Here is a 72,089-nt window from a genome sequence, read left to right on the forward strand (position 1 = left end):
TGGCTACAAAAAAAAACCCTGCTCCCAGTGGTGATGACGATGGGCGAATATGTCCCTTCTCCAGGGATTCCTTCACATAACTGCGCATAGCGGCGTGTTCAGGCACGGATAAATTAAATAATCGACCTTTAGGGAATTTACTACCAGGAATCAAATTGATAGCACAATCACAATCCCTATGCGGAGGTAGGGCATCGGACTTGGGCTCTTCAAATACATCCTGATAATCAGACAAGAACTCTGGGACCTCAGAAGGAGTGGATGACGAAATAGACAAAAATGGAACATCACCATGTACCCCCTGACAACCCCAGCTGGATACCGACATAGAGTTCCAATCCAATACTGGATTATGGGTTTGCAGCCATGGCAACCCCAACACGACCACATCATGCAGATTATGTAGCACCAGAAAGCGAATAACTTCCTGATGTGCAGGAGCCATGCACATGGTCAGCTGGGTCCAGTACTGAGGTTTATTCTTGGCCAAAGGTGTAGCATCAATTCCTCTCAATGGAATAGGACACCGCAAAGGCTCCAAGAAAAACCCACAACGTTTAGCATAATCCAAATCCATCAGATTCAGGGCAGCGCCTGAATCCACAAACGCCATGACAGAATACGATGACAAAGAGCATATCATGGTAATGGACAGAAGGAATTTGGATTGTACAGTACCAATGACGGCAGACCTATCGAACCGCTTAGTGCGCTTAGGACAATCAGAAATAGCATGAGTGGAATCACCACAGTAGAAACACAGACCATTCAGACGTCTGTGTTCTTGCCGTTCAACTCTGGTCATAGTCCTATCGCACTGCATTGGCTCAGGTTTAATCTTAGACAATACCGCCAAATGGTGCACAGATTTACGCTCGCGCAAGCGTCGACCGATCTGAATGGCCAAAGACATAGACTCATTCAAACCAGCAGGCATAGGAAAACCCACCATGACATCCTTAAGAGCCTCAGAGAGACCTTTTCTGAACAAAGCTGCCAGCGCAGATTCATTCCACAGAGTGAGTACTGACCACTTCCTAAATTTCTGACAATATACTTCTATATCATCCTGACCCTGGCACAAAGCCAGCAAATATTTCTCAGCCTGATCCACTGAATTAGGCTCATCGTAAAGTAATCCGAGCGCCAGGAAAAACGCATTGACATTACTCAATGCAGGGTCTCCTGGCGCAAGAGAAAATGCCCAGTCCTGAGGGTCGCCGCGCAAAAAAGAAATGATAATCAAAACCTGTTGAATAGGATTACCAGAAGAATGAGGTTTCAAGGCCAGAAATAGCTTACAATTATTCTTGAAATTAAGAAACTTAGTTCTATCACCAAAAAACAAATCAGGAATAGGAATTCTTGGTTCTAACATAGATTTCTGATCAATAGTATCTTGAATCCTTTGTACATTTGTAACGAGATTATCCATTGAAGAGCACAGACCCTGAATATCCATGTCCACACCTGTGTCCTGAAACACCCAAATGTCTAGGGGAAAAAAAGACTGAACACAGAGCTGAGAAAAAAAAATGATGTCAGAACTTCTTTTTTCCCTCTATTGAGAATCATTAGGTGGGCTCCTTGTACTGTTATGTAGGCAATCCAGTGACACAGTGTGCCAGCAATCAGAGCACATACAGTGATCTGACAATAACCCAAAAACAATAGAACGAGCTCTGAGACGTGGAATCTCTGTAGACCGCAATACCTGAACCTATCCTAAACACAACTAAAGGCAGCTGTGGATTGCGCCTGACACTACCTATGCAACTCGGCACAGCCTGAGGAGCTGACTAGCCTGAAGATAGAAAAACAAGCCTGACTTGCCTCAGAGAAATACCCCAAAGGAAAAGGCAGCCCCCCACATATAATGACTGTTAGCAAGATGAAAAGACAAACGTAGGGATGAAATAGATTCAGCAAAGTGAGGCCCGATATTCTAGATAGAGCGAGGATAGCAAAGAGAACTTTGCAGTCTACAAAAAACCCTAAAGCAAAAAACCACGCAAAGGGGGCAAAAAGACCCACCGTGCCGAACTAACGGCACGGCGGTACACCCTTTGCGTCTCAGAGCTTCCAGCAAAACAAATTGACAAGCTGGACAGAAAAGGTAGCAACAAAAGCAAAGAAGCACTTATCTAAGCAGAGCAGCAGGCCACAGGAAAGATCCAGAAGCTCAAATCCAACACTGGAACATTGACAAGGAGCAAGGAAGACAGAATCAGGCGGAGTTAAATAACAAAGCAGCCAACGAGCTCACCAGAACACCTGAGGGAGGAAGCTCAGAAGCTGCAGTACCACTTGTGACCACAGGAGTGAATTCAGCCACAGAATTCACAACAGATACCAATCTAACCTTCACTGATTTCCCCTGCATATTTATACCTGTAAAACCTGAGTAACTCCTAAAAATACTTTTAACATGATGATACTTTTTGTAGAAGAAGCCCTCCTCCCACCAAAGTTTTTCTCTTTAATACATTACAATCATCTTATATAGCACTGTGTACTTACAATTGCTCATTTTACCTTTCCGCCCAGCTAATTCTTCTCTTTTCTCTGCTCTATGTAGAAAGAGTTAACCTATTTTCCCTGCATTTATCATCATCCCCCCCTTCTCCTCCTGACCCATCTGCTCCCTCTTCCCCCAGCCAGGGACTTTTGCAGTGACTCATGACTCATACAGGAAAAATTGACCTCCTGTTTCTACATAGAGCTTTGAGGGATTCAGGTCATCAGTTTTGACTCACATCATGTCATAAACATAATGGAAAGGAGAAAAATTAGTTTGGTGTAGAGGAAAAATGAGCAATTGTAAGTACACAGTGCTATATAATATGATGACTGCAATATATTAAGAGCATAAACAGTTTTATGGGAGGAGAGATTCTTTAAGTGCAGATTTAGCAGAGATGAATATGAGTCAGTTTGCCTTGATGTCATAATTTATTGACTATTTGTTCATGAAAAATTGCATCAACTTTACACTTAGTTTTATTTTCATAAAGCAGTAAAGGAACAAATTCATTTCTGCTATAACTTATTAGTTTATCAGGCGTCTTTTTGACAGTGTAGAAATATCCGCAACTCCCTTTCTTGTCAGCTGCTAAGACATGTATTGAATACTCAAGCGAATCTTCATAAATCGTCATAGCAGCTGTATAATGTCTTATGATCCAAGACATCAGGAGACCCAGGTGTAAAGTCACCTCCTCATGTCTTCTGAATCATTGCCAGTGACTAACATTGCTCGGAGGTTGCAGTCTACACTACACCAACAACAGTGTAACTCGCACTTTTAGAATATAATTACACTGAGCAGAAATAACAATCAAATCTATTGGTTCGAAACTCTTGAAAATTCCCTTCCTTTACCAATCATCATCTGTCCTTGAATGATTCCACATAGTCCTGCCGACAATTTCACTTCAAAAACAACTCAATGGAATCAACACAGATTGGGATTAAAGCATGGAACCATCTTGTGCCCCATGCCAAGAGGTGGCTTCAGTTGCGTAAAGCAAACCAACAATGTACTCAAAGTGATCCAAAATATGGACAATATTTTTTTAATGAGAAGATAAATATTTTTAAATATAATTATTTAGCATTTATAAAGTATTGAATCTTTGTAATAATCTCCATTATCATATTTTGCTTCCTTCCGTCTCTAACACCATGCTGGAGGTCCTGTTTTATCCGCCTAGTTCATTCTGTCCTAGTAGCTGATTTGAACTGCAGGTCTAGCAGAGATCTGTGCTCAGAGGGTAAGCTGACCCTATTCTTACTAATGGTAATAGAATCTGAGAATGAGGGACAAAAGAAGAAAAAAAATCATTTTCTTGACATGATTTTTTTTGCCTTTTTGTAATTCAAATCAGCTACTAAGACAGAATGAACTCGGCAGAGAAGTCAACGCTTTCAGAATGGTGTTAAAAACAGAGTGAGCCAAAAAAGGTAATAGAATTTATTACAAAAATTCTTAACTTTACAAAAGCAGATCAATAACAAACATTTTTATTTTTTTTAAGCTGTTTGAATTATTTGGAGTCAAATTGGCTTCGACCTCATAAGCAACTTTTAGTTGAACTTGAATGCCAAGTGAAAGCCATGACCTACTGGACCTACTGTACTATTTTACATTTGAGTCAGGCATGTATGTAAATTTCAACTCTGATGGAAAGCCTTGCAAAATTGTGTTGTAGGCAAACAGTTTGCCAAAGGAGGAGAAGGCGTGCAGTCTTGCGGAGAGTGTCTGCATCACAGCTAGCTAGTAAGTGTGGGTGAGTAACACTCACTATATATGATGCACTCCCTCAAGGGCTGAGGGAGGACAGCAGAGGAAGTATGTAGGAAGCTTCAGCCTGTAAGGCCATCACAGTAGTTGGAGGGAGACCAGCCCACCTTCCCATGAGCGCTACTGTTATTGTGTCTGATTGGAAAGGATTGCTATCACTGAGGTTTATTGGATCCATCAAGCACCTGAAGTTTAGATTCAAAACCAGCTAGACTCCAAAGTTCAAAAGGAACCAAAAAAACTACAATGGGATAAGCGGATTCCTATATATAGTTAAAATATAACTTTTATTTCTATCTTCTTAAAAAAGTGCAGACATATAGTTTAGATTCCCATATGGGATGAAAAGTCTACATGCTGATTTCTGTAAGGCAAGAGCATTGTCACCACAGAGCAAGCAAGATTGATGCCAGAGTCAGAAATTGGGTGTGAGAGTAGATCACGGGAATGTGCAAGATTGCCAGACACAGAGATTGTATGCTTTTCTGAATGACCATGTGTTGTGATGTTGAGGTTGAGTCTGTTGATGCCGTATCCAGCGCCATGCACAGAAGCATCAATCAAGCCCTGCTTTCCGTCAGGCTTCTGCAGTGCCTGGGAGATCTTCCGACTTGTTCTAGGAGTTTGACAGATAGGGTTTGGGTAACGGCGGCCAACAGAAGGCATTGCATAGGACATCATCCAACTAAAAAGGGATTCTGTGTGCAATAATAATAATAATACTAATATAATAAAACCAAGAAATAATGGCTGAATTGTGTTTTGTTTTAACACTTGCTCAGAGTTGGATTTTTTTGTTATAATTTTTTAGTACATTACACAGCAAAATCAATGGTATCATTCAAAACTGTATCTTGACCTGCAAAAAATAAAAGCTCATATAGACACATAGACACAAAAATAAAAAAGTTATGACTCGTGGAACAAAGAGAAAACAATGAAAGCAGAAAAATAAAAAATGTCTGGGTCATTAAGTGGTTAAGAATCAGTGCTAGTCACTTAGATCATGTTTCTTGCCTATTCCTTTATATATATATATCAGCCTCCCAACTCTTAGCCCAAAGATTTTGTACAGTGACAAAAGAAATTCAGGACATGGAGGATATTTAAAAGCTACACTTTAAAGCTGCACCCTCCCCCGATCTTCCTTTCATCATTGACAGCAATATTCTCCTATTATAAAGAACAATTTTAGGTTCAGATATAAGAAAACGGTACCCAGAGGCAACAAAAGAATTGTAAAACTCAAAGGCCAGAGGCTTAGAATTAGGAAACAATAACTCATGCCAAGTATGCTGTTTCTAAACTGTCTCATTTTGCAACACCAAGTCGTTTTCACTTAATGGTACCTTTGAAATAATAGGATGAGTAAAGCAGCTGCTGTACCACTTCACAATTATCATGACTGGGGTCTTTTAGCTTTTCTCAGTAATATTAACTAAGGGCTCCTTCTCACTTGCGAGAAATACGTCCGAGTCTCGCAGGTTAAAACCCTGCTCTCCAGAGCGGAGCGTGCAGCTCCATGTATTGCTGTGCGGCCGCACGCTCCGCTCTGGAGTGCCGGTGCCAGACCTGCGAGACTCGGACGTATTTCTCGCAAGTGAGAAGGACCCCTAAAAGGGGTTCTCCAAGAATGAGGTAAAATGGTGTCTCTGATATAATTCAAACTACAGCCAGTCCTAGTCATGAGTCAGTAGGTGCTAGAGACTGAAGACATACAGCTCCCGAGACCTGTGTCTCAACTGACAGGAGCTAATATCACACATACCTCAGTAGGTGGCCATAAGCAGCGATATGATATGAGATGAAATATATCTATTCCTCGCTGAGCATAAAGGGGGTTATTTCAAGCTTCACCCTCCTCAATGTTAATGTTTTCCAGTTGATCACAGTTAGTCTCTGTGCAGTGCTATAAAGCTGCCAAATTGACAGAGGAGGATGAAGCTGTAGATCTCCTTGATGAGCACAACATGGGTTTAAACATATTTCTTCACATATCGCAGCCTTTCTCCCTGTCACCAACGGGTTATGTGTGGTACAGTTCTTGTCAGTGGAAATAAAGGACTTGGAAGCTGTATGCTTTCAGTCTGCAGTCCATAATAACATGTGACGGCCTGCAGTTTGAATTATATCGGGGACTCCATTTTACATAATTCTTGGAGAACCCGTATAAGTACTGATTTTCTTCCACATATATATACAGCTCCAGCAAAAATTAAGAGACCACCTCATCAAAACCCTGTCATAGGCAGACCAATCTCCAGACCTGAACCCCATTGAAAACCTCTGGAATGTAATCAGGAGGATGATGGATAGTCACAAGCCATCACACAAAGAAGAACTGCTTACATTTTTGCGCCAGAAGCAGTGTGAAAGACTGGTGGAAAGCATGCCAAGACGCATGAAAGCTGTGATTACAAATCATGGTTATTCCACAAAATATTGATTTCTTGACTCTTCCTGAGTTAGAACATTAGTATGGTTGTTTCCAAATGATTATGAACTTGTTTTCTTTGCAATATTTGAAGTCTGAAAGCGCTGTCTGTTTTTTTTTTTTAAATTAACCATTTTTCTTTGTCAGAAAAAAAAACCAAAATTTATTGCGTGGATATTTGGAGACGTGTTGTCAGAAGTTTATAGACTAAAAGAACATTTTACATTTTACTCAAAAATATACCTATATAGAGAAAAATCAGACAAACTGATCATTTTGCAGTGGTCTCTTAATTTTTGCCAGAGCTGTATATATATATTTTTTTTGAGCAACTATAACTGTCCAAAAAAAGAAAGGTAACACTTCATCAAGCATAAATAGATAATGTCCATTAATTAAAATCTCAGATCAGATCAAATCTTGATTGGCTCCGTGTATGTTAATAGTAACAACTCCCCTGACCCAGACACGCCCCTGGAAGAAGCCTAGCGAAACGCACATCAGGGTAATGGGATGCAGGAGTAACGCAGGATACAGGACTAGGTGAAAACTAACTCCTTCAAACTTTTGCTTATGTTAACAGACTATACTTGGAATCCATAAGAGCATTAATGATTATGAACTGCCCTCAATTATTATACTGATTCATATGTATGCAGTACACTGGTACTATAGATAATAAAATTTTGTTTCTTTCATAACAATTTTTGCCTATTTAAATGTATTGTTCTGCATATCTCTTTGGCATAAGGCACCTCATTTTATATATATATATATATACAGTGGGGCAAAAAAGTATTTAGTCAGTCAGCAATAGTGCAAGTTCCACCACTTAAAAAGATGAGAGGCGTCTGTAATTTACATCATAGGTAGACCTCAACTATGGGAGACAAGCTGAGAAAAAAAAATCCAGAAAATCACATTGTCTGTTTTTTTAACATTTTATTTGCATATTATGGTGGAAAATAAGTATTTGGTCAGAAACAAAATTTCATCTCAATACTTTGTAATATATCCTTTGTTGGCAATGACAGAGGTCAAACGTTTTCTGTAAGTCTTCACAAGGTTGCCACACACTGTTGTTGGTATGTTGGCCCATTCCTCCATGCAGATCTCCTCTAGAGCAGTGATGTTTTTGGCTTTTCGCTTGGCAACACGGAATTTCAACTCCCTCCAAAGGTTTTCTATAGGGTTGAGATCTGGAGACTGGCTAGGCCACTCCAGGACCTTGAAATGCTTCTTACGAAGCCACTCCTTCGTTGCCCTGGCGGTGTGCTTTGGATCATTGTCATGTTGAAAGACCCAGCCACGTTTCATCTTCAATGCCCTTGCTGATGGAAGGAGGTTTGCACTCAAAATCTCACGATACATGGCCCCATTCATTCTTTCATGTACCCGGATCAGTCGTCCTAGCCCCTTTGCAGAGAAACAGCCCCAAAGCATGATGTTTTCACCACCATGCTTTACAGTAGGTATGGTGTTTGATGGATGCAACTCAGTATTCTTTTTCCTCCAAACACGACAAGTTGTGTTTCTACCAAACAGTTCCAGTTTGGTTTCATCAGACCATAGGACATTCTCCCAAAACTCCTCTGGATCATCCAAATGCTCTCTAGCAAACTTCAGACGGGCCTGGACATGTACTGGCTTAAGCAGTGGGACACGTCTGGCACTGCAGGATCTGAGTCCATGGTGGCGTAGTGTGTTACTTATGGTAGGCCTTGTTACATTGGTCCCAGCTCTCTGCAGTTCATTCACTAGGTCCCCCCACGTGGTTCTGGGATTTTTGCTCACCGTTCTTGTGATCATTCTGACCCCACGGGGTGGGATTTTGCGTGGAGCCCCAGATCGAGGGAGATTATCAGTGGTCTTGTATGTCTTCCATTTTCTAATTATTGCTCCCACTGTTGATTTCTTCACTCCAAGCTGGTTGGCTATTGCAGATTCAGGCTTCCCAGCCTGGTGCAGGGCTACAATTTTGTTTCTGGTGTCCTTTGACAGCTCTTTGGTCTTCACCATAATGGAGTTTGGAGTCAGACTGTTTGAGGGTGTGCACAGGTGTCTTTTTATACTGATAACAAGTTTAAACAGGTGCCATTACTACAGGTAATGAGTGGAGGAAAGAGGAGACTCTTAAAGAAGAAGTTACAGGTCTGTGAGAGCCAGAAATCTTGATTGTTTGTTTCTGACCAAATACTTATTTTCCACAATAATATGCAAAAAAAATGATAAAAAAACAGACAATGTGATTTTCTGGATTTTTTTTTCTCAGTTTGTCTCCCATAGTTGAGGTCTACCTATGATGTAAATTACAGACGCCTCTCATCTTTTTAAGTGGTGGAACTTGCACTATTGCTGACTGACTAAATACTTTTTTGCCCCACTGTATATATACTAGCTGAAGAGCCCGGCGTTGCCTGGGCATAGTAAATATCTGTAGTTAGTTATAGCACCTCACGTCTCTTATTTTCCCATCATGCCTCTCATTTTCTCCCTTACACCTCTCATTTTCTCCCTTACACCTCTCATTTTCCCACTCACTCCTCTTATTTTCCCCCTCACTCCTCTCATTCCCCCCTAACACTTGTCATTTCGACCTCACATCTGTCATTTTCTGATCACTCACTATTTTCCCTCACTCCTCTCATTTTGCACTCACACCTTTTCATTTTCACCTCACACCCCTCATTTTCACCTCAGTATATACATGTTTGTCATCTCCCTTATATATAGTATACACCTGTATGCCATCTCCCCTGTAAATAGTAGTATATACCTGCTGTATGTCATCTCCTCCTGTATATTGTATATACCCATGTGTCATCTCCTCCTGTGTATATTATATACCTGTATGTCATCTCTTCTGTATATACTATATATCTTTATGTCGTCTCCTCCTATATATAGTATATACCTGTATGTCATCTCCTGTATATAGTATATACCTGTATGTCATCTCTCCTGTATATAGTATATACCTGCTGTATGTCCTCTCCTCCTCTATATAGTATGTACCTGTAAGTCATCTCCTCCTGTATACAGTATATACCTGTGTATCATCTGCTCCTGTATAAAGTATATACCTGTGTGTCATCTCCTCCAGTATATAGTATATACCTTTATGTCATCTCCACCTGTATATAGTATATACCTGTGTGTCATCTCCACTGTATATAGTATATACCTGTATGTCATCTCCCCTGTATATAGTATATACCTGTATGTCATCTCCTCCTGTATATAGTATATACCTGTGTGTCATCTCCCCTGTATATAGTATACAGGTCCTTCTCAAAAAATTAGCATATAGTGTTAAATTTCATTATTAACCATAATGTAATGATTACAATTAAACTTTCATATATTATAGATTCATTATCCACCAACTGAAATTTGTCAGGTCTTTTATTGTTTTAATACTGATGATTTTGGCATACAACTCCTGATAACCCAAAAAACCTGTCTCAATAAATTAGCATATTTCACCCATCCAATCAAATAAAAGTGTTTTTTAATAACAAACAAAAAAACCAACAAATAATAATGTTCAGTTATGCACTCAATACTTGGTCGGGAATCCTTTGGCAGAAATGACTGCTTCAATGCGGCGTGGCATGGAGGCAATCAGCCTGTGACACTGCTGAGATGTTATGGAGGCCCAGGATGCTTCAATAGCGGCCTTAAGCTCATCCAGAGTGTTGGGTCTTGCGTCTCTCAACTTTCTCTTCACAATATCCCACAGATTCTCTATGGGGTTCAGGTTAGGAGAGTTGGCAGGCCAATTGAGCACAGTAATACCATGGTCAGTAAACCATTTACCAGTGGTTTTGGCACTGTGAGCAGGTGCCAGGTCGTGCTGAAAAATGAAATCTTCATCTCCATAAAGCATTTCAGCCGATGGAAGCATGAAGTGCTCCAAAATCTCCTGATAGCTAGCTGCATTGACCCTGCCCTTGATGAAACACAGTGGACCAACACCAGCAGCTGACATGGCACCCCACACCATCACTGACTGTGGGTACTTGACACTGGACTTCAGGCATTTTGGCATTTCCTTCTCCCCAGTCTTCCTCCAGACTCTGGCACCTTGATTTCCGAATGACATGCAAAATTTGCTTTCATCAGAAAAATGTACTTGGGACCACTTAGCAACAGTCCAGTGCTGCTTCTCTGTAGCCCAGGTCAGGCGCCTCTGCCGCTGTTTATGGTTCAAAAGTGGCTTTACCTGGGGAATGCGGCACCTGTAGCCCATTTCCTGCACACGCCTGTGCACGGTGGCTCTGGATGTTTCCACACCAGACTCAGTCCACTGCTTCCTCAGGTTCCCCAAGGTCTGGAATCGGTCCTTCTCCACAATCTTCCTCAGGGTCCGGTCTCCTCTTCTCGTTGTACAGCGTTTTCTGCCACATTGTTTCCTTCCAACAGACTTACCATTGAGGTGCCTTGATACAGCACTCTGGGAACAGCCTATTTGTTGAGAAATTTCTTTCTGGGTCTTACCCTCTTGCTTGAGGGTGTCAATGATGGCCTTCTTGACATCTGAGTAATGAACCAGGCAGGGAGTTTATAAAAGCCTCAGGTATCTTTTGCATGTGTTTAGAGTTAATTAGTTGATTCAGAAGATTAGGGTAATAGGTCGTTTAGAGAACCTTTTCTTGATATGCTAATTTATTGAGACAGGTTTTTTGGGTTATCAGGAGTTGTATGCCAAAATCATCAGTATTAAAACAATAAAAGACCTGACAAATTTCAGTTGGTGGATAATGAATCTATAATATATGAAAGTTTAATTGTAATCATTACATTATGGTAAATAATGAAATTTAACACTATATGCTAATTTTTTGAGAAGGACCTGTATATGTGTGTGTCATCTCCTCCTATATATAGTATATACCTGTGTGTCATCTCCTCCTGTATATAGTATATATGTGTGTCATCTGCTCCTGTATATAGTATATACCTGTAAGTCATCTCCTCCTGTATATAGTACATACCTGTGTGTCATCTGCTCCTGTATATAGTATATACCTGTGTGTCATCTGCTCCTGTATATAGTATATACCTGTGTGTCATCTCCTCCTGTATATAGTATATACCTGTGTGTCATCTCCTCCTGTATATAGTATATACCTGTGTGTTATCTCTCCTGTATATAGTACTAAATTGGCAGCCTGATAAATCACCAGCCAACAGGAAGCCCTCCCCATGGCAGTATATATTAGCTCACACATACACATAATAGACAGGTCATGTGACTGACAGCTGCCGTATTTCCTATAAGATACATTTGTTGCTCTTGTAGTTTGTCTGCTTATTAATCAGATTTTTATTTTTGAAGTTGCATGTGACAGGTTAGTGTAGCAAGTTGTGTGCAGCAAGTTTTGCGCATGATGAGTTTTGCGCATGGCGAGTTTTATGTGTGGTGCCTTTTTAGTATGTGCAAGTTTTGTATGAGGCAACTTTTGCATGTGTTGCAACTTTTGTGCATGTGGCAATTTTTCCGCGAGTGCAAGTTTTGCATGTGGCGAGTTTTCCATGAGGTGAGTTTTGCACTTGTGGCGAGTTTTGCGTGAGCCTAGTTTTTGCATGTGGCGAGTTTTGCGCGTGGCGAGTTTTGAGCGGCGACTTTTGTGTTTCGACTTTTATGTGGCAAGGTTGGTGTATGTGTGGTGAAATGTGTGCTGAGGGTGGTATATGTGTTCAAGCACGTGGTAGTTTGTGGCGCATTTTGTGTGTGTGTTCATATCCCCGTGTGTGGTGAGTATCCCATGTCGGGGGCCCACCTTAGCAACTGTACGGTATATACTCTTTGGCGCCATCGCTCTCATTCTTTAAGTCCCCCTTGTTCACATCTGGCAGCTGTCAATTTGCCTCCAACACTTTTCCTTTCACTTTTCCCCATTATGTAGATAGGGGCAAAATTGTTTGGTGAATTGGAACGCACGGGGTTAAAATTTTGCCTCACAACATAGCCTATGACGCTCTCGGGGTGCAGACGTGTGACTGTGCAAAATTTTGTGGCTGTAGCTGCGACGGTGCAGATGCCAATCCCTGACATACATACATACACACACACACACATACACACACACATTCAGCTTTATATATTAGATAGATATATATATATATATATATATATATATATATATATATATATATATATTTTTTTTTTTTTTTTTTTTTTTGGTCTTTATTTTTTTTTACATATTGCAATATTTATTAAACCTAAAAATTATAAATCTTGCAATTTTCTCACTGACGACTGGGCTTTTTTAACTCTAACTTATATAGCTGTTTCAGGAGATAACACATTTACATAGTCACAAATGTCTGACCCTATATTTTGTGTTAACTAGTGGTGCGTGAGTATACTCTTTACTCGGGTTTTCCTGAGCACGCTCGGGTGACCTCCGATTATTTGTTAGTGTTCGGAGATTAAGTTTTCATCGCCTCAGCTGAATGATTTACAGCTATTAGCCAGGCTGAGTACATGTGGGGGTTGCCTGGTTGCTAGGGAATCCTCACATGTAATCAAGCTGTCTAGTAGCTGTAAATCATTCCGCTGCGGCGATGAAAGCTTAATCTCTGAACACTAACAAATAATCGGAGGTCACCCGAGAATGCTCGGGAAAACCCGAGCAAAGAGTATACTCACTCATCACTAGTGTTAGCATTTGTAAAGGTCTTTGTGAAGGGAGAGGAAGGGAGCAGGGTCAGCTGTGACATTGCCTATTGCCACTCTTTTGCTAGTTTAGCTCTGTGCTTAGGGTCATTGTCTTGTTGGAAGGTGAACTTTCAGCCAAGTCTGATGTCCAGAGCTCTCTGGAAGAGGTTTTCATCCAGGAAATCTCTGTACTTGGCCATATTCATATTTCCTTCAATGACAACCAGACGTCCTGTCCCTGCAGCAGAAAAATACCTCCATAGCATGATGCTGCCACCACCATGTTTCACTGTTGGGATTGTATTGGGCAGGTGATGAGCAGTGCCTGTTTTTTCCACACTTACCACTTAGAATCATCACAAAAAAGGTCTATCTTCATCTCATCAGACCAGAGAATCTTATTGCTCATAGTTTGGGCCACTCTGCCATAAAGGTCTGACTGGTTGAGGGCTGCAGTGATAGTTGACTTTGTGCAATTTTCTCTCATTTCCCTACTGCATCTCTGGAACTCAGTCACAGTGATCTTTGGGTTCTTCTTTACCTCTCTCACCAAGGTTCTTCTCCCATGATTGATCAGTTTGGCTGGACAGACAGGTCTAGGAAGACTTCTGGTGGTCCCAAACTTCTTCCATTTAAGGATTATGGAGGCCACTGTGCTCTTAGAAACCTTGAGCACTGCAAAAATTCTGTTGTAACCTTGGCCAGATCTGTGCCTTGCCACAATTCTGTCTCTGAGCTCCTTCACCGGTTCCTTCCTCCTCATGATTCTCATTTGGTCTGACATGCACTGTGAGCTGTGAGGTCTTATATAGACAGGTGTGCGCCTTTACAAATCAAGTCCTATCAGTTTAATTAAACACAGCTGAACTCCAGTGAAGGAGTAGAACCATCTCAAAAGGATCACAAGGAAATGGACAGCATGCGTCTTAAATATGAGTGTCTGAGCAAAGGGTCTTAATAATTATGACCATGTGATATTTCAGTTTTTCTTTTTAATTAAATTTGCAAAAATTTCTACATTTCTGTTTTTTTTCAGTCAAGAAAAGATGAGAGAGGCTCTTATACTGATAACAAGATCAAACAGGTGCCATTACCACAGGTAATGAGTGGAGGACAGAGGAGCCTCTTAAAGAAGAAGTTATAGGTCTGTGAGAGCCAGAAATCTTGCATGTTATTAGGTGACCAAATACTTATTTTCCATCATAATTTGCAAAATAGATCTTGCCAAATCAGACAAGGTGATTTTCTTTATTTGTTTTCTCATTTTGACTCTCATAGTTGTGGTCTACCTGTGATGTCAATTACAGGCCTCTCTCATCTTTTTAAGTGGGAGAACTTCCACAATTGGTGGCTGACTAAATACTTTCCCCCCACTATATATATATATAGAGCAAGCGACACTACTCTGTCCTCCTCCCCCTCGACCTGTCGGCTGCCTTTGACACAGTGGACCATTCCCTATTATTACAGACCCTCTCATCCCTTGGCATCGCAGACTTGGCCCTATCCTGGATCTCATCATACCTAACAGACCGGACATTCAGCGTCTCCCACTCACACACCACCTCCTCACCTCGCCCCCTATCTGTCGGAGTCCCACAAGGTTCAGTCCTTGGGCCCTTGCTCTTCTCCATTTACACCTTTGGCCTGGGACAGCTCATAGAATCTCATGGCTTTCAGTATCTCCTCTATGCTGACGACACACAGATCTACATCTCTGGACCAGATATCACCTCCCTACTAACCAGAATCCCTCAATGTCTGTCCACTATTTCATCCTTCTTCTCCGCTAGATTTCTGAAACTTAACATGGACAAAACAGAATTCATCATCTTTCCCCCATCTCACGCGACCCCCCCAACGAACCTATCCATTACAGTAAATGGCTGCCCACTCTCCCCAGTCCCACAAGCTCGCTGCCTCGGGGTAATCCTTGACGCTGATCTCTCCTTCAAACCACATATCCAAGCCCTTTCCACTTCCTGCTGACTTCAACTCAAAAATATTTCACGAATCCGTTCATTCCTCAACCATGAATCTGCAAAAACCCTAGTCCATGCCCTCATCATCTCTCGCCTTGACTACTGCAACCTCCTGCTCTGTGGCCTCTCGCACCCCTCCAATCTATTCTAAACTCTGCTGCCCGACTAATCCACCTGTCACCCCGCTATTCCCTGGCCTCTCCCCTCTGTCAATCCCTTCACTGACTCCCCATTACCCAGAGACTCCACTACAAAGCCCTAACCATGACGTACAAAGCCATCCACAACCTGTCTCCTTCATACATCTGTGACCTTGTCTCCCGGTACTTACCTACCCGGAACCTCCGATCCTCACAAGATCTCCTACTCTACTCCCCTCTTATCTCCTCTTCCCACAATCGTATACAAGATTTCTCTCGCATATCACCCCTATTCTGGAACCCTCTACCACAACACATCAGACTCTCGCCTACCATCGAAACCTTCAAAAAGAACCTGAAGACCCACCTCTTCAGACAAGCCTACAACCTGCAGTAACCACCGATCGACCAAACCGCTGCATGACCATCTCTACCCTCACCTACTGTATCCTCACCCATCCCTTGTAGATTGTGAGCCTTCGCGGGCAGGGTCCTCATTCCTCCTGTACCAGTTATGACTTGTATTGTTTAAGATTATTGTACTTGTTTTTATTATGTATACCCCTCCTCACATGTAAAGCGCCATGGAATAAATGGCGCTATAACAATAAATAATAATAATAATAATATATATATATATATATAATATGTGTGTGTTTTGATGAATATTTCCTTTGATAACGATGTGTAAATGACATAGAGAATTGCTATATGTTGAATCTCAAGTTAAAATCGCATTGCAATTGCATCGCACTTTATTCGAATGTAAATTGGATGCTAGTTGTGAAAAATCCGATTGTACCTGCATGACACTCGCATTACACTCCCGTGACTCTCGGCAGGAAGACTCGGAATGATTTTTCATACATTTAGTGTGACTCCGGCCTTACTCTGACTACCCAAATTCTACAGCATCTGCTGTGTGTTTCCCGAAAGTCGGTGTGAGTGTCATAGATACTGTAGACGGATTCATCTGAAGTTTGCGGATAGCGGTGTTATGCTGAAGCTGTGCCAGTTTATAGCAGATTTCATGCCTTCCACCAGGATCAACATTGAGATTACTCATATGCTGAACACAGTGATGTGTTATATGTATTTACATCATATAAATATGTACAAAATAGAGATGACTTGAGTGGACAATTAGATAATTAGTGCAATGAAAACTAAAAAAGTGCAATGCAGAGTGGCTGAAGAAAAAGCCATGTAACTAAGACTACACGATCCAAAATCTAATTGTAACAATACCACTAGAATGGAGAGCGGTTCTGTAATATATAGACTACAAACTATTGTAATAGTCAGTTACCCCTTTTAGAGACAGGGAATGCTAACACTATATGAACCGGGGTAACAGCAAGGTACCAAGTATTATACTATGTCAATAGAAAAGGACACAGATTCAAACCATAGTTTGCTTGAAGAAAGCTCACCATGTGCCCCAAATGCATTAGTGATCTCCATGGATTTTTGGGGATGATTACTCTATGTTCCTTTTAATGGTTTCCTAATACATACAGTATTTGAAGATTTTACCTCTGTTTAAGACGAACACACTTATTTGGAATTATACGATGCCCTCGCTTGCCTCAACACTATTATATCTCCTATCTGCTACTATCATTATGGAGAACTCACAGAATTCAGATACTTACAGCTCTAATTGTATTTAATGGAATATTTTCAAGTTTGGAAATGTTTTGTTCACCTTGTGAAGTGGGCCCACTAAGCTCATGGTTCGGGAGGGTACATGGGGCCCAGGCATTGGTGCAGCTGACACTTGGAGATTTAGATGAAGGACAAAAAAATTGTAGCGGTCTGTGGAGTGCTGAGATAAGGGATAAATTGTAGGGACAGCAAGCTGGTAAACAAACCTTTATTAACCCTTCAATCTTCACGAGGCGTTTCGATAGTATAACACTTTCTTCATCAGGTGGTACAAAAAAAAGATACTACCACCTGATGAAGATAGTGTTAAACTATCGAAACGCGTTGTGGAAATCGAAGAGTTAATAAAGGTTTGTTATTCCTTATCTAGGCGCTCCACAGACCGCTACAACTTTTTCTCCTTCATCATTCCATATCCCTCCTCCGGAGGGTGTGTGGCAGGAGCAGCTACGAGCACAGTCAATCCTATTGAGAAGCTTAAGGACCTCCGATGTCTGAGTAATGCTGGATCCACACTACCCAGCCTAAGGACCTGCAGTGACGCGTATCCTGTTCCCTGATCACGTGACCAGAACCCGGAAGTACTAGCCAGCATCGGCGGTGGACGGCAGTCTCTAACAGTCCACAGGGACCATCCCTGCAAGGGCAAACTGGGGTTGTGCAGGGGTGCTCAACCCCATTAGGTGAGTGGCCACTTGGCCCCTGTTTGTTAATCTACTTAATCAACAGGTTTCACACATTTCGTGCTTCTTGTTTATTGTTCTCATTACTTGGAGATTTAGGAAATGGTGCATGCAGGAAATGCATTGCAAGCAGTACAAATGTAGCAGAACAAAGCAAGAATAGTTGCAGAATAGGCGTGTAGGAGCACATATTGGTGAGAACATCAAACACTAGAGTCTTAGTTTTAAGACACATGTGTGTGTCTTAGTGGAGCTTACAAAGTTTTATGGAGGCAACATAAACGAGCCATGCTGGGCTACGTGCAAAACCCAGCGCAGAATACAGCAGAGGGCAGCAGACAGAGGTGAATGTAGCAGAGCCTGGGATACCGGGGATAAGTGTGAAACAGGAAGTAATTCCCTATCCAACTGCTAAGAAATAAAGTTCCAATCTGTATAGGCTCAACTGGTAGGACCTCCATTACTTGGAGCCCCATGTGAATGGAACGGAAGTCATTCCTAATGGGTCTTAATGGGACCTTTGGAGATAGCTGAGCACTGTGCTCGGCTGTTCTTCTGTACTCCCTTAAGAATGAATGCACATGAAAAACCACTGCTCCATTTCCATCACACTTTCAGAGCCCCAGTTCTGTTTTTAGGAATGGTAGGGTCACCGCACTCAAACCCCCAGAGTTTGGGAAGTTGTTCCCGATTCCATGAATTGAGGATCACTTACAAACTAGAAAATGCGCTCAACTTGTTTGAATACATATGCAGTTAGAGTAGATCCGCCACACTGGTGGTTAGAAAAAATATTAAGAAATCAATTATGACAGAGAAAAAAGCAGAGATGATTACCTGCTCAGGCCTCCAAAACAAATGCACTGGCAGGGTGCAGCAGACCCGATTAATGATGGCAGAAACACAGGTGCAACAATACCGATGAAACAACCACTTTCAATCCAGTGTTGGCTGTTTGGTATTTTAGTGCACAAAACGATAAATAATACTAGTCTGTATGTGGCATTATTCACACAGGCAATGCAGAGCATCTGGCTTACAGCCTATTAGTAGCGCACATACAGGCGTGCTGCCCAGTGCTACAAAATGCATGCCGAGTGAACAGAGGCCTACAGTTTACAGGGCCATCTTGGTCCAACTGCACCCTGCAAGATAAAGGGCAAAAAACATATCAATGTATGTAAGGTATTGGTTTATATTGGGGCCACAATACGTAAGCTGGCAACCCACATCAAGGGTCATTTTTCCAGTCCTAACGCTAAACATAAAACAAAGCTCACAGACTTGTTTTATGTTTAGCGTTAGGACTGGCAAAATGTAATGACCCCTGACGTGGGTTGCCAGCTTACGTATTGCGGCCCCAATATAAACCAATATCTTACATACATTGATACTGTATGTTTTTTTGCACTTTATCTTGCAGGGTGCAGTTGGAGCAAGATGGCCCTGTAAACTGTTGGCCTCTGTTCACACAGCATGCATTCTGTAGCACTGGGCAACCCGCCTGTATGTGCGCTACTAATAGGCTGTAAGCCAGATGCTCTGCATTGCCTGTGTAAATAATGCCACATACAGACAAGTGCACTAAAATATCAAACAGCCAACACTGGATTGAAAGTGGTTGTTTCATCGGTATTGTTGCACCTGTGTTTCTGCAATCATTAATCGGGTCCGCTGCACCTTGCAAGTGCATTTGTTTTGGAGGCCTGAACAGGTAGTCATCTCTGCTTTTTTCTCTGTGACTTTTTTCAAATTTTTGGAGTGTCTGTGAGCCTTGGAATCAATTAGCAGAAACGTTTTTGCATCTGAAAACGGAATGGTGCACATTGGTAAAGTACAATTATTGAGGATCTCAGTCGTGGCTGTTCCATATGTTTTCTTCTGAGTAACTAAGATGTTTGTGTACACCACTAGACATGAGTGAACTTGTTCGGCAAACATTCGACAATCCCAAAATTGGCATGAACGTAGCACATTCAGATTTGTGTTCAGTTTCCAGAGTATTTTTCCTCAAAGTCGGCAAAATTCGGTCACATTTCGGTAAATGATCACAATTCCACTAATGCTTTTATTAGGACTTTGACTATGATAGTGGTTCTGTATGATGAGGAATGTGTTTGATGATGGGTGGGGGAGGGGACTAGGGAGAGGTCCTAGTAGTGTAGGGCTGTATTTTTTTCAATTAACTTAAAGTGTGCACATTCTGGCAACCAATCGGCGTGCAGAAACCATCCACAATGTCCAGACACAAGGCCTTCTGTCGTTGGCTCCTGAAGTCACATGTCCCTCTCCATATAAAAAGCTGACATGTTGTTTTACTGGTGTCAATTTCTCAGTGTAACAACGCAGATAAGGCTGTTCCTGCTGCTGAAAGTTGTTACATAGTTAGTTGGATCCTGTTCTGTGTGAAATCGACCTTCCAGCATCTACCTGATTTGTGATAACAGTGTTTTGCAGGCATGACTCCACATTTCCTACTCAAAATCGTTTGAGTTAATACTGTGTTACAGTCAGGAATCAGGAGGTCACAGTTGATTGTCAAAATTGTTAGGGCTAATATTGGGGTACAGCCAGGAGGCCCCACTCCCTAATCCAAATATTTTAGGCTAATACTGTGTTGCAGTCAGGGTTCAGGAGGTCAAATTTACTACTTAAAGGGAACCTGTCACCCCGAAAATCCCGGGTGAGGTAAGCCCACCGGCATCAGGGGCTTATCTACAGCATTCTGTAATGTTGTAGATAAGCCCCCGATGTTACCTGAAAAAGGAGAAAAAGACGTTAGATTATACTCACTCAGGGGCGGTCCTGCTGCTGGTCAGGTCAGACGCAGGCGTACTTTGCTCTGCCCTGTTGAGGGCAGACAAAGTACTGCAGTGCGCAGGCGCTGGGCCTCTGACCTTTCCGGCGCCTGCGCACTGCAGTACTATCCTCTGCCCTCAAGAGGGCAGAGCAAAGTACGCCTGCGCCGGAGCCGTGGCTGAAGATCAGAAGAGGATGTCGCAGCGGACCAGAGACGGCCATCTGACCTGACCAGCAGCGGGACCGCCCCTGGGTGAGTATAATCTAACGTCTTTTTCTCCTTTTTCAGGTAACATCGGGGGCTTATCTACAGCATTACAGAATGCTGTAGATAAGCCCCTGATGCTGGTGGGCTTACCTCACCCACGATTTTCGGGGTGACAGGTTCCCTTTAAAATAATTAGGGCTATTACACTCCCCTCCTGACACGGCTTCAAGCAGACTTAAAAACTTATGACCTACCCTATTTATCTTGGATGGCAAGAATAAATGTCATTAAATCCTACATATTTCCCAAAATTTTCTATACCATGAACATGGTTCCCATACACCTTCCCAATTTATTTTTCCATTCAGCCAACCAACTGATCTCACAATTTATTTGGAAATATAAAAAAGCCAGACTTCCTTTTAAAATTCTCTCCCTTCCCAAAGGCAATGGAGGTCTCGGCCTCCCAGATGTCAAAACTTATTATAAAGCTATACACCTCGCTAGATGGTTAAACTTACTAAAACCTAATCCGGAAAACTTTAACACAAAATTAGAACTTACCCTGTTAGGCGAGGAAGTTGATCTTTACCTCTGGTCATCCTACAATTGCCCACGTAAAAAACTTGATGAGATCCTACATAACACCTTATCTATAAGACGCTCCCTTATACCAAATCAGCTCCCATTCTGTTACTTTCTTGATAGCATTCCGATTGGGATCATTCCATGGTTGGTAGACCCCACATATGAAGACATCTATGGACTCTGGGCATCACTCCCAGACACCACAATTTCTCATTTCCTGTCAAATCAAACACCCTGCAAAGATAAATGGCCGATTAATGCTACTAAACAACCCACTAATTTCCTCCAAAAATACCACATACATCGAATATTGACAAATTTCAGAACTAAGATTAGTCACTCTTCAGACTGGCTCTGTCTCGATTTGCTGGTGAGGCTAAAATCCCCAATCACCAAAATAGTCTCTAAACTTTATGCGAATCTCCTCAATAACTCAACTCAATTCAAACCTTTATATCTCTCTTCTTGGGAAACGGAGTTAGGAGTGACATTGTCCCCCCGGGAGGCCCAACAGATACTCGCCAATTCTCACGGGTTCTCCAGATGCATCCTATTACAAGAAAACTCATTTAAAATCCTTTCTAGGTGGTATCGAACCCCAGAAAGATTGTTTCATTGGGGATTAACGGATTCCCCGATGTGTTGGAGATGCTCTCGATCCGTGGGTTCCTTAGCTCATATATTCTGGTTTTGTCCGGACTTAAAACAATTCTGGACGGACATAAACAAATCTCTGCACAGCATGGAGCTAATGGATCGAGACCTAACGCCCCAAGATGTCTTACTCTCCCTTCCATCTTTCTCCTTTTCACCAAAGAAGCACGATTTACTACCTATTCTATTAGCAGCTGCAAAACATTTGATATCAATACACTGGAAGAAAACAACCCCTCCATCGTTTAATGAGTGGAGCCTGAAAGTCCAAGACTTATACCGCTTAGAGGAACTGTCCAGTTGGGAAACGCGATCCCATGAAAAATTTTGTGCCACTTGGCGCCCTTGGATTTCCTTTTCATCTCCCACTTCTAGGTCTTGTTGAATAGGATGCGATGACCGATCCGCCTCCGCGTCTGCACCAACTTTTTAGCACACTCCAACCACTTTTTTTGCCGTCCACTCCTCCTCTCTCTCACTTAATAACAACTTCATTTAAGATGTTAGAGTCACCTTTGTTGCACCCCCTAGCCTTACAATTTTCTTCTTCAGCTCATTGTGATATCTAAGGCTGATTTTCATGGACCTGAAATTTGTTCTTTGTTTTACATACTCAACTGTTATTATCTAGCGAGTGTATATCGATTATAAAATCTCTCTTGATTATCTTACGACTTGTTGTAATGCAACAAAACATATGTACTTATGACACGAGAGTTTGTTTATTTCAATTTGTTCTTTTCTTATGTTTACTGAAATTATAAATAAAGAATTTCAAAAAAAAAAATAATAATTAGGGCTAGTACTGTTTTGCAGTCAGGACTCAGGAGTTCACATTTTCTAATCAAAATCATTAGGGCTAATATAGTGGTTCAGCCAGGAGGCTCTATTTGCTAATCAAATCATTAAGGCTAATATTCGGGTGCAGCCAGGAGGCCCCATGTATTGATCCAAATTATTTAGGCTGATACTGTATTGCAGTCAGTAATCAGGCGGTCATATTTGCTGATCAAAATCATTAGGGCTAATATTGTGTTGCAGTCAGGACTCAGGAGGTCACATTTGCTTATCAAAATCATTAGGGCTGATATTGAGATGCAGTTAGGAGGCCCCATTTGCTAATCAAAATTGTTAGGGATAATGGGGTGCAGCCATGACGCCCCATTTCCTAATCCAAATCGTTTGTGCTAATACTATGTTGCAGTCAGGACTCAGGAGGTCATATTTACTAATCAAAATTATTTGGGCTAATATTGTAGTGCAGCCAGGAGTCCCTATTTCCTAATCAAAAACATTTGGGCTAATACTGTGTGAGAGTCAGGAGACTCAGGAGGCCACATTTACTAATCAAAATCATTTTGGCTAATTTTGAGGTGCCAGCACGAGACCTCATTTCATAATCCAAATTGTTTGGAATAATAGTCTGGTGAAGTCACAAGACCTCATTTCATAAACAAAATCTTTTGTGCTAATTCTGTTGTCTTGCCACCAGTCCACATTTCAGCATCTAAATCCTTTGTGCTAATTATTAATTTAGTGACAGGTGATTGACAGGTCTGGGCCTAGGGTTGTGAAACACCTGGTTAAGAGAGAGCAAGGGCACATCCAACATGAGAGGGAAAAAGCAAGGTTGTGGTGGAAAGGAGAATAGGTTTGGTGGTCGAGGTGTATGTAGGGGTAGGTGGTAATGTTACTAAAAGATCTACTGAACAAACACCTGCTCATCCTATCCAAAGACAAATGACAATTTGTGTTACTGGACGGGCTACTCGACTCCCATTCTTTTGCAGCTGCATGGCAGTACTCTTTCCAGATGAGGTCCAGAAAGAGCATGTGTACAATGGGTGGCAAGTGCTGCCCTCCTATTTCCTCCACCCTAACATCACACACAATACAGTCCTCAGAGATGACACCACAATTACCCTTGTTTCCCTCAACGTCACAACTCTCCAAACGCCTAACTGACCCAGAGTAAAATCGTATATTTGTGCAGCATGGATGCATGGAGCAGGGCCTGGGGCAGGGCTTGAACTAGCATTTCTAGCTTAAACACTGATAAGAAGCAGGTGGATGAGTGACTGTTGTAGGCCTGGTTCTCTTAATGCTCTGAAAAATTCAGGCAACAAACATGAAGGAAACCCAGCTTGAAGTCCAAACATTTCCAAAAATTAGAGGCAGACATCACTAAAGTGTCATCAATTTCCCCAGACTAGAAATAATTTAACGGGGCACTGACATCCCTTCCACTACAGGCAAGCCACCAGTTGGAGGCCCAACCTGGAGTGTCCACATTTCAAAAAATTATAACAATACTACTATATGCATGAACAGGCACTTGCGCAATCAACATGCGTTAGTATGCAAATCTTACTGTGTTAAAATACGTCATGCGCCCTAATGGGCCTCGTCAACCACCAGCCGCAACATCAACCTCATCTGCTGCTTCTTCCTCCTCCATCACCATGGGAAATGTTCTCACACATGCCTCTGGGCACAGATCCTACATTTGTTTACCTGCTACAGTTGGGAGAGTGACAGTTGTGTATGACAATAATTTTTTAAAATGTGGAGACTCCAGGTTAGGTCTCCATCTGATGGATTACCTGTAGTGAAAGGAGTGTCAGATTCCCATTATACCAGATCTACTCTGGGAAAATTGATGCTACTTTAGCGGTGTGTAGCAATAATTTTTTTAAATGTTTGCACTTCAAGTTCCTTCATGTGTGTTGCCTGCAGCAGTAGGGCTCCCAGACCGGCAGGCCTGCACTTAGTTTCAGTTAACTACCTGTGTTGCTATCTTTAATTTTCATAATATTTGTGGTCTAACAAGCTGAAATTTGTGCCATCTGAGTGTGGCTCAGCAAAAAAGCAGTTTGAGCTGCTGCATGAGGTATCAGGGCTCACAGAACAGAAGCCTTATTCCGCTCTCTCACCCACCTCGTCTCAATTTAAACTTAAATTCAAAGTGATAACTTCTGGCCCAGACCCTGATACCTCATGCATGGCCCTTAGCTGATTGATTCTGTGCCATTGTAAAATGTTCTACTGTGGGTCAATTGATCAGTAAACTACCCATGTTACTATCATTACTATGTGATAGAAATATATATATCATGTAGATCTCACTTGCATGTATACTCCTCTATAATCATATATACCCATATATCCACAGCTAATATATACTCAGCTAGTTTATAATCAATTGCTCGATTTGACCACATGAGCTAGGCCAGATGGTTCCTCGGTGTTTTCCAGGCACCCAAAAAGCGGAACAGCACCAGATATATTAAGTGCTGATGAGATGTCTCAACTTTGTCCTAGATGCAGAGAGTTACATTTTTGTTGCTTAATCAGCATTCATATGTGCATTAATCACAATATTCCATATATATTTAGATAACCAATAACAGAGGAGCTAGAGGAGGGGTGGTAATTAACTAACCACCCCTAACCACCTCCTTTCTATATGCGATTATAAAACTATGTATGTACAATAAATCATCAGTATTGATGGAATGCTTTTCTGTCACAATGGTGTACAGTCCATTCTTGATGAGCGCTCAAAATACTCAGTCTTATTGGGAACGGCCGCAGCACACACAGGGAAAGATTTATCCAAACCAAATTACCATAACACTTACATTTTTCTAACATTAATGCTCTACCAAAATGATATTTGTGCCACCTGAGTGTGACTGGGAAAAAATAGTAGATGGTGAGTAGATGGTTGGGACAACTACTCACCATATCTCCGCCTCAAAGGTGTGGTTCAGCAAAGTTAAATGTCCAGCCACTGTGAATTTTTTATTATATGTGTGCGTGTTTGGAGACAAAGAAGTCTCCAGTATGTTGCTCAAGTGTGAGCTGGAGTTTGTTGTTTCCCAGAAGGCCGGAGCTGCTGTGGAAAGGACTCTAGACATGGTGTTTGTTTTCACTTATGCCAGAAAGGGCCATTTTGTGTTACTATGTTGTTTACTGGTTTATGAAGCAATAAACCAGCCTTGGACTGTAACCACAAGTTTTCCTGTGTCTACCTCAGTAGCAGACAAATGATTGGCATTACCATAGTACTGATGCAAAATACTGACTAAATACTGAACGTTTGAATGTGGCCTTAAAGATTCCATAATAAAAACTGCATGTATTCCTAAATAGATCTCTCTTACCTAATAAGAATGGTGTATTTCCCTTGAAAATCATGACAGTGTTGCTGTACAATCCTTGATAGTTAATCTCAGCCTTCGTCAACTGAGCCTGATTGGCAGATCCACAGTGTCCCTTCTCACTGCTACTGATGAAATCTCACACTACTCAGTACAAGCTTCCAGTCAGGCTGGGTGGGTGGAGACTAGAGATGAGCAAATCTTTAGAAATTCGATTTTGACAAGTCTTTCCCAAAAAATACATTTGTGTCAAATGCATTTTGCTCAAATTTCAATAGTGGAAAGCTTGTAATTGCTTATATAATACAGGTGGAAGAGTAGAAAGAGAAAACCCCATTGACCATAGGAGCTTACACTTTACAGGAGAGGGGACCCAACTGACCATGAGAGCTTATACTCTATAAGAGAGAAATAGGACCCTGCTGACCGTAAGAACTTACACTCTATAAGAGAGAGAACACCGCTGACCATAAAAGCTTACACTCTACAGGAGAGAGAGAACTCTGCTGACCATAAGAGCTTACACTCTACAGTAGAGAGGGGACCCAACTGACCATAAGAACTTATACTCTACGAGAGAGAAATAGGATCCTGCTGACCATAAAAGCTTACACTCTACAGAAGAGCAAGGACCCCACTGACCATAAGAGCTTACACTCTACAGGAGAAAGAGGCTTACCCAGTGACTCCTGTGCTGTGCTGTTTGTCATTGTGCTGGATGGGGGAGGCAGAACTTTTTCATTCTAGTGTTAGAACAGACCTGACACTATCTACTCTCTTTGTGGAGTATCAAGCACGGATCCAGGATAGCTGACATACCACATCTTCATACCTTTTGGTGAAGCATTCCTATCTAGGACAGAATGTCACACCATATCTGCATAGAAGCACAGGTAGCCTACCAGTGACCACCAATTATTTATAGAGTGTATAATGTTTTTTTACATTTAACTGATAAAGTTGGTATTATTTTTTTGTAAGCTACAAATTCACTCTCAAAATTTTCGAATTCTCAAGAAACCGTGAACTTTTGGAAATTCAACCTAAAATCGATTCTCTGTGAATCGATCCGCTCATCTGTAATGGACATTGACTATATTCTTGGATCTATAAGCTATTTCATTCCTTAGCTGGGCTAATGCAATGCTCATATTAATATCAGGATTATACAGCTATTCACCAGTCTCATTAGGTCTTAAATCTATTTAACAATTTAACAATCTATATATTATGTATTGTGAAATATGGTAACAAATTTGCGTTAAGAGACACCGTAATGGATAAATATAATGGAAAATCACAGGTTTTACTTTCCTTTAAATGTAATTTTATTTATTAAGTTAAGATGTTAGATCAACCTTTAGAAACCAAATCCCATAGTGTAAGTTATGTTTCATGTCTATATTCCCTTGTGTTGTCTACATTGCATCTATGACCACTATTGAAGCTCGAATGGAGTGTGTAAAGCCAAACAAATGCGAAAAGAGGAAATGTCAATAAGAAACATGTAGAAACTAAATTGATTATGTGGTTCCCAGATGCTCCATTTAAGGATTTTCAAGGAGACATATCCTACATAATAATGTGTTATTGGATTAGGAGGGCTATTTTATATAGAGGCAGGTGTTTAATGGCAATTTTGTACCAATTAGGGTCCCAAGGTGAAAAATTTTAATCTTCTAGTAGAGGAGCTTGGAAATTAACTCTTCTTGTGACTCTTTTTTAGCTTTTATTAGACCAATGTACAATAATTCAGCGAGACAGTAGCCAAAAACCATCTTTCCCATCTCTCTGTGAGCTTTGATTTGACACTTTATAGACAACCTCAATTCCAAAAATGTCAGGATGCTTAAAATACAAGAACACATGAATGCAATAACTTGGAAATCTCTTATTGTCATATTTTATTCATAACAGAACACAGAATAGAAGGTGAAAGATAGACACATTTTCACTTCACTTTCATTTAAAGGAGTTTTCCACTACGAGGACAACCCCTTCTTGAACTAGATATTTGGCCCTTATAGAAGTAAAAAACCTATACTCACCTCCCATGCTGGCACTGTTCCAGCAGTGCCATTACTCGCAGTCTCCCGGAGCTCTCTTGCGGTGTCGTGACACGTGGTGCCCGATGCCCGTCAGTGCCAATGTCAGTGTCTCTGATTTCACATGAATTGAACGTGAAGAGGAACTTAGAGATCAGCTGCAGCCCTCACTTCCTCTTCAAGTTCATTCCTTCTGATCGTGGACACAGTGACGCCAGCGCTGATTGGGCGCCAGACATCCCGTGTTACAACATCGCAAGAGAGCTCCGGGCTCGTGAGTGCTGACACCTCTGAAATGGCGCCAACATAGGAGGTGAGTGATGACACATCTGAAATGGCGCCAGCAAAGGAGGTGAGTGATGACACATCTGAAATGGCGCCAGCCTGGGAGGTGAGTACTGACATCTCTGGAACGGCGCCAGCACGGGAAGTGAGTGTAAGTTTTTCTAATTGATTGGGACCAAACATTTAGTTCATGAAGGGGTTGTCCTAGTAGTGGACAACACCTTTAATTTAGAAATTGATGGAAACAACACACTTCAGAAAAGTCGGACAGGATAATATCTACCCCCTCTTCCATTTTCTACTGTCCAATGACGGACTGTGATTCCAAGGGCCCAACAGTCTTTGTCTGTGGTTAGATCCTAATGAAGAAGTCCAAAGATTTCAAGTCGGGCTGCAAATAAAACCACATCAAGTCAATTTTGCATCCTTGACCATTCCTTTTGATCCTCTTCAGCAGTGCAATCAAACCCTCCTGTTGTTTCCTTTCTGGCAAAGGCCAACCAGTAACATTGACACTAGGGACCCAGAGTTCACCTACTGCAAATATTACCTTACCCACATTTACAAATTGATATATTAATAAACTGGTAAGTTGTTTAAATGAATAATAAGAGGCTGTCGTCTGTTCCTTGTCAATCAAGTGTATTGTGCCAACTACTGTCCATATAAAGGGGCCCACCAGGGGATTCACCGTCCTCCTATGGGCCAGTCGAAGCGTACAACCAACTGTAAATATGTATTAAGTGAGGAGATCAATTTGTGGAGTTTTGGGAAAGCAATGTTGCCAGCTGCAGCCTTTACTTTTCGTCAGAGTGGATGATATTGATGAGCTACAGCCAAAGAGTGGAAGCACATGCAAGAGGGTCCTTGTGCAAGAACAATATATTGGCCCTGTTTAGTCCAATAGCTCATCATAATGCACAATTTCTCCTACTTTGGAGATGAAAGTGGGGCACTTTACCTCTCGACCAATGGCACCAACATCACTGGAACGGCACCCCTGCCGGACAAGAGTATAGTGTACCAGTAGTGGATGACCCCTTTAACTTTTATGAATGTCCACTAATATTCCTAAGCAATTAAATCAGTTTTACAGTTTTCTCACATACCTATATGATTTTTCCTAACCTTACAACTTTATAAAACAATATCACAGCATGCTAGCCAAAAGTTGCAGTCCACAATACAGTGAATGGTTCCATATATAGGAGCATGTAATACAAACAGCTCCATACACAGCATTGCAAAATTATTTAATTTTTTTTTCGAGAGTACTCCCGTGTCTTTTATTTCAGGATGCGTTGACCATAGAGAAATGTAAAGAAGCTGACTTCTGCAGTAGTATATCTAATAAAGACAATGCACGGGGTAGAAAACAGCTGACCGCACCACCGCTCCACCAGACCAAGAACACGCCAGACTGTCAAACTGCAGCCAGCCCGCAGACTTCGGGTGCTAAAGCCAGAAGAGCGACCATCATCGATATTGAAGTGTAGAAAAATTGGCAGCATTCACCAGTCTTCACAAACAGGTACTTTATTGTAGCATATCTTCACGGCACGGGGGTGTATATATAAAAGAAAGTGGCAGCCGAACGATGGCCGTTTCGCGCCCACCTGGACTTCCTACCCCAATTGCCCTAACTGTATCTTTATGCCCCTTTTTGCTCCAGCTTCCAATAAATCCAAATCTAATTGTAGCTAAATGTTATGATTTTATGTATTTTATTTATATTATTGCTTGTTAACAATATAGTGTTACAAAGAAGATGACATTTATAGACTGTACTGTGCTCTATAGCCTACAAAAATACAAAACCAATAACAAAAACTCAAACCTAAAATAAGGATCGAGTGAAGAAGAGATCCAAGATAACAAGTTATTTTTATTGAATCGCAGATTATTAAAAAACAGAAATAAAATAAGCAAAAAATGTCAAGTAGGGGACGGTAATAGGTGCGAAAAGGTAAAGTAAGGATATTCTAGACAAGATGGTATGGATAAAATAATTCAGCAGTCCTGTGACAATCAATGACTCTAAATATCCTTATAAAAAACCTGGCATTATTCATAGCTGGAGATTAATACCTCCCAAAGAGTAGCCACTCTTCCATAGTTTAATTAAGAGACCAAAACGTCTCCTTGTAGAAGAAATTGATCAACTTATGCAGGAGTAGTTGCATTAATTAATCCATTGATTTTTATTAGGCCAGCTGGTTGTATAATATATTATTATGTGAGGTGGCAGAATAAAGTGGGTTCTGGTTCTACCCTAAATTATTACAGGAAAAAACTCACGTAAGTAATGTAATGTTAAAAAACTTTGTATTTTTGAATTAACACTATGGGGGACACTCAAGATTGGCGTTTTATAGACATTGGGGCAGAGAAAAATGCTCTAAGTTTGTTATGTAGCACTTGCTTTTTAATCGATTCATAACATTTTTGCGGTGTTTTTGTGCCACAAACTGAAAATATTGCTGCAGTTTATGCTAATTTCTGTCGGCATTTATTTTAGATATTACTGATGTACAGAAAAGAAAAACATTTCTGCTTATGGGAAAATATCTAACAATCCCAATCCCAATTGTCCCTAGAATTCAAGAGAGACTATCAGATGGATTATTAGACTTTAAGGACCTGCCACTTGTCATGGACATGTTATCTTTTTACCAGTATCCAATGCCTTTGTTCTACTGAATCTGGCATTCTTTTTCATTTGTTCCTGCGCCTCCACATACGCAATCATTGTGACCCTAGAGTATCATGCCAACCAAAATGCCCCCATACACAGTATGATACCACTAAAGTGAGTTCCTCACAAAATTTGCCCCTACAGTCACATTCAATGTTCCCCCCACACACACACATGACCCCACAGTTCGACTATCAAGGTATGGAATTGTGAATATAGAATAATGTTGTCACAGTGCACCCAAATAGTATTCTGCCCACACAGCTCCCCAACACAGTATTATGCCATCACAATTCCTCCCCAAACATTAAAAGGCCCTAACAATGACCCTTCTATAATATGATGCTGCTATAGTGATCCACAGCACAGTATGATGCCACCACAGTGACCTTCAGCACAGGATGATGCTACCACAGTAACCCACCACACAGCATGCTGCCTCCACAATGACTACATCCATACAATATGATGCCTCCAGATAATATCATTCCCCACAGTATAATACTCTCCCAGTATTTAGCCCATTGTAACATGCCAAAGTATGATGCTCATAGCTAACCCCCCCACAGTATATTGACCCACAGCCTCTCACACCATATAATGCCCCAAAATATGATGTCCCCAGTCACACCCACCAAAAGTATAATTTCCCCATAACCACACACAGTATGCCACCCCCACAACCTTCCACGCAGAATAATGAGCCCCACAGCCCACCATACAGTATGATAGTCCCTATAGTCCCCACACAGTATGGTGGCACTCACAGCCTCCTCCCACAATATGGTGGATACCACACTGTATGATGATCCCCGATAGCCCCTCTACACATAATATTAGCCCCAACAGCTTCCTACACAATATATTAGTCACCACAACCCCCACACAGTATGATGCCCCTACCTCCCTCACAGATTCCTACATAATATTATAGTTTGCACGCAGTATGATGCCTCCACAGCACATACACAGTATTATGCTCCCTCAGCCCCACCAGTATGATGCCCTCTCACTGTATGATGGCCTCCAATGTCCTAACAAAAAATTATACCCCAACAGCTCCACAGAAGTATTAACTAATACTTGGGGCAGCACGGTGGCTCAGTGGTTAGCACAGCAGCCTTGCAGCGCTGGAGTCCTGGTTTCAAACCCCACTAAGGACAACATCTGAAAAGAGTTTGTATGTTTGCGTGGGTTTCCTCCGGGTATTCCGGTTTCCTCCCACATTCCAAAGATATACTGATAGGGAATTTAGATTGTGAGCCCTAACGGGGACAGCGATGATAATGTGCAAAAAACTGTAAAGCGCTGCAGAATATGTTAGCGCTATATAAAAATAAAGATTCTTATTATTTATTAACTAATAAAAAAAACTAAAAATTACTATTGAAGCCTCATTTTGCTGATTTACAGATTTAACCTGTATACGGCGTGAACTGAGGCTCCTTGCAGCCGACACACTAAACTGATATGCTAAAAATGGGTTTTTGTCCACAGGATACTCAGAGTCCATAGAGCAGGGGTCTACAACTAGGGTTGAGCGAAACTGATCGGCCAATTTCAAAAGTCGCCAATTTTTGGCAAAGTCGGGTTTCGTGAAAACCCGACCTGATCCCACTGTGGGATCGGGTCGGTGGTCGGCGATCTTCGCTCCAAAGTCAGGTTTCGTTTTTATATATATATATATATATATATATATATATATATATATATATATATATATATATATGTCATTGAGACACATATATATATACATTTATATTTACTTCAGCGCGATAATGCAGACCTGGTGCTAATGTACCAAACTGACAGGAAGCCTCGAGCCACAAATCATGGACCTGAGAGCCACATGTGGTCCCGAGCCACTGGTTGTAGATAGGGCTGAGCTACTTTTCCTTTTCTGAGGTCGAGTCGGGTATCGCGAAACTCGACTTTTCAAAAAGTCGAGGCGAGTGAAATCGGCTGATTATCTTGAAAAGTCGGGGTCTGGGGATTGGCCGAAACACGAAACCCAATCCAAGTCAATGGGAAATCTCTATATATTTATATTTACTTCAGCGCGATAATGCAGAAAAGCCGGTAATTCAATTGCCGGCTTTTCATTTCTCCTTCCTAAACCCAAAATGATATGAGACATGGTTTACATACAGTAAACCATGTTATACCCCCATTTTTTTGCATATTCCACACTACTAATGTTAGTAGTGTGTATGTGCAAAATTTGGGCGCTGTAGCTATTACATTTAAGGGTTAAATCGCGGGAAAAATTGGCGTGGGCTCCCGCGCAATTTTCTCTGCCAGAGTGTTAAAGCCAGTGACTGAGGGTAGATAGTTATTGGCCCCCCCTGGCTAAAAACATCTGCCCCCAGCCACCCCAGAAAAGGCACATCTGGAAGATGCGCCTATTCTGGCACTTGGCCACTCTCTTCCCACTCCTGTGTAGCGGTGGGATATGGGGTAATGAAGGGTTAATGTCACCTTGCTATTGTAAGGTGACATTAAGCCAGATTAATAATGGAGAGGCGTCAATTATGACACCTATCCATTATTAATCCAATTGTATGAAATGGTTAAAAAAACACACACAATATTGCAAAGTATTTTAATGAAATAAACACACAGGTTGTTGTAATATTTTATTCTATTCTCAATCCACCTGAAGACCCTCGACCTGTAACAAATTAAAAATAATAAACCAACAATATCTCATACCTTCCGTCGATATGTCCCACAATGTAAATCCATCTGAAGGGGTTAAAATATTTTACAGGCAGGAGCTCTGCTATAATGCAGCTGTGCTTGTGCCTGTAAAACCCCGGGGAATGAAGGTAATGTAGGTCAATGACCTGTAGTTACCTTCATTCGCGGTGATGCGCCCTCTGCTGGATGTCCTCATATGAACTCGAGCCTGGGAACTTTTCTGAATATTTTATTGTGTGCGACAATCTCTCAAAAATGAATGAGGCTCTCAATATTAGAAAGGTTGGGGAGCACTGCCATAGAGCAACAGATTCCAAATACGTCCAAGAAATCCACTTCATATTAATTCAAATCCAATTTCTGATGACAGCGCTCACCAGTAAGAGCTTGAAAAAGGCCATTGAGGTTCAAACATTGCTCTATATCTTACATTTATACAACAATGTTGGATTTGCCTACATTCTTCCTGTCTTCAATGCTCTACTGATGCCATTGCATCTCTTGCACTAGGACTCATATGCACATGGCTCTCTGTTCCACCATTGTATTCACTGAAATTGAGACGCTGGGCTGGGGAAAGATGGGGACCAGCACCCCTAAGTCAAAGGGACTGACACTATTAATGACGAAGTCTGAGGATTCTTTCCATAGGTTTGCTCCAGACATGGAAAAGTTGATGGAGCCAACCTAAACTTGGATCCTTCTCTTTCAGCTGTGACTACCTTCATGGTGTGTAAGTATTTACACTTGTCTAACCAATACTAAGTCAGCTTTAAAAAAATCTCTAAAGTCAAATATTAATCTCATTTTTCATTGCCGAGATAGAGATGTGCCGACTTTCATGCCCTATAATAAACGTTCAAGTGATGTTCAGAATTTACAGTTTTTTCCAAGTGCATGTCATAAATAAATGTAGCCCTTGCTCCATCAGGATGAGTATAAAATGCATCAGACAAGGCTTTCTGCACATCTCAGAGGTAAAAATCCTTCCAAATTAAATACAGAACAGTTTTTTTTTTCAGGAACTTTCCAAATCATGGGCATTTCTAATCAAATGGTGCAGCATCATTTCTAATGCAAATCCTCCATTATTCTGACAGCATTATTAAAATAACTTCTAAACCATTCCAAGATTAAACCTTTTCATGCCAAGCCAGAAAATTCCGCTCCCCAGCTAACAGAAGACTTTTATTACATTCGGCTTTTAAAAAAAAATCTTTGTCTCTTGTAAATACTGGCAGTTTCATTTCTGTACATGGGAGACTGAAATATTTAGCATTCAGAATTAGCATGATGTAACACAAGAGCATCTGTATTCTTGCTTTCTTTTCATAACTGAAAGAGATGTTCTAATCAATGATTAAAATGTCAATGTTGCATAGACAGAATATTGGCTGCAGAGCAAGCTCATTATCTGGAACCTTCCTCAGGCACCAGATTCTCTATAACGAATCTGGTTTGGATATGATTAAACTAAGAAATGTGTCTAGAGAAGCCTCTTGGTCTTCACTCATCATCTTCTTTACTAGGGATTTTCCCAAATAGACCCTTAAATTGTGTCCCGATGAAGAGGTACTGAAGACCTGGACAAAAGTTGTAGCAATGATCATAAAAATGAGTGGGGTCAATATATGGTAAAACTAGGATATCAGACACATTTGAGTACAAATCTTTTCTCTGCGCTGGTGCAATGTCTAGTCCAGTCTTCATGACAGTTGGACCATGGAGGCCGCCATGGATGAAAGTTTTACTTCTGCAGCCAGCATCGTGAGTGCCTCTAGCGCTTCCTAAGCCCCAAAATTACTTAAGGCACATACTTATTTCGAATGGGGTCCAGTGACTAGGCGTCACATGATCTCATGCAGGGCACTGTAACCACAGGAGGTGCTCACGATGCTTGGATGAGGATGCCGGCAGCAAAAGTTAAGATTGACCTTGTTCAACAACCATGGAGATCCTGAGTGGACATCAGCACAAGTCTTTTTACTCAATTGTACTACCATCTGGGCTCAAAGCGAACAAGACCAAAGTATAGACATAAAATAGCAAGATTATAGCACTCGCGCCTAAAATACGGTTATGTGCATGAGCCTTAAGGTAGCAACATGTTGAGAAATGTGACCATACGCACCAACAGACCTGATATACCTGGAAACAAATCCAGCAAAATGGAACACACATGAGGCAGAGTTAAACAGAACACACCCAAAACTGTCATTTTTTCTGAACTTCTTGGGAGTTCCTTGCACCATTGCCTAAATGTCCTAAAGTTTCTATAATAAATGTTTGGTAAGCATGCTTGTCCACAGTGTGAGAGTGACCTTAGATGCTCCAGGTTATTCTCACATTCACATTGACACATAACGTGTAATTTCCTTATTGTCGTAGCATTGGATTAAGAGACATAAGCGCTGATCACAATAGATATAGTAATATAATCTGTATATGAATTTTAAGTAATCTCTTGCCTATTATTATGCTTGCCTAAAATAAGCAGTGATCTTTAGCTGGGACACCGAGTGATCAAGGGTAACCTAACCTAACTTCAAGACTATATTTTCCCTCCTGCCCACCTCTGAGAAGATAAAGTATTGATTTTTTTGTTTTCATTTTCTTTTTATTTTCGAGTTTTAGAAAATATCTCTCTAAATTATTTAACAGAGATGCAGTAATATTACAATTATCAGCAAAGTCTATATACTCTCATGAGAAAATTCCAATCATAGAATAGCAATGATATTGCTTGAAGGAAATGACAATGGCTTTTACCTCAATTCAAAAATAATTTCTTTGCTTGAATGTAATGTGACAGATGCAAGAGCAATTTATAAGCTCTTAACCCCTGATTTAGTATGAAATCTGTGCTGCTTAGAACTTGAAGCACAGACCTGGTTCTTCTTTGCTGGATAAATGGTCATGAATCATTGGCCACTAGAGATGAGTGAGCACTAAAATGATCAGGTGCTCTTTGCTTGGACCGAGCAATTCCTAATATTCAAATGCTCATATCAAGTAACGAGTATAATGGGAGTCAATTGGAAACCTAATCATTTTTCCAGCTGACCCTACAAAGAGATCAGGTGGTGAATGACAGGAGAACTGCATGGGGAACACCCCTGGAAGCATCTCTCACTCCCAGATTGCTGCTGAGAACAATGGTGTCACACTTTCACTCCACTTTAAGGACTGACAATAAAACATTTCACACTGACAAGAAATTCCATTTTCCAAAAAAAAAATGTTAAGAAACATGTTTTCCTGGAAAATTAATTGTATATAAGACAACATTTTAAAAGTGTTTAAAAAAATAATAATTTACGTAAACCAAAATTGGACTAAGTGCAAATCCTGACAAACATTTCAAGCAGAGTCATCCATGCACCCTTGAAGGCACTAATTGTATTGCCTTATTCACATATTGTTAACAAAGTGTAGTTGTGTTACTCCTGCACTCATAAAAGCTTTGAGCAAAGTGCAAAGTCAGGAAAAAATTATAAGTAGGGTCATCCAAAGACCTTAGAAGGCAACAACTGGCGGGCCTCATTCAAATGTAGATTATTAAAAGCACTTTATGTGCTGATATAATCTAGTGGTATGGAAAATGTCTGTTATGACCCCACTGTGTCACTAAAAATCAGCTCAGACAAGACGGTAGCCGCAGGGCAGCCCAACATCTCCAAAGCATTGAGGGACAGCTCATGCCGAGTGTCCAGTTTTGAAACACAATAACTGAAATTTCAACACCAGTAGAAAGACATTCCTTGGTTTTATTAGAAAGAGTCGACATTTCTCAGAAACAAAGTTCCCCAGTATGTGTGACAATACTCAATTTGAACAAGCAAATTTCTACACCTCTACCACTCCAATTTTTGGGGAATTTTAAAGCCAAAGAAGATTCAAACCAACCAAATTTTAGAGTATTTAGAGTATATGTGGCAATAGTTAACTTTTGAACAACCAAATTTCTCCACCTATACTAAGCCAATTTTGGATTTTATTTCTAACCAAAGGAAATTCATACAAACCAAGTTGTAGAGTTTATGTGACAATAGTTAATTTTTTGAAAAAAAATATTTTAACTGTATCTGGGCAAGCGGTTTGTAAACTTTTTTAACCCACTATAAGTTTACACAAAGCACGTTAAAGTGTAATGATGACTAATTAAATCATGAAAACATTTTTGAACGATTTTTTTAGAATGTTATATGCCACCAAAATGTACTCAAGAACGCATAATACTGCATGCATGAGCATTATAATATTGATACATTTTTAAACAAGCATTTTGAGGGTTATATAGCAACGAAATGTACCCAAGAAGACGTAATATCGTATGGAGGAGCAGTATAATACCGACACATTTTTAACATGTTTTTTAGGCTTATATAGCATCAAAATGTACCCAAGAACATGTTATACTGTGTGGATGAGCAATGTAATAGTGATACAATTTTGAACAAGTTTTTTGAGGGTTATATGGCAACTAAATATACCTAAGAAGATGTAATACCCTGTGGATGAGCAATTATTATTTTTTTGCTGTGGATGAGCAATATAATACTGAAACATTTTTAGCAATTTTTTGGAGAGTTAGATACCACTGAAATGTACCAAAGAATATGTAATACCCTTTGGATGAGCAATATAATGCACATACATTTTTAAACAAGGTTTTTGAGGGTTATATACCAACGAAATGTACCCAAGAACACTTAATATTGTATGGATGGGCAATACAATACCAATAAATTTATCAATAGGTTTTTTTGGGTTAAATTCCAGCAACATGTATCCAAAAATATGTAATACTGTATGGGTAAGCAATATACAGTAACACTGATACATTTTTGAACAATTTTTTTAAGGGTTTGATTCTACCGAAATGCACACAAGAAGATGGATGTAATATTCTGTGGATGAGCAATATAATACCAATAAATTTATGAAGAAATTTTTTGAGGGTTATATACCATCGAAATCTACCCAAGAACATGTAATATTGTATGGGTGAGCAATATAATACTTAAACATTTTTTAGCAAGTTTTTTACGGGTTGTAAAACAATGAAATGTTCTAATAGAAGATGGAATAGTGTATGGGTGAGAGAATTAACACAGCAAAAAAAATTTAATGCTTTTTTGGAGTGTTTATGTCATAAAAAATGACTTAGAACATGGAATAATGTATTGGTGAGAAAATCTACCAAGCAAAATTTTCAACAGTTTTTGGGAATGTTATATACCATAGAAATGTACCTAAGACCACATAATATTCTATGGCTGTGACATTGGACCAAGCAAAATATGTTAATGCTTTTTTGAGTGTTATACTGTATATGACAAAAATGTACCCCAGACATCAGAATAGGGTATGAGTAAGAAATCTAACACCGCAAAATTTAAAAAATTTTTTGCTGTGTTATATATCTAAGAAATGTACCCCAGACCACAGAATAGCGTATGGGTAAGAAATATATCCAAGCAAAATTTTTAAACACTTTTATTTATTGTTAAATACTACCAAAATGTGACAGAAAGCAGGTAATACACTATGGATGAGTACCGTAATCCATAAAAAATTTTCAACACTTTTTGTGAGTTTTACATGCCACCATAATGCAACAATAACTTTCGCAGTAGACATTTATAATGGCAGATTTATGGCTGTATCTAAGTCACATTACGGGACTACTATTGAGCCAATGTTCCAAAATTCAATTTGATCAGATTAGGTCAATTTGGGTGAGGATATTTGATTTGCATAAAAAACGTGCAAAATAAATGAGTATGATAGTTTATGTTCACATCTACTTGGCACCATACGTGTCCCGCTGCCTCAGCATCCGTCAAATATTCCACTTTGTCTTTTTCATCGCCTGTGACAGTGTGGGGCATAAACCTTAAGATTAGCTGCAGTACTAAAGAGCCAAAACCTAGAAAAAAAGGTCGAGGAGATATTAGAAGAACGGGCAGGGAGACACAGCTGCAGCACAGATGTTGGAAGAACCAAGGAGCAATGAATATAATAATTTAATGTTTTTTAACCCTTTCCCAGACCTTAAAATTTGAAAAACTGGGAGCAACTGGGGGTCATTTTGCTAGACTCACACATGTTGATCCCTTAAAATTCTAACAAATGTGTCTAGGGAAATCGATTTTAATAGAATTCATTAACTCATCTCTACTGAGGATAGCTGAGACACCAATGGTGATAGCTGAGTCACAATTGGGTCAAATGCACTTAATCAGAAAATGACCTATTGTTTAAGTTAGGTTTTTGTATTGCATGTCATTTAAAAAAACGTTTTGACAATGTTTTTCTTTTCTTTTTTTTCATATTGTGATCCCGACTCCAAGACTTCTCCCACGTTGAGCCAATCCTCTAGAATGCTCTACCCCAAGAAATTTGGACCAGCCACAACTTGCACAATTTTAGGCGCTCCCTCAAAACACATTTGTTCCGAGCAGCCTATCACGATCCCTAATCAAAGTCATTTTATGTGTAAGTGTGTGTAGCCCATTCCCTATCTCTATCTATCCCCCACTCCCTCAAGATGGCTGGACCATCATTGTAAATACATCATTGTAAATACACACCTGTACTTTGTATCTCCCCCACCTCATTGCAGATTGTAAGCTCTCACGAGCAGGGTCACATTATTTTGCTTTAATTATTGTATTGTTAAAGTTGTTACTTATGACTGTTCTGTTTGAAACTGTTAAACTGTAAAGCGCTGCGGAATATGTTGGCACCATATCAATAAAGATTATTATTATTATTTATAAAAAATAAAAAAAACAGTAATCTTGCAATTTTCACACTGACCACAGGGGCTTTTTTAGACTCATTCTTCCTGTGCTTTCAGGAAAACTTTTCAGCAAACTCCTGATCATCAGAGGCAGGATTACAATGACAGGCAACACATCTATACCCAGCTGATCACACAGGATCCACCAATCACAATAGGCAATGTAACCGCCGACTTTGCTCCATCTCTCTTTGCACATGCTCACTAGATGCTTCAACACAAAAGATAAGATGGGGATCTGTTCATTGTGACAATGTACATGTATTGTTTCCTGAAACAATAGAAAGTTTAAAAATTAATTCATTTCATTTTGTTTTGTCTAGAGTGCTTCACAAAAATGTAATTTAGCCAGAAAAAGTTCCAAATTTTTCCCTCTTTCTATTTAGACTTGCATTTTATTTCCTGATTTAATCACCGCTCACAATATTGCTTTTATCACACTTCTGAGATGGCATTTGTGTTCCTTGCTTCACATTTTGAGAGTTTTTATTGGTTTCAGAATGGTGGAAACCAGAATGTGATGCACTTCTATTGTCAGTTGGGGAACTTTTCATGTAATTCTTCCATATAATTAGATATGTTTATGGCTTATGACTAATGCAAAGTTCGCCATCAAAAGGTCACGATAGCAAGTAATTTGTTTGATTTTTTTTCTCTTTGTGCTATAAAGTTGTTGAGATCTATAAAATGCAGGAATAAATTCATATTTATGAACACTGAAGGTGACTGACAGGCAAAAATATGATACTGCTGATTATCATAGAATGTAATTTAATTTGTCGGGTACTTAAGATGTGACTTAATATAATGGGACGTCACATTTGCCATAAATATTTTGATGTAAAATATTATAATCTTTGTCTATTTGTGATCCAGTTTGCCAGACAGTCCCTTGAAAATCAGGACTGCTGGCACGTATTGACACTGCGTCAGCACTGTAGGTCTAGGTAGAATTATTGATTGGACAAAGTTGTCCAAATGTTAAGGCCTTTGTTTATTACTTGCATGATTTTTGGGGGGCTAAAAATGTTTTTTTGCATTTGAGTTTGCACCGTTTCTTTGCACATTCCTCTGTGATGTGGCCATAAATGAGCTTAGAGGAGCTCAGAAAAAGAGTTACAAACTTTCCTCACTTTCTGTAGCAATCAGCTCACCGGTAGACTCTCAGTTAACTCATTCTGCAGCACGCAAAAGACTTTGAAAAACAGAAGCTATAGAAGGAAAATTATGCAAAATAAGTAATGGAAACCAAATGTAAAAATGATTTTAAGCAACAAATACATGCATTGAAGTAAAGAAATTTATTATAAACACTTTCATATAGGTATGGATTAACCTTTACTACCCGATGATTTTCCGGTTTTCAATTTTTGTTTTTTCCTCCCCTTCTTTCAAGAGCCATAACTTTTTGATTTTTTCCATCCATACAGCCATATTACAGCTTGTTTTTTGCAGGATGAGTTGTACTTTTGAACAACACCATTCCATTTACTATATTGGGTACTTGAAAACAGGAAAAAAAATCCAAGTGCTTTGAAAGAGCAAAAAAATTGAAATTCCACAATAGTATGTAGGTTTCTTTATTTATCATGTTCACTCAATGGAAAATCTGACATGATAATAAAATGACCATGTGAGTATAAGTACGCAGATACCAAACATGAACAGTATTTTTTTCATTTAGGTGATGAAGAAAAATTTGAAGAAAAAAAATTGGTTATTTTTGGCATTTTCCAAGACTCATAACATTTTCATTTTTCGGGATCTAAGGCTGGGTAACGGCTTTTGAGTCCGGAGAGAGGCTTTTGCGTCCATTTGGGGGTAGATACAATGTTTTGATCTCCTCTTGTTGCAATGCTTAAGAAGCCAAAAAAATGTAATTCTGGTGATTCGATTTTTTTTCTCGTTACACCATTTACCAATCAGATTAATTAATTTTATATTTTTATAGACTGGACATTTATGAATGCAGTGATACCAAATATGTGTATTTTTATTTTCTTTTAATTGTTTTATTTTTAATGGGGTAAAAAGGGGGTGATTTGAACTTGTGTTTTTTTAATTTTTTTCATATTTCTTTTCTTTTTTTTACTTTTAACTGTTTACAATAGTCTGCTTAGGAGACTTGAAGCTGCGATTGTCTAATCGCTTGTGCTATACATACCAGTGTTTCAGTCCTGCTATGTATAGCAAAAATCACGATCTCCTATGAACACCGACCATGAGCTGGAATTCACCGGAGGAACATAATGTCAGCCGAAGGAGTCTTCTGCACACCCCCTTTGGTGTCATGACAAGCAATTGGCCACCCTTCCAGCTGGCGCTCGTTAAATCCCGCTGTCAGTGATTGAGAGCGAGATTTAACAGGTTAACAGCCACGGGTGGATCACCATTCCACCCGAAGATGTTAGAGGCACATGACAACTGATTAAATCAGCCATAAAGTGTGGAGAAAGATATGGGCTTGGTGTGCGAAACCACATCAAAGGCAGGGACACTACCTTTGACGTACATGTATGTCAAATGTAGTGAAGGGGTTGAAGTGAGATGAAGACATGAAAGACATACTGTATTTGCTCATTTTGTTTTTTTGTGAGATTTGTCTGTGAAATGGCCTTACATGCATACAAACTTATGCTCTGACTTATTTGTTTGGTTTTGCTGTGGTTTCTTGTACTTTGTACAAAGAGGGAGTGGCTTCCCTTTTTTGAGCTAGGCATATAATTTCTATAGCTTCCCATGGACAGGTGTCTGAACAATCGGTCTCTGTCCTGCCCTGCCCTTATCTACATTGAAATCGAGTGACACAAGGTAAGGTTTAAATACAGGATAGGACCATCCTGATTGGGTATACCTTGTCTTGGTGGGATGGCTGTTATGACTTTTTGATCAAAATTGTGTTAGCTAAGTCCCCTATTTTATTTACATGTACTATTACTATTTACTTACCCCAGGATATATACTCACTTTATTTTTTTCTTCGTTTCTACATTATGAGATGGCTGGCGATTCTTAGATTAGAGAGGTTGTCCACTTTGGGTAATCCATTTTATTACAAGGTCACTTGACATTAAGATGATCACAAAATGTCTTGCTGTTGGGGTCGCTAACAGTCAGCTGTAACCTGCGTGCAAGTGTTTGACTCATTGGCAATGCTTCCACAATATCCATGAAGCATTACAGAATTCTTTTGAAATTAATGGATATACTGAGTCCTCCGAAAATGGCTAAAGGTAATCTTGCAAAAAATACATGAATAAATGAGTCTAATAGCCCCAATCAATGGATGACACAAAGGTTTCTGGACCCCAAAGCAAAACCTGCAGTAGTGTGCTCAGTTATCATGCCATTTTCCATACAGATGTCTTATTATTTGGCATTTGTGCTCTCACATCCCCCATCCAAGACACCAGGACTTGAGTACAATTACAAGTTTTACACCCCACCACCATAGATGTAAGGCACTATGAATTATTTTACCCCAAAAATAGTAGATTCACAATCAGTAAAAATAACACATGCTTCCGAAAGTTTTTTTTTCTCGCAACTATAAGACTCTTGAAGTGAATTTCAAGTGTCCATGGATCACTCTTTAAATAATTGGTTTTCTTTTACTTTGTGTCTAAAGATGAAGCGCTGAGAGGAGCGATAGATGAAATCTGATAGGGGATTGTGCAGGAGAGGTCGGGCTGCTGAATGGAAGTGTCTTATCAGTGAGACATTTAGATGTGGGGTGAATGATGTCTAACAGGACTTGAATCATTTCCATGTACACCTTGAAAAAGACGTGGCGTAAGAAGCCTATTTATTACAGACGACAATGCTGTTCCGGCAGTTTTTGGCCACAACAAAGCACTTCACCATTAGTTATCTCCTTAAGATTGGAATTGTGAAGTGTGCTCAGGAATATGTGCTGAATTATTGTGGATTTGGTCGAATACAAGGAGGACCATCAATGTTCTTTTGGATATAATATCCTTATATGAAAGGAACATTTGTTCTAGGTATTAACAGATCCCTTACTATATTATTGTGTTTGTAATTAGGTATCTACAGAAAAGAGATGACACCTCATACCATAGATTAAAATAGGCAACTTGTTATGGTGTTGAAGGGATATTCTCAAGATTGAAAGTAATCTACTTTCCATTAGATAGGGGATATCTTCCCAATCGCTGGGGGCTTTACTGCTTGGACCCCCACTGATTCAGAGAACTGGGACTCTGTGTGACAGGCATAGAAGTCAATCATGTAAAACAAGAGGGGATTATAGGGAGAGAAATGGGAAGCGCATGACATTATACCTGAGGAAGACTCTAAGAAGTCGAAACCGGTTGTATTTTAGTTTGAAATAAAAATCATCCTTGAATCAGAATATCGAGTTCCATCATCATCCTTCAGGAGCGCATATTGCTGGGAAAAACATCCACAAAGAAGTCAATCATGAGTAGAGATGAGGGAACATCGTCAGCTCTCTCCTTATTCGGCAAGCTATACCGCTATATAGGAAACACGGATACCTGGAGTACTCCCGATAATCAGCTGTTCGGTGCCGCAGCTGCATGTGTCGCGGCTGTGTGACAGTCACAACACACAGGCACTCCATACATGTGTTGTTACTGTCACACAGCTGCGACACATGCAACTGCGGTGCCGAACAGCTGACTATTGGGAGCGTTCAAGGTATCTGGGTTCCTGAGACAGCTTCTACGGTAAGCGCTATAGCTTGCCGAATAAGGAGGGAGCTGTCATGCTGCAGCTATGCAGGTAGCTGCAACTTCCACCAGATGGCAATAGAGTGTAGGGAAAGTAACAAGTCTGCAAGGACAGACCTACAGTGCTGCAGCAAAGCTGCCACCAGGTGGCAGCAGAATAGCCTAACAAGCCAAGTAAAAACCTAGACCATCATGCAGTACAAAGGGAAAAAACAATCACAGAGTTAGTGGAGAGCTAAAGAGTCAATACCAGGCCAAAGGCAGAAGTACCAGGGACCAGAGGCTAAGTCAAACCAGAGTCAAAGCTGAGTCAAACACCAGGAAATCCAAAAGCAATCAGGAAACACTAAGACAGGAAGGAGGAATAGACATGGGCAAGATCAAAAAGCACAGCAGGACCAATCAGGGTACTACCAGAGTCAGATACTTATTCCAAAAGCAGAAAATATAACTGAAATCGCCTGCAGGATGCAACAGAGCTAAATAACACACCTGAACCCAGAATGAGGCAGAGCAAAGTTAACCCTTGACATGATCAGCCCAGGAAAAGGGCAAACAAGACTCAAAACCCTGCCCGGATCATGACAGGAGCCGACGATGTTTGTTCATGTCTAATCATGAGCAGCAGCCAGGGTCGTCCATCTGGCTAATCGTTACTCAGACGGGTCCGCTCTTCACCAGTCGTAATACTGGCTGCTAGTGTTGAGTAGGGTTGAGCGACTTTTCTTTTTATAGGATTGGGTCGGGTTTCACGAAACCCGACTTTTTCAAAAGTCGGGTCGAGTGAAATCGGCCGATCCTATAGAAAAGTCGGGGTCGGGGTCGGCCGAAACACGAAACCCAATGCAGTGCATTGGGTTTCTAATGGTTCCCAGGGTCTGAAGGAGAGGAAACTCTCCTTCAGGCCCTGGGATCCATATTTAAGTGTAAAATAAAGAATCAAAATAAAAAATATTGATATACTTATCCTCAGACGTGCCCTGGTTCTCACCGGCAGACTTCCTTCCTAAGAATGAGCGTCTGAAGGACCTTCGATGATGTCTCGGCTTGTGATTGGTCGCATGAGCGGTCACATGGGCGTCACACGACCAATCACAAGCCACAACATCATCTAAGGTCCTTCAGGCGCTAATTCTTAGGAAGGAAGGCTGCGGGTTAGAACCAGGGCGCGTCCGAGGGTGAGTATATAACTATTAGGATTATACTCACCCTTGGACGCGCCCTCGGACGCTTCCTTCCTAAGAATTAGCGCCTGAAGGACCTTAGATGACGTCGCGGCTTGTGATTGGTCGCGTGACCACCCATGTGACCGCTCACGTGACCAATCACAAGCCGCAACGTCATCGAAGGCCCTTCATATATAGGGATAATGGTGTGCACTCAGGTCAGGGACAAGAAGGTGCTGGTAAAAGAGACCATGTGGTCCAGTCAATCAAATAGAGAAAAATTACCGCACACAATACTAGTATGATGCAGAAAAAGGTATATGCCAGGTTTATTCAAAAAAAGAAACAAAAAGGTTGCCACAGATTTTTGCAGACGGAAATATACATGTAGACAGAAACCCAACGTTTCGACCCTCCTGGGTCTTATTCATGGGGTTACTTGTAATAGGGCCAGTATTAGGCCTCTGTGTCCCGGGTGGAGGAAGGCTGGTTGCAGGGGCCGTCACATGTAAGGGTGGCCTGTGTGTCCTGTGTTATGATGTGGGGTCAGCGGCGCTCCCGCGCCCTGCTGCCGATGCTGATCGAAGGAATGAGCGCGTTAAGGACCTTCGATGACGTCGCGGCTTGTGATTGGTCGCGTCACATGACCGCTCAGCGACCAATCACAAGCCGCGACGTCATCGAAGGTCCTTAACGCGCTTATTCTTAGAAAGGGAAGCATGGCGGTTGCAGCGGTGACAACCAGGGCGCGTCCGAGGGTAAGTATATCAATATTTTTTATTTTTATTCTTTATTTTACACATGAATATGGATCCCAGGGCCTGAAGGAGAGTTTCCTCTCCTTCAGACCCTGGGAACCATAGAGGATACCTTCCGATATTTGTGTCCCATTGACTTGTATTGGTATCGGATATCGGTATCGGCGATATCCGATATTTTTCGGATATCGGCCGATACCATCCGATACCGATACTTTCAAATATCGGACGGTATCGCTCAACACTACTGGCTGCCCATTCATTACAGGATACAATTCAAAGTCCTTATTCTCACCCACAAAGCTCTCCACAGTGCGGCACCCCATACATCTCCTCCCTCATTTCTGTCTATCGGCCTAACCGACCGCTGCGCTCTGCAAACGACTTTCGACTAACCTCTGCACTAATCCATACCTCCCACTCCCGACTCCAAGACATCTCCTGTGCTGCGCCAATCCTCTGGAATGCTCTACCCCAAGATATTAGGACCATCCACAATTTGCATAGGTTTAGGCGCTCGCTCAAAACACATTTGCTCAGAGCAGCCTATCACGTTCACTAATCAAAGTCATTTTATGTTTGTGTGTAGCCCATTCACTATCTCCATCTATCCCCCATCCCCTGAAGATAGCAGGACCATCATTGTAAATACACCATTGTAACTACACACCTGTACTTTGTATCTCCCCCACCTCATTGTAGATTGTAAGCTCTCACGAGCAGGGGCATCTTATTTTGCTTTAATTATTGTATTGCTAACGTTGTTACTTATGACTGTTGTGTTTGATACTGTTAAACAGTAAAGCGCTGCGGAATATGTTAACGCTATATAAATAAAGATTATTATTATTATTATTATTATTAATAATCATGGGCACTGCCATCCCATTCATTCTTAGGGGAGTGCTGAGGACCAGCTGAGCACTGGTCTCTGCAAGCTCCAGGGATCCCATTAAGAATGAATGAAATGTCAGTGCGCATAACTGACCACCACTCCATTCACACAGGGATGTTCAGAATCCTGGTTCTTGGGCTCTTTAGAGACCCCCAGTGACCTTCAAGTTATCCATGATAGTATGGATAGAAGATAACTTTAAGATTTCAGAATACCCTGCTAAATCTTGCCTCCTGGGAAAGAAGGGACTGGCATTTATGCTGCACTTCATGTACTTAGCCAATTCTCCACCAGCTGACAAAATCTGTCTCAAAGGGACATTTATTTTGATGTGAGGTCTAAATGGAGGGTCGATAAAGTAGTTAAAAATTGCTCAAACTTTAAATACACCTGTCCTATGCTGGCACCTCACCTGCTCTGCTCCTCTTCCAGTCATTTGCTTGCTTCCAAATGGTTTTCTCTTGGTCTTCTCTTCTTTGGTCCTCATATAGCTTTCCGGTGTGGACTAGTCCTCACATGTCGTTCCTCATGTGACCTAATAAGGTACAGTCAGAGTCGGAAGACCACAGATAAGACAGAACCAAAATGAACAAAGAACTTGGTGATGAGCTGAGGTGTAGTGATGAGCCAGTGTACTCGTTGCTCGGGTTTTCCTGAGCACGCTTGGGTGACCTCCGATTATTTGTTAGTGTTTGGGGATTAAGCAGCGGCAGCTGAATGATTTACAGCTATTAGCCAGCTTGATTACATGTGGGGATTCCCTAGCAACCAGGCAACCCCCACATGTACTCACCCTGGCTAATAGCTGTAAATCCTTCAGCTGCCGCAATGAAAATGAAATCTCCGAACACTAACAAATACTCGGAGATCACCCGAGCATGCTTGGGAAAACCCGAGCAACGAGTATACTCGCTCCTCACTACTGAGGTGGCATGAATTAGGAGTAGTAGAGGCATTATTTTTTAACGCATTCCTGGACTTATATAGAATTCAACAAAGTAATGGCTGACTGCACAGCATTTAGCTGGATTCACAGGAATCGAATTCTGAAAAAATTAAATTCTGGCGCATCCATTTTTGGTGGGGAAATTTGTAACTAATTTGATTACATTACGAGCCAATTTATTAATCTTCAGTAATAGTTTAGGAAAGATTGAAAACCTCTTCAAGCTTAAACAAAAATAAGCAGAAGGCTGAACACTAAAGAGTCATCATCAGGAAAATGACGGCTGTACAAATATGTGGAATTCTCCGTATCTTGCTGAAACATTGAGCCTACAACTAGGAACAATTTACCATCTATATCCTAGCTATTAGTGAATAATACATGTGCAAAAACGCTGTGAAGACAATATGCAGCTCTAATAGCCTATGGAAATAAGATTAATTGTTCCCGTGTTATCGCTTTAAAACCACAAGTGTTACTTCCCCTGTTATTGTGTTATCCTTCATAAAAGTCTGCAGGAAATCCAGAAAATGATGGCAATTAAATATTTATATAAATTATATTCTATTTGACAGAGCATACATGTACAGAATATGATGCAAAGCAAACATCACTGGGTTTTGGGCACTTCACCCAGATGCGTAACTGGGGTCAAAAAATCTCTACCAGGCATTGCCAATTTTACCAGTGCCAAGTGACTTCTTATGTGGTAGAAGGACTTTGCGTCCTACTGTCATAGAGGTACAACCTCTACGCACTCTCTAACTACATCTTTCATTTGCTTATGTTTTAAGTAAATATCTAGAAGAAAAAGTCATAGAATTGTGGAAACCACAGGATTGATAGACATGCTAAAGATCTGCAAATAATGAAAAAATGGAAACAACATTTTCAAAACATCTCAATTTATTCCGCATTGAGTATGACCATGTGCAGAACTCCCTGCATTTACAGTCTTGACTGCTGTCAATGAGGCCATTAATGGTTGTCCGCGGAAGGTTCTGTTGTGCTGAATGCACTTGGGCAAATCATCAAGATCCGCTGCTGGCAGCTCCATTTGTAATTGCTGAGCACTGATGTCCCAGATGTGCCCGATAGGAGATAAGGCCGGAGATGCTGCACATTTAGACCATACAGGCTTCTCATGCAACATGCAGCCCGGCATTGTCGTGTTGAAAAATGGCCTCCAGATATCACTATACCTGATGTTTTATTTGCAATAGAGTTGTGGGTTCAGTTGGTTTATGCCAAATTGACATTATCAGATATTGTCTTATTTAATTTTAAGTTAAAGACCTGTAATTCTTCTCGTTAGAGTTAGGTGTATCAGGTAGTCTTTATAAAGTGACCAAATAGGAAAAGGGTCATTTGTATTAATACTATCCAATTGGAGAATAAAAACTTAGACTAGACTATCTTGAAATGTGTCAGATTTATCACACTGGTTTGTGCTATTATATGCATTTGGTCTAGCTTTTGACTGTTTATTCTAAGTTTACACCACCAGAAGATTTTGCCAAAAATCGCAATTGCATCACATCCATTTCAAGCTGAATCACATCCATTTTTCGAGAGGCCACATCTTCTTGTCGGACAAGGCACAGAACTAAAAAACTATTGAGCAATGATTTTTTTTACTTATTTCCCCCCCACTTGCATTTCCTCTCCTGCCACTGATCTTTGTCGACAAGGCTGAAGCAATGACTTCACCACTGCAGTACTTGACCACCTGTTACTGGGCTAAAAGGGAACCCGTCACCAGGTTTTTTCCAGCATAAAATAGTCACCACCTTTAACTGGTCTGTTACCACAGTCCATCAACTAGTATATAAGGCACCAACTCCTCTCGCGTTTTGCAAAAAAATACTTTTTATAAGTGTCCCATGACTAACGCTAATCAGAAAATTCTAGTAAGAATCACTGTCCTCCTGCCTTGATTGATGTAGATTATGCATCCTACATCATCCACTGATGCCTACGAATATTGCGCCTGCGCAGTTGGAAAGGAGATCGAAATCTTGTAATGTGCATGACCCAGCGTTGACTTCAATTCCGATTAATCTGCGCCATGCTGATTGAATAACGAAAAGTATTTTAGCCGATATGTTGGCAGAAGTTGGTGGCTTTGATACATGTTACTGGTCTGCAGTAATAGACCAATTAAAGGTGGTGCTTTTAGGTTCTGATGGGAAAATCTGGTGATAGGTTCCCTTTAACAATGATACCAATGTTAACAAAGAGTGGAAGCAGCGGCGAAACAACAACAATGTTGATTGGTGAAAATCTGAAATCAGATCTTATCCAACTAGAATATTTAGGAGTGAAACTTTTACTAATTCTGATGTAATATGATTTATTTCAATGGAAACACTTCTACGCCAATGTTATGTGTAATAGTTTTTGTTTCTTGTGTATAACATTATTGGCCTGGATATCTATTTTCTGGTACAAAGAACCAGTTTGCCACCTTAGCCCGGATCTAAGTAACCTAGTCAATGCCCAGTGCTTTGTAGACATCCTCCATCGATCGCCCAACAACCGCTTGCCCCTCTGTGGAATGCCGTATTTTATTTGCACAAGCCGTTTGCTATTGTTTTCTATTTTGTTTGTAGGAACTATAATAATTAGTAAATTAACCTTTAACATATCTACGATCATCCCCAGATTGCTTCTCAATCGGATGCATCGTAGATTGCACGTAAAGACTATAAATCTGCAATTATCAAAATCCATGCAGCACGAGCTCTAACCGAGCGCCATTGTTTTCTTTGTGATCTTCAAAACCTCATGCTAATTGCTTATAACATATCACTGGGAAATGGCTAATTGTATATTTGAAAATAACAGAGCCAGAATTAAAACGTTTGACCCAGAAACAAAGTAGGATCATCTCATCAAACCCAATTTAGCACTGAAGGATGTACACGTTTAAAGAAAAGCGAGATGCTGATCACATCGTTTCCAGATAAGGTAATAGATACGGAGTAACTTCAGCAAAGACCGCCGGCGCTGCCGTTTTATGCAAATGCACCACTTGACCTCTATGACATCGGCTTTAATCTTGTAGGAGCACAGATTTTGGTGAAATTAACCCCAATTGAAACAGGCGACTCCACAGAAAGAGCTGGAGATAATGAATTTAAAGCTTACATGTGGTTAACATGGAGGATGTTAATTAAGAGACAGGGTTGAAACAAATGCATTGGTTTCTCATTAGTAGTAACAAGGCGGAGACGTGAACTGGTGTCATGTGAAAGAAGAGTGCTTCTATTATAAGAACACAGCAGAAAAAGCCGATAAAGCATGGCTACTGTCTTCCAAGGGTTTAGTCTGGAATTGAGGTACAGCTTGGTTTATTTAATGGCTCTGATCTGTAAAACCACGCACAAGCTGTGGTCAGGTGTCGTACTGTTTCTAGTACAATGCATGCTATGAGGTTAGTTGATTCATTAGATTTGTTTTGTAGGGGCAGAACTCCTTTCAAAGAAGAGATGTAGGGTGGTATGTCAATTTAAATATCATTGGAAAGAGCAAACTTTGGTGACAGAATGATTCTCAATACAAAAGTGGTGTTAAGATATAAATGTTCACTATTTTCAGTTGGTGAACTTTCCTTTACTCCCAAGTAGGCAAGGAGCTGGCCGGTTACCTAATCTTATAAAGGCAACTAGCTTTATGGTTTCCAGGGGGAAACAAGTTGACTTGGATATAAGTATTCATTTGTCACTTGCAACAGTTTGTTTATTTACACTAATAACATTTTGCTTAAATTGCTGGCAATCTCCTCAGCAGCACCTCCATCACTCTACAGCAGCGTTTGTGTCACTTTGCATATCAGCAGTTCGATTCACAATATTTAAGTCCTGGTCCAACCCTTCACAATTACTGAGTCACAGTCCCTCACAAAAAGGTATCAATCCTCTGGCTGTCTCTAACATTAATATACGCAGATATGTGTTTTTCTTGCACCAGATTGCACTCTAAACAATAAGAAACGTTTTCACCTAAATGCCTAACAGAAGCCTGTCATCTAGCCAAATCAGACCTCCAGCTTTGCAAAGAGGGAAGGACAAACATCTCAAAACACTTGTCTGCAAACAGAGTGTCTGGTTTGGCTTTCCATCATAAGTCATGTGGAAGTCGTTGAGGGCCAACATTGACTTTTAGGATTGCTACCTCAAATAGGTGTTGCTTAAGTTATAGTCCTCTTCCTTTCTGAAGAAGATATTTGCATAGACAGAAAATATACCACTCACCTCTCCAGCCCACCTGTTCCTCTCTTCCACATATCCAATCCCCGCTATATCTGAATCCCCACCATTCCAGCTGGACCCCCTGGTTCAGAAAAATGGCAGATTTTTGTAAAATTCAAGTACAATTCAATTCCACTTAAAGTTATTCACTCCTATTGAATATTTTCTTTTTTCCAAGTGATTGAATTTGCTACATATTATATCACGAATATAAGCCATCAAAACGTCTGCAAAAATACAATTTAATGGTTTTGCTTCCAGATATAATTACGCATAAAAATAGTAGGCTCTAAATGTCCTTGTTTGGTAATTTTCTGTTTTGCCTTTCATTATTGCATCAATGTGAACGAACGTCTATAAAACAGTGCGCGTGTTTATGCAGATGATACATATAATTACTTACCGCGGAACGTGACAGAAGACAAAGGGTGAAACACAACGACTTGGCAGGTGTCTCATTCTGATGCACACCACACAGCCGCCATCCTTATCTGAGCTCCGAGTTGAGCAGATCACAAGAAGACAGGTTGCCTTCAGAATTACTATCTTTAGAAAGTAAAAAAAAAAAATATACAGCTGACAGCATCAAATACAATCTGGTGGCAAAAGAAAAACACCCTGATGACCCCTATCTGTCTTTCCCAAAGCTTTGTCACCAGCGATAATGGATAGAACATGCGTGTGACTTGCAGATAGGTGACTGTGTACATCGCTTGTCATATTCAAAGCTCAGATAACTATGCCATCCTGTTCTTTAATCCTTGCTTACAAAAACATGAAAGAATTGTGTACCAACCAAAGAAAAAATAAAAAGAAATAGGAATAAAATGTGTCTGTAAGTCAATATTATAATAGTGAGTCAAGATTCCAAAAAGCTAAACTGTAAAGATAATGTTGTGAAATTATTGCATATCATAATTAAATCTATTACTTAAGCAAATGCATGGTGCAAAAAGATTTGATTTTTCTAGAAACAGAGCCGCTCTTCTCCATAGGTGGAATCTGGTATTTCCCCTTACTCCCATTCACGTAAGTGACGCTCAGCTGCAATAACAAAAACAACTCTTGACCATATTTTTCTGATCTGAGATTATTCCTTTAACATATTTTAGCTATTTTTTGCCTAACCACATCATCTATTTGAATAAATTAATAAGGGTCCTAGATCCCAGGATTGTAGGGAGTAGCTCAGACAAAGAACCTTTTCACTTAAAGGGAAAACAGGATCAAGAATTCATCTATTGGTTAGATCAGGTTTTAGTGGTCATTTTTCCCATTTTTTGGGGGGGAAGATTTTATTTTTTTCATATTATAATAACATATTGTATTTAAAGATCATAATACTTGCAATTTTCCCACTGGCCACTGGGAGGCTTTTTTTTTAAATCTAACTTCCTGTTGTTTCAGGAAATGCACAAGTACATTAACCACAATGAACAGACTTAGACCTTATTTTTTATATGGAAGAATCTAAAGGTACCTTCACACTCAGCGACGCTGCAGCGATACCGACAACGATGTCGATCGCTGCAGCATCGCTGTGTGGTCGCTGGAGAGCTGTCACACAGACAGCTCTCCAGCGACCAACGATCCCGAAGTCCCCGGGTAACCAGGGTAAACATTGGGTTACTAAGCGCAGGGCCGCGCTTAGTAACCCAATGTTTACCATGGTTACCAGCGTAAACGTTAAAAAAACAAACACTACATACTTACCTTCAGCTGTCTGTCCTCCGGCGCTCCTTTAGGTAGCTGTAGCAGCTGCCTTCACTAATCGCCTTGCCTGGGTTTGTTATTTAAACCTGCTCTGGGCTTTAGTCCATGCCTGCTGTCAATGTTCTTGGTTGGATTTGGTTCTCTCCTTGGAATTCTGATATGGCCAGTCCTTGTCTGCAAAAGATTAGTTGTTGCTAGTTTTTGTTTGTCCATTTGTTTGGACTCTATTGCTTTGCAAATATGTCTCTTTTTGTCCAGCTTGTCACTATGTCTTATTCAGGCTAGCTGGAAGCTCTGGGAAAGCAGATTTGCCCCTCCACACCGTGAGTCGGTGTGGAGTTCATTTTTGTAAACTCTGTGTGGATTTTGTAGTTTTTTATACTGACCGCACAGTATCCTTTTCTCTCTGTCTATCTAGTTTAGTATTGGCCTCCTTTGCTGAATTCTGATTTCATTTCTGTGTACGTCATTTCCCCCTCCATTCACAGTCAATATTTGTGGGGGGCTATCTTTCCTTTGGGGGTTTTCTCTGAGGCAAGATAGCTTTCTATTTCCTTCTTTAGGGGTAGTTATTTCTTAGGCTGTGAAGAGGTGTCTAGGGAGAGTCAGGAACATCCCACGGCTATTTCTAGTGTTGTTGTTAGGATTAGGGACTGCGGTCAGTAGAGATACCACCTTCTCAGAGCTCGCTCCATGTTGCGTTTTAGCCACCAGGTCATATCAGTGTGGCCTCTTAACCACCAGGTCATAACAGTTTACCCTGGTTACCAGTGAAGACATCGCTGGATCGGTGTCACACACGCCGATCCATCGATGTCAGCGGGAGATCCAGCGACGAAATAAAGTTCTGGACTTTCCTCAGCGACCAACGATCTCCCAGCAGGGGCCTGATCGTTGGTCGCTGTCACACATAACGATTTCCTTAACGATATCGTTGCTACGTCACAAAAAGCAACGATATTGTTACCGATATCGTTATGTGTGACGGTACCTTAATCAGTGTGTGCAAAGGTCACTGTGAAGAATGGAGGTGTGCCATGGCTTCTTGTTATTTGTGGATCCTGTGTTATCAGCTGTGTATAGAGGTGTTAACTGTCATTGTGATGCCATCCATGCTGATAATGAGCCTGCTGAAAGAATAGAAAGTATGGGTGAAAAAAGCCCCAGGGTCAGATTACTAATTTTTTCAAGCTGGTGTTATAATTTAGTATTCTAACTTACTGAGATAATGACTTTTGGGTTTTTATTTGCTGTAAGCCATAATCATCAACGGAAATAAACACTTGAAATAGATCACTCTGGTTGTAATGACTCTATCTAACATACGAGTTTCACTTTTTGTATTGAAGAACTGGAATAAATTCACTTTTTGATGATTTTCTAATTGTGTGAGAAGTACCTGTATCTTGGCCCTAACAGAGCACTGCTGTGTTATAGATGGAGTTATATAAGGATGTACAGTTCCTCCTCCTTTAACTCTACTAATAAAACCTTTTGAGAAAAGGATCTCTCCTAAACCTACAGGAGTTTTAATATTTCCTCTTTACTATTTTATTGTTTCAACAGTAAGTTATAAGAAACAAGGAGACAAGTCCATATGGCATTTAGGTGGTACTCTTACCTGGGCTCGTGTTGCTCCTTTGTGTCCTTTTTTTTTCTCATTTTCACTGCTGGTGACACATCCTCCAATCCTGCCCCCCCCCCCCCCGCCTCATTCATCCCACTAATCCTCACCCCTATCCTCCCCACACTAAGAGAAACAGCCGCAATCCCTCACACTTAAAATCTATGCAACTGACCCCCACCCCCCTGCTTCCACTCTCTGGGGCACTTTGGAATGCCCGATCCATCTGCAACAAGCTCCACGTGATCCATGATCTCTTTACTTCCCACAACCTTTCCTTCCTGGCCCCCACTGAGACCTGGCTGACGCCCCCTGACAGGGCCTCACTTGCAGCACTGAGTTTCGGTGGCCTCCACTTTACCCACACTCATCGCTCTGGCAACAGACATGACAGGGGAGTGGGTTTCCTTCTTTCTAAAAACTGTTACTTCAATCCTATCCAACCCCCACCCTTCCATATCCTCCCTTCTTTTGAGGTTCACTCTGTCCGTATCTACTCTCCCTATAATCTCCAAATGGCTGTGATATACCGACCACTGGGCTCAGCCACTGCCTTCATTGACCAATTATCCACCTGCCTTCTTCACTTTCTCTCTGCTGACATCCCCACCATAATAGTGGGTGACTTTAATATCCCAACAGACACCCGCCAGCCAGCAGCCTCCAAGCTCCTGAACCTTACCTCATCCTTTGGACTTACTCAGTGGTCATCCACATCCACCCACACAGACGGACATACACTAGACCTCGTCTTCACCCGCCTCTGTTCCTTATCTAATTTCATAACCTCTCCCTTCCCCTTATCTGACCACCATCTACTCACCTTCTCATCCTTGTCCTCCTCACATGCCCCCCATATCCAGCCACTACCACATCCTCGCAGAAACCTTGCACACCTAGACATTCACAGACTCTCAGACTCTCTTCTACCCCTGTCCTCCATATCTTCACTCCACGACATGGATAGCGCCACCGCTTTCTATAACTCCACCTCATATCAGCCATAGACTCACTCGCCCCTCTCATGCATGGAAAGTGTGACACATCAATAGGCAACCCTGGCATAAAAACCTCACCAAAAAACTACGACAAGCATCCAGGGTCGCGGAGCGGCGTTGGAAAAAACACTCCTGCCAGACGACTTCACCGCTTTCAAACAAGCTATACTTGCCTTCAAACTAGCCCTCACTTCTGCTAAACAGACATATTTCACTAACCTTGTATGTTCACTATCCTACAATCCACCTGCCACTGCCACCTCCAACTCCCCTCATCTCTTCTGAGGACTTTGCCACCTACTTCAAAAACAAGATCGGCCAAGCAAGGAAAACATTTACTGTTCCACCACACCAACCACTCCATATACCAGACCTCTGCCCTTCCCCAATAACTTCCCTCTCCAACATCACTGAAGGAGAACTTACTCGCCTCCTTTCCAAATCACACCTCACCACCTGTACACTTGACCCCATCCCTTCCCACCTGCTCCCCAACCTCACTAACACGCTCATTCCAGCCCTAACCCATTTCTTCAACCTATCGCTATCTTCTGGTACTTTCCCCTCTGCCTTGAAACATGCCACCATCACACCCATCCTCAAAAAAACTAACCTTGACCCAACTGCTATGCCCAGCTACCGCGCCATATCACTGCTCCCGTTTGCTTCCAAACTCCTTGAGCAGCATGTCCATGATCAACTTTCCTCCCACCTCTCATCTAACTCTCTCCTTGACAACCTCCAATCTGGCTTCCGCCCCACCACTCCTCCAAAACTGCTCTGACCAAAATTACTAATTATTTACAGCCAAAGCTAACAGACAGTTCTCCATCCTCCTCCTTCTCGACCTGTCCTCTGCTTTCGACACAGTCAACCACTGCCTACTGCTACAGATTCTTTCTTCCCTCGCCATCAAAGGCCTTGCCCTGTCCTGGATTGCCTCAAATCTTTCCAACCGCACATTTAGCATCTCCCACTCCCACACTAACCTCTCACCCCGCCCTCTCTCTGTTGGAGTCCCTCAAGGCTCTGTCCTAGGCCCCCTACTTTTTTCCATCTATACCCTTGGCCTAGGACAACTCATAAAGTCCCATGGCTTCCAGTGCCACCTATATGCGGACAACATTCAGATCTACCTCTCTGGCCCAGATGTAACCTCTCTGCTGTCCAGAATCCTGGAGTGTTTATTAGCCATATCATCCTTCTTCAACTCTCGCTTCCTAAAACTCAATGTAGACAAAACTGAACTCATCATCTTTCCTCCATCTCATGTATCCCCCTACCTGATCTATCTATTATGGTAAACGGCATCAAGCTCTCTCCCGCATCTGAAATCCGCTGCCTCGGGGTAACTCTCGACTCTGTCCTGTCCTTCAAACTGCACGTCAAAACTCTTGCCACCTCCTGTTGCCTCCAACTCAAGAATATTGCCAGAATCTGACTCTTTCTCAGCCCTCAATCTACTAAAACTCTTGTGCATGCCCTCATCATCTCTCGCCTCGATTACTGCAACACCCTCCTCTGTGGCTTCCCCACTAACTCCCTTGCACCACTCCAGTCTGTTCTCAACTTTGCTGCTCAGCTAATCCACCTCTCTCCTCGCTACTCCCCTGCTTCTCCCCTCTGCAAATCCCTCCACTGGCTCCCAATTCCCCAATGAATCCAGTTCAAACTACTAACACTGATTTACAAAGCCATCCACAACCTGTCCCCTCCCTATATCTCTGAACTAATCTCCCACTATCTTCCCTCACATAATCTTCGATCCTCCCAAGACCTCCTACTTTCCTCCACACTTATTCGTTCCTCACACAACCGCCTTCAAGATTTCTCCCGAATATCCCCCGTCCTCTGGAATTCCACGCCTCAACACGTCCGATTATCCACCACCCTCGGATCCTTCAGACGGAACCTGAAAACCCATCTCTTCAGGAAAGCCTACAGCCTGCAATAAACATTCTGCCACCTCACCAACCACCCAAGCTGCCGCCTCACCAAGCACCCGAGCTGCCGCCCCACCAACAACCCCGAGCTGCTGCCATGTCACCAACAACCTGAGCTGCTGCATCACAACCACCCAAACTGCCGCCTCACCACCACCAGAGCTGCCGTCTCACCACCCCCAGTGCTGCAGCACACCGACCTCTTGTCTCTTCCACATTATCCTGAAAAATGTAGGTCCGCAAGGACAGGGTCCTCTCCCCTCTGTACCAGTCTGTCATTATAAATTTGTTTACTGTTAATGATATCTATAACTCTGTATGTAACCCCTTTTCACATGTACAGCACCATGGAATTAATGGTGCTATATAAATAAATAATAATAATAATAACAATGGCAAGTGGTTGATGGCAGCTCTGATACAAGTGTGCATTAAGGACCTGGAATTTCTAGTTACACGCTTGGTTAGAGGATATGGATTTTTGTTTAGTTGTAGTAATTAGTCTTTAATTATCATAGATCAGGTCATTAAAAGGAAATTATTTATAATTTTTAAGCTCACGGTGAATAATCTGCCCATATCGCTGGTTCATAATGTCCTGTGTACTGTGACTTTACTGTTACATTCAAATATTATTGTCCATTTTCACATCTGTGTAGGATGAGCTGTTTTCCTCATGTGTCATCCGTTTGGCCTCCGTGTTGCATGTGTTTTTAAAACTGAAATTGATATGTTGTCCAAACATTTTTTTTATCCATTGACTCTTAGTAATGGATCAGCTAAAAACAGTCAGTGGCGCACCTCTGTGACCGTCACTAGCCCCATGTGAGAGGGGGACCGCTGACGCCAGAGCTTATTACAGCTGGATGTGCATTCAGCTGTACCACAGAGACTGGATGACTCCATGAACTGCAATACATGCCGCCGGAAAATCAGAAGCTGGTGACTGATATCGGCGTGACCATTACACGTGGAAGTTGGAAGTGACTTCTTGCGCTGCCGGTGTCTGGCATGGCGGCTATAGAAGATAATGCCACATGTTGTTGGAGCTGAGGAAGGCAAGAAGAATCTGATTTTTTTGTTTTTTTAATGTGTTGGAGAAGATCAACAGAAGAGGGGACATTATTACTTGAAGGGGCCCAAAATGGGAGACATTATTACTGGAATATACATGAAGGAAGATTAAAGGGGAAAAAAATAGGAAGAAGTCAGCTCACCAGTCTCAGAAAGAATCCAATGTTTGTCCACGCATGAAGCCACCCTGATCAGAGACGTTGTCCATAGCCAATAGTGAAGAGAGAAGGATCTCCAGCGTGGATTTTCATGGAGTTAAAATATCAATTTTATTGAAGACTTGTTTTAAAACCAATGTCGGGCTACATGCATAGTGGCAATGGGGTCCCTGGTGGTCCAAACCGATGCATTTCGACCATTCAGGTCTTATTCAATGTATGGTTTTAAAATACGTCTTCAATTAAATTGATATTTTAACTCCATGAAAATCCACGCTGGAGATCCTTCTCTCTTCATTATTACTGGAAGAGGCCTAGGATGGAAGACATTATAATAGGAAAGAGCCCAAGATAGGGAGTATTACTACAGGAAGGGGCCAGGATGGGGGACATTATAGCTGGAAGGGGCCTGGATGTGATGTGGGACATTATTATAGGAAGAAGCCCAGGATGGAAGACATTATTCCAGGAAGTACAAAAAAAAAAGATTGACTGGCATATCCAGCAATTGTGAACAGGTTTGGCTAGGACAACCAAGTCAATAAAACTAAGAATAAATAGCTAAATAGCTTCACTCAGAAATGCTATAAAATGCAAGCAATGAATATATGAAAACTGGAACTGTGTTACTGCTATAGAAAATATGTAAATGATACAATATACAAATGCTAAATATTATCTATTGTATATGTATAGTTTAGCATTTACATATTTTCTATATCAGTAATGTAATTCCAATTTTCTATATTCATTGCTTGCATATTATATTATTCCAGGAAGGGCCCAGGATGAGGGACATTATTATAGAATGACAGTAGGATAGGGAACACTATTACATGGTGACCAAACACATACATAACAGACCAAAAGTCATCAAAGCAAAAGGTGGCTACTTTGAAGAACCTAGAATATAAGACATATCTTCAGTTGTTTCACACTTTTTTGTTAAGTATATAATTCAACATGTTTTAATTCGTAGTTTTGATGCCTTCAGTGCGAATTTACAATTTTCATAGTCAAGAAAATACAGAAAAATCTTTAAATGAGAAGGTGTGTCCAAACTTTTGGTCTGTTCTGTATGTCTTTATATTGTCTAGAAAGATACAAGGGTCCATACATCTATCCAGCATGCAAGTAAGGGCCCAAGTCTAAATGTTGCACAGGGGCCCATCAGACTCTAGTTATGCCATTGAAAATAGTTACAATATGGATCGATCAATGAAGTAAAAAGCATGTCCTCCGTTTTTTGAATCCCCATAGACTTTTATGGTTGAGTCTGATCTGCAAAAAGGTTGCGAATAGGACATGATGTGAGTTTCACATATCGGAGACACAGATCTATTTATAAAATGAATGTGTATATGGATTATTACAATTCTACGAGTCTGTATTCTGTTTAAAACTTAAAGCATTTGGATATGTGTATTGGATGTGTGAGTTTAGCCTTACCTACAGAATTGACTCTCCTAGGGTTGTAGAAGCTAAAAAGAGTAGAATCGTTGGAACATGCATCTCTCTTGAGAAGGTGACCCCAGTAAGGACTGTAAGGAATGGAGAGGTGATGATTTTTTTGTGCTTCTATACAAACAAATGGAGAGAGCCATGCAATTATGTTTTTGAAAGGGTGTTCTAGTTCCCCATTCTCAAGACATTCATGACATATTCTACCCATGTGCCATAGGTTACTCACCTACCAATTCCTCGGCGGTGGCTTCTCCTCCCCATTTCTGCCTTGGCTGGCTTTGTTTGATGGTTTACCATAGCAATCCGGCACACATCTCAATGGTAACACTCTTGGACCTCTTACAAGGCACACAACCTGAGTATTCAAGTAGCTACTTTCATGCCACCGCTCAGTACTTATACCATGCTACTCATTGTTTGTCATGACATACCCAGATCTGCTACATCTCTGGGCTCTGCATACCACTCCACTCTGTTATACTGTGGTATCTTCTAACCAATTCAGTTCTACCACATCACTAGGCTCTGCTATATTGCTACAATCAGTCTCCTGATCCATAAAACTCAGTTATATCATTGGGCTCTGCTACATAGCTATCTAACCTACTTGCTTCTGCTGCATTGCTGGACTCTGCTACATCACTACAATGCGTCTACTGATTTGTAGTTTTGCCATATTAGAGTATTCTCTAGTCTCTACTGTGCTGTGGATTGCCCAGATTGAACAGCACACATATATTGGATGGGGTGAGCTATAACCCCAATCTTCCTGATACTAGTGGAGAGTGGTTGGAGAAAGAGACTACGTCTCTCTGCTCTACCCCGAGATTCAACTATATCGGCAACCTTTTGACACCAATATATTTGACACCAAGTGGACCTCATTCAGAAATCCAGGCGAATTGTCAAGAAGTCCTGGTCGTGTGTGCAAGCAACGTCACTGATTTGCAGCTCCAATAATATTTTACTTTTTCCATTTCCTGTTCTATTAAAAAAATCTATATTCCTCTCCTACTTTAAGATAGAATAAAAATATAGGCTACTCTCTGAGAAAAAGCACTGACATAACACCTCTAATTTAACAATCAGGTTTTTATATGACTGACATTATCTCTGTCTGGATGATAGGACCGAGAAGGTCACTTGTTAACCTGTAAGAGAGGAAATATCAGGTCATTGGGCCTTTGATATATATCATTGCTCATTGTCATAACAGAAAAAGTAAGTGCTGCCAGCGTGGGCAAGCAATTTGTTCCACATCGGTATAAATTAGAGAAATAGTGCGGTTATCTTTTATTGCTACAGTAACAAGAACTTTCTCTGTTTTTTAAAAAAAAGTTAACATTTCCATCACACAATCCTATTATAGTTCTTTCATGGGGTTGTTTGGTTTGGATTAGAGATGGGCGAACTTGTTCGGAAAATTGTTCGCCAATCTAAAATTGTAGCACATTCGGATTCATGTTTGGTTTCCCGAGCATTTTTTCTCATAGTCGGCAAAACTTGGTGACAAATTGGAAAATGATCGCATTTGCATTAATGCTTTTGTTTTCACTTTGTCTAGAATAGTGATGCTGTATGATGAGCGGGGTGGGGGGGCATGTGTCATGAGGAGAGGGAGTGTGTCTAGGTCAGAGGAGCGGCAGAGTGTAATTTTTTTTTCCGTTCTGTAATAACTTAATGTGTGTACATTCAAGCAGTCAATCAGGACGCAGAAACCATCCAAAATGTCATAACATAAGGTCTTCTGTGATTGGCTTCCAAAGTCACATGTCCCTGTCCTTATGAAAAGCAGACATCTTGTTTTTGTGTTGCCGATTTCTCAGTGTAACAGTGCAGAGAGGTCGCTCCTGCTACTGCTGCAAGTGAACTTTGAAATTAGCAAGATAATGGATCCTGTCTTGTGTTAAATTGGTCTTTCAGCATCTAACTAGATTGTGCTAAAACTGTATTACAGTCTCAGGAGGCTCCATTTGCTAATTAAAATCGTTTGGGCAAAAACTGTGTTGCAGTGAGGAATCATGAGGTCACACTTCCTTTTAAAAATCTTTAGGCCTAATATTGGGGTTCAACCAGGAGGCCCCATTTGCTAATCAAAATCATTTGGGCAAAAACTATGTTGCAGTGAGGAATCAGCAGGCCACATTTCCTCTAAAAAATTGTTAGGCCTAATATTGAGGTTCAGCCAGGAGGCTCTATTTGCTAATCCAAATCGCTTGTGATAAAACTGTGTTGCAATGAGGAATCAGGAGGCCCCATTTTCTCATCAAAATCTGTAGATATAAGAGTGTTGTTCAGGCATACTATCTAAGAAAATAATTAGTGATTGTTCACTTAATGAGAGACTACTTACAGGTGTGGGCCTATGGTTGTGAAACAGCAGGTTACAAGAGGAGAAGGGTACATACAACATGAGTGGGAAAAAGCGATGTTGTGATGGAAGAAGGAATAGAATTGGTATTCAAAGACCTCTGACAACATCTGTTACTGGACGGGCTGCTCCACTCTCTTTCATTGGCAGCCACACAGCGGTACACAAGGTTGATGAGGGCCAGAAAGAGCATGTGCTCCAGTGGATGGCAAGCGCTGCATAAAAAGATCTGTCTTCCTTTTCCTCCACCTTATCATCACACACAGCACAATCCTCAGACTTGGCACCCCAATCACCCTTGTTTCACCCCGCATCACAAATTTCCAAACGCCCAACTGACTGTGAGGAACCACAAATGGGCCATTCTGTAGAGCTGTTCAAACATTCTATTCCTTGGGCATTAGAGGTCTGCGCCAAAGATTCTCAGAATCCTGAGGAGGAAAGCATATGCACCAATGCCTAAAATATTTTCATGTTGGATCTGTGCCGGACAAAGTAAGGTCCGAGCAGAATCCAGACCCTCATCAACAGACGTTAACCACAGGGGGTGAAGTACAATCTGATAAGATTCAGATATCAGAGGCGCATGTGGCGTTTACTGTGGTGTCAGGGCATGAAGAGGAGGAGGGTGACTCTCAGGGTGAGGAGTAGCAGAACAGAGAATGACGATGAGGTAGTAGATCCCACTTGGTGTGAACCAAGAGGTATGCAGCTGAGTAGCTAAGCAGAGGAGGTGGATGAGGAGGAAGATGAGGAGGTTACGTTGTGGCTTATTGCACAGTCACGGAGTGAGGCAACCACAACAAGCATTGCATCCTCAGCCACAACTCTGGCTGTGGCCATCATTGGTCTCGAGTCTGGAGTTCGCAAGGGTGGCAAGGTTTGCCTTGCCTGGCATTTTTTGAGATGGCAAAGGATGACCCAACTCACGTTATCTGACAAATTTGCAAAACAAAAACTCAGTAGAGGCAAAAATTGCAATAATTTGACAACACCGTGCATGAACCGGCTCATGCGCCATCCACATGCCTTGGTCTGAGAATCTCACTGCGCTAAAATGCGTACCGAAGAGCCTCGCCAACCACTGGCCATTCCATCAACCACATCTGCTGCTTCATCCTCCTCCATCACCATGACAAGTGTCCTCACACATGTCTCCGGCCACAGAGCCTCCACTTGTTTACGCCCCATAGTTGGGGTGAGGGACAGCCCGTCAGCTGTTATGGAAGTGGACAGGCCTTCTGTTTTTGTGTCACCAAGCACAACACATCTTTATCAATCCACCATAATATCTCCACCTGCACCTCACTCACAGTCCAGCAGTTTGTCCTGTTCACCCAACTCCACCCTCTCCAGCACAACAGCCAGCCCTTGGTCCCATAGTTGTGGTCATGTAAAAGAATGTTTCTTCCTACACATGCCAAAGCTAAAAGCTTGAACTCCACCATCTCCAATCTGTAGCCCATGGAAATGCAACCTTTCCACATGGTGAATACAGACAGTTTCCGAAAGTTGATGGCTGTTGCATTCCCCCAGTACGAGTTGCCCAGTCATAATTACTTGTCTAAGAAAGCTGTGCCTGCACTACACTAGCATGTTACAGACAACATCACCGTTCCCTGAAAAAATCTGTGTTTTCAAGGGTGCATTTAAAGACTGGGCATGGGCATCACATCTCACTGGGCACTGGGTGACTCTGGAGGATGTGGGGGCAGGTGGTCAAGGGGCTGCTCCACAAGTCTTGAAATCACCAAGGCTTGCTAGACAAACCTCTGTATCTAATACTTCCTTTAATGCTTCTGGTTCCTCTACCTCCTCTAGGGCCTCCACCTGTGCCCTCAACATCTCCTTTAATGAAACATGCATTCCAAAAGTGCAGATGAAATTCCCGATCTCCGTGCTGCACAGACATGGCTCACTGCAATCAGGCAGTGTTTAAATTAATGAGGCTTGAAGATCACAGTCACACAGCTCAAGAGTTGTGGACAACTATCCAGGCTGAGTTAGAGCAATGGCTGTCTCCACTGCACCTTGAGCCAGGGATGGTAATGTGCGATAACATTGCAAACCTGGTGGCAGCCCTGCGCCGAGGCAACATCACACATTATCCTGCATAGCTCACATCCTCAACTTGGTGGTACAGCAATTTCTCCACCAATATCCTGGCTTGGATGCCTTGCTGTGTCCTCACTTCTGAAGACCGCACCCAACAGGTCATCGATTTGCATTGCTACAGAAACCTTTTGGCCTACCAGTTAAGCATTTGATTCCCGATGTTTTATCACAGAGGAATTCCACTCTGCACATGTTGTAGCAACTGTGGCAGCATCAGCGAACCCTGGTGCAGTATGTCCTTTTGCATAGCCTGGGCCAATGCAGTATGGGCGTGGTGCAAATGACGCTTGTGAAGTGAGCACAGATGAAGGACCTCTACATTTTTCTGCACAGTTTCAAAATGGATACTAAGATAGTTAGCACTGACGATGCCATCATAAGCATGCTGGAGCACACTTTGAATAGTTTGCGTGAGGAAGTGGTGGTCCTAAAGGAAGAGGTATAAGCAGAGAAGGATGTGGAAGGGATAACAATATCTCTAAGTTCCGGACTGTCGTCGCACAGGCAGGTGCCATGGGAGGGTGAATTACAACAATCGAAGGGGGCTCATGGTACCAGACAAACTGTTAGTGAAGGTGCAGGAGCCAAAGATCAAATTGAGGAGGAAGAGGTGCTGTACATACAACAGTCAGGAGATGAGGAGGATAATTATCCTGTCTCAGTTTTCGGTGTTTGGCGGGAGGGGATGAAGGAAGCAACCTTGAGTGTTACTGCACCACCAACACACCATGGACTTGGACCTTATGGAGGTGCCCAACACATGAGCGCCTTCTTGCTGCACTATCTTCAACATACAGTAATTCCTGTATTTCTAGGGTTAGAAATAGTGCAGACTACTGGGTTGCCACTCTGTTAGATCTATGGTACAAGAGTAAACTTTGCCAGATGCTTAACCCCTGGAAAGGGTCACACTCATGATGGAGTATCAAAACTCGCTTGCAGACAATCTTAAGAGTTGTTTTTCCCATGACAGTAGTAAGGCACACAGTGTGCATTGCAGTTCTAGACGTCCAACCCTGGGAGCGTCAAGGTGTCATCGCCAAATCATTAATAGCAGCAGTGGCAGCAGCAGTGTAAGTGGCATAACAGTTTCCTGTGAGTCATTTCACACATTTTTTAGACCAGCCCACGCAACAGCAGAACAGAGTACAAGTCTGACACGTGAATGACTGGAGAGGATGGTGCAGGTGTATCTTGAGCTCAATATCAATGCCATCAAGGGGAATTTGGACTCTTTTGCATTTTGGTCTTCAAAAATGGAGGAGTGGTCTGAGTGCGCCTGTCACTCCTTGGAGGTTTTGTCATGCCCAGCAACCAGCGTTCTGAAGTGTCTTCATTGCTGCTGGTGGTGTGCTGGCGGATAAGCGCAACCAACTGTCCCCTGAAAGTGTAGAATGCCTAAATTACATAAAAATTAATGAGTTATGGATCTCCAATGACTTTTGCACCCCAGTCACAGACTGGGCAGACTAGGCGACAGTGTCGTTTTTAGTGTCATGCAGTGAAATCAAGTTATTGCAGTCTGTGCTACCTTTGTCGTGGCTTCTGTGCTTGCAGGTGATGTTACAAACAATTTTTAGAAATGTGGAGACTCAACGTCTCAATCTAGTGGGTTGCCTGTAGTGGAAGGTGTTTCAGAGACATATTATACTGTTCCTACTCTGTGGATATGTCATCAATGTCTGATAAGTGGCTGTGTGACACTTGGCACCCCCATGATCAGCTGTTCCCAGTATTGGCTGGAAATGCTCAGTTACGGAGCTGCACAGCACAGTTCTAACGAGAGAATAGTGGCTGCGGACGGGTACTGCACTTCTATCACTTTTGATTTGAATAGGTGGCAGATGTGCAGTACCCAGCCACAGCCACTATGCAGTCAATGGAGCTATGCTGTGAAGCATAGAAAATGAGCAGTTCTGACTAGGGTTGAGCGAAACGGGTCGGTCATTTTCATAAGTCGCCGACTTTTGACCCCTGTGTGGGATCGGCCATGCGGTACGCGACTTTCGCGCCAAAGTCGCATTTCAATGACGCGAAAAGCGCCATTTCTCAGCCAATGAAGGTGGACGCAGAGTGTGGGCAGCGTGATGACATAGGTCTCAGTCCCCACCATCTTAGAGAAGGGCATTGCAGTGATTGGCTTGCTTTCTGCGGCATCACAGGGGCTTTAAAGGGGCGTTCCTGCCAACCGCCATCTTACTGCTGCTGATTTGAGCATAGGGAGAGGTTGCTGCCGCTTGATCAGAAGCAGGGATAGCGTTAGGCAGGGTACATTAACCCCCAAACCGCTTGTGCTGTAGCGATTTCCACTGTCCAACACCACCTTTTGTTTGCAGGGACAGTGGAGGCTACATTTTTTTTCCTCATCGCTGTAGCTCATTGGGCTGCCCTAGAAGGCTCCCTGATAGCTGCATTGCTGTGTGTACGCCGCTGTGCAAACCAACTGCTTTTTTCAAAGCACAAATCCTGTTGCTCCTTCCTTTCTGCACAGCTATCTTGTTTGTTTGTCCACACTTTTGACTTTTTTGTGCAGCAGTCCACTCCTTGTTATTGCTGCCTGCCATACTTTGCTGAGATTACTGCAGGGAGATAGTAATTGTAGGACAGTCCCTTTTTTTTTGTTTCGTTATATCTCTTCAAGCCACTTTCTGACACAGAAAATATACTCCAATACAGTGGCCCAGATTTATTCACTAGTCTCCCTGAAGAAAAAAAAAAGGGTGCAGATTAAAATTGGCAAATCTGTATCAGTGGCAGTCCTGTGTGTGGCATCTGTGTCTCATTTTCTGGCACAGAAAACATACAGTCTAACAGTGGGCCTGATTTCTTGTCAATTCTCCCATAAATAAAAAAAAAATAGTGGGAGAATAAAATTGGCAATTTTGCCTCAGTGCCAGTGCTGTGTGTGGCATCTGTCTCTAATTTTGTGCCACATTAAAACCATTGTGTAATACTGGGCCAGATTTCTTTTAAATTCTCCCTGAAAAAAAAAATTGTGGGAGATTAAGATTGGCATTTCTGCTTCAGTGCCACTCCTGTGTGTGCCACCTGCCTCAAATTGTGTGTCACATTAAACCTAGTGTGTAATACTGGGCCAGATTTCTTTTCAATTCTCCCTGAAAAAAAAAATAGTGGGAGATTAAGACTGCCATTTCTGCTTCAGTGCCAGTCCTGTGTGTGCCACCTGTCTCAAATTGTGTGCCACATTAAACCTAGTGTGTAATACTGGGCCAGATTTCTTTTCAATTCTCCCTGAAAAAAAAATAGTGGGAGATTAAGATTGGCATTTCTGCTTCAGTGCCACTCCTGTGTGTGCTACCTGTCTCAAATTGTGTGCCACATTAAACCTAGTGTGTAATACTGGGCCAGATTTCTTTTAAATTCTCCCTGGAAAAAAAATAGTGGGAGATTAAGATTGGCATTTCTGCTTCAGTGCCATTCCTGTGTGTGCCACCTGTCTCAAATTTTGTGCCACATTAAACCTAGTGTGTAATACTGGGCCAGATTTCTTTTAAATTCTCCCTGGAAAAAAAATAGTGGGAGATTAAGATTGGCATTTCTGCTTCAGTGCCACTCCTGTGTGTGCCACCTGTCTCAAATTTTGTGCCACATTACACCTAGTGTGTAATACTGGGCCAGATTTCTTTTCAATTCTCCCTGAAATAAAAAATAGCGGGAGATTAAGATTGGCATTTCTGCTTCAGTGCCAGTCCTGTGTGTGCCACCCAGGGCCGGCTCCAGGTTTTCGAGGGCCCCGGGCGAAAGAGTCTCAGTGGGCCCCCCCTTTAACACATACCCCGATTTATGTTGCACAGATACGGCAGAGAAATGTATAGTACAATGCCAGATTTCACTTCTTACATGAGTGACAGCTATTGTAAATTCTGCAGTGTATATATACAGGACAGGAGGCGTGGTACTGTGCAGTGTATATATACAGGAGGAAAGGTGCTGTGCAGTGTATATATACAGGAGAGGTGCTGTGCAGTGTATACATACAGGAGGAAAGGTGCTGTGCAGTGTATATATACAGGAGGAGTGGTACTGTGCAGTGTATATATACAGGAGGAGTGGTACTGTGCAGTGTATATATACAGGGGGAGAGGTGCTGTGCAGTGTATATATACAGGAGGAAAGGTGCTGTGCAGTGTATATATACAGGAGGAAAGGTGCTGTGCAGTGTACATATACAGGAAGAAAGGTGCTGTGCAGTGTACATATACAGGAGGAGCGGTACTGTGCAGTGTATATATACAGGGGGAGAGGTGCTGTGCAGTGTATATATACAGGAGGAGCGGTACTGTGCAGTGTATATATACAGGGGGAGCGGTGCTGTGGAGTGTATATATACAGGAGAGGTGCTGTGCAGTGTCGTGAGCAGGGCGTTGTTGTATCAGAAAATCTTTTCTGCTTTGAGTTTTTCTATGAAACAAAGACTTTTCTACATAAACAACGTTGTTTGGTTTTGCGGCCCTAACAGATCTGTGCTACAAAGTAACAGGCTGCTCGGGCATAAATGAGGGACCTGATGCTGAATCCTTTCCACAAACCCTAATGACCCAATTAGTGCCCCATCATTAGAAGCTCATTAAACGCCTCCCTGTCCAGAGCAGTCATGTACAGTATCGGGGAATCCTGCAGCCCACCCCCTGACTGCTCCATACCATACACTGCCCTCTGTCGTGCTCACTATTAGCCTGTGCATTTCTCCTTCATCGTTACCCCATGTTACACTTGTCACCCCCCACTACAGAGTAGCAGGGCAGCCAATGTCACAGGTCACCCCCTCCCGGACCCTAATGGCAGCAGGAAATGTCTGCTCCTCTATTGGGTTGGAACCTGATTTAATCAAGGAATAATGTGGATTTGTTGCCGGTGGCTGCAGGTGAAGGGTTAAGTGATGCCATGTCCTTGGTGGGAGCAGTGGCAGCTGCTGGGAGCAGTGGCAGCTGCTGGGACCTGGACAGACACAACCAATGTTGCTGTGACTGCACAGTGTGACCTGGAGGAGGGAAGCTGAGACTCTGGAGCAGAAATCACCCACATGCCAGCACTGGGCAGAGTCCCTCCAGTC

The 72,089-nt window shown here is 41.6% G+C and overlaps 1 long non-coding RNA gene across 1 annotated transcript; it reads right to left on the minus strand.

The window, feature by feature from the left end:
• Positions 1–28,432: 28,432 nt before the first annotated feature.
• On the minus strand, positions 28,433–54,046 carry LOC138651431 (uncharacterized). Its single transcript, XR_011315485.1, has 3 exons — positions 53,959–54,046; positions 53,559–53,637; positions 28,433–29,010 (listed from the first exon to the last, which is right to left on the minus strand). It is a non-coding gene; the product is annotated as an uncharacterized lncRNA (long non-coding RNA).
• Between the last annotated feature and the right edge of the window lie 18,043 nt (positions 54,047–72,089).

Source organism: Ranitomeya imitator, chromosome 10 (genome assembly GCF_032444005.1).
Source record: "Ranitomeya imitator isolate aRanImi1 chromosome 10, aRanImi1.pri, whole genome shotgun sequence".
NCBI classification, from domain to species: Eukaryota; Metazoa; Chordata; class Amphibia; order Anura; family Dendrobatidae; genus Ranitomeya; species Ranitomeya imitator.